The following is a 72,089-nucleotide window of genomic DNA, read 5'->3' as shown; positions in this document are numbered from 1 at the left end:
ATTGCACAAGATTAGAAGGCCTAACTCTCTAAAAATAGTCCCCAGCGGAGTCGCCAACTATCGCAAACTACCCTTCGGCGGGAGGGCGATGCGTGATTCGCGTGATGCGTCTTCCAAGAAAGGAATACGCACGGAGTCGCCACCAACGTTTATTTGAGGAAAACGTCGAAAAAACCAGAAAAGACGTGGTCTATGAACTTTAAGTGAAAGGTTCGGGAGTTATATTTACGCACGGGGAAGGTATTAGCACCCCACGCGTCCGTCACAAAGGACGACAACCTTTAATCAAGTGTGCGAATATGACTTCAATTTGTTTTATGTTCCCTTTTACGTCTTTATGTCTTTTTGTACCTTTTATATTTTTTATCTTTTTGTGGTCGATGAGGGTGTTTCCCTTGCTCCTATGTATTCCTCAATTTGTGATAAGGAAATCAGACCTACGTAGTTCTTTGAGAACCAAACGTTGGTTAAACTATTTTTATCCCTTTTTTGCAAAATATGTTTTTATTGAATGAAAGGTCATTTAAGGCATTGGACCATTAAACAATCTTTCGATTCTTTTGAAAGGAGAGAAAACATTAAGGCATTGGACCATTAATGAGCTCTTGTTATTTTTTGCAAGAGGTAATAAAACTACGTGTTGATTTTAGGCTTCTTAGAAATCTACGTTTAACTAATAAAGGCGGAAAAGACCATTTTAAGGTGTTTGGACCTTAAAATGGCTTTTTTAGGTGATGACAAAAGTTTGATTTATGAATTGATTTTAGCCTTAGTTTCACTTTGGTTACTAGTCAATTCGATTAAGAAAGAAAAATCCCAAAGAAAAAACGTCCGGTTGATTTTTTTGATTATTTTACTAAAAGATATTTTTTTATTATTATATTATTATTTTGCCTCTTTTTGGTTTTAAACGTGGTTACGGCATGACCAAACGATCGGATTTCATTTTAACAGAAATTAAAGGATGTTACAATACGAATGATCGGTGGAAATTTATTTTATTTTTGATTAGGCGAGAAAATGACTTAAATAAATGACTAGAGCACGTCAAAAGGGGGTATGAAAAGTAAATGAAATGAAAATAAAAGCATGCGAAACAAGTGGGGACCACTAAGGGTACATAGAATGAATTGAAAGGTTCGATTTCGGGAACTTACCGATTGAAGACCGAAGAACGACGAAGAATGAACGAAGAACGGTGGAAGATCTTCGAGAAAATCACCCACGGAAACATCTCGGAAGCGTTACAGAAGCGCCTCGGCTTGGATTTTCTTCACGGAAAATTTTTTTTCACTAATTTTAAGTGATTCTCAGATATCAGGAGGGTTGAACATTTTTGTTCTTCCCTCCTCCCCCTATTTATAGGAAAATGAGGTAGGAGCTTGCCACCCAGCTCGCCCAGGCGAGCTAGGTTGCTTCCTCCAGAAGGCACCGTCTTCTGGAGAACTTCCTGGAAGGCCCAAGTGGGCCTGGTTGCTATTTGCACCCCCTGTTTACTAAATACATCCCTACCTTTTTTTGCTGATTCTTTTTCTGTAACGTTACGGAACTTTACGAATTATGTAACGATACTTGTTTTCTTTTCGTAATGTCACGAAACCTTACGGATTACGCAATCATCCCTTCTTTGGCTTCCTGGATGTTGGCGAACTTCACGGATTGCACAACAATGCTTCTTTTTGACTTCCGGCATGTTACGGAACTTCACGGATTGTGCAACAATGCTTCCTTTTGAGTTCCGGCATGTCACGAAACTTCACAGATTGCCTAACGATGGGTGCCAAGTACCTCGAAGTTGTCAAACGAGGGTCGCATCCCAGCAAACAGATGGTCCCCGGACGAAATTAGGGCATGACAAGTATCTACGACGATCGTAAAAAAACCATCTTCATTTGTTTAATGATGCCAGTTTGTAAATATTATGAACATTTGAAAGACAGGTTTCACGAAACCTTCTTTGAATACTTTAAAACAAAGACGATTTTCGCAAAACCGTCTTTGAATGTTTACTATTTTTAGTTTCTTGCTTTCTCTCTCTTTTATCGGGCAACGTACTGCCCCCCCCCCTCTCTCTCTCTCTCTCATTCTCATGTTCCTTCTTCGTCACCTCAACTTCTTCATCGCGACGCTGAGGGAGCTAGTGCCTCGACTTCTTCGTCGCGTCACTCTCTCTCTCTCTCTCTCTCTCTCTTTTTCTCTTCACACAGTTCCAAAATCCCTAGAAACAAACCATACTTACTCTCTCTCTTTCTCTCTGTCTCTCTCACATTCCTACGTTTTTTGCGCTCCAGCGTCGAACAATCATAAGATTTGCACCATTGCTGGAATCAACCTCAACAACGGATGTGTGCCGTTGGGAATCAGCAACTTTGTGGTAAATAAAAATCGCATGTGTGCTTGGTGCTGTTTGAAAGAGGAAAAAACATAATATCCGAGCCCAACACTGATGCAATCCTACCCCCCAAGGGAATTGGATAGAAGACTCCAAGAAGATTGGGCCAGAGATGCAAGAGAAGGCCCTAGGGTTCTCATGAGCCTTAGGGTAGATTTCGGGCCCGTGGGCTAAGTATGAGCCCACTTATCTTCGTATATATTAGATTAAGGTTTCATTATTTTTGGGCCTTGTATTTAGAGCTCCATAATGTGAGTAGGGTATCCTAGAAATGTAGGATTTTTCAGCCCTTGTATTTTAGGGCACCTAGACTAGTTTTTGTATTAGGGGTAGTTTTGTAATTTAACATGCATTAAGTGAATATTTGATGTGTGTGTTGGAAAATAAATTTAATTAAATTGGGAGAAGTCAAATCCAATTAAATTTTAGAAGGGGAGGTGAGCATTTGCTTGCTACACCCCATTACCACATCATATATAGTCACACTTTGTGCATGTCCATCATGCTTTACATGCCTCATGCCACCTAAGCATACTTAGTGGGAATCTTGGACTTAATCTTGGATTAGTGGGCTGAACCATAGCTAAATTTCACTAATCATAATTAGTGAAATTTTGGCTCCAAAATTTGGCTCCATAAATTCAATTTCAAATTCAAGTGAAATTTGAATAAAAATTCAAATTTCCCTCCAATTTTGTGTGACACTTAGGCTATAAATAAAGGCCATGTGTGTGCACTTTTTCAACTTTGATCATTTGAGAATTATACTTCAAAGTTCAGACCTCTTTTGAGGCAAAAAATTTCGTACTCCTTCTCTCCTTCTCCCTCCACTCATATTCTCCTACCTTCAAGCTCTTATCCATGGCTTCCTATGGTGGTGAGATTCTTCTTGACTCATCTTCTCCTTGAAGTGGCGTCTCCTCTCAACTCTTCTTCTTCTCCATTCCGCTGCCATTAAAATTCAAAAAGCAAAGGACTCCATTGATGAAGAAGATCCAAGGCCTAGAAGCTCCAATGGAGCTACATCAAACACTCACATTACAGCAGGAAAGGAAGCTTCTGTCACCATTGAGAACTCTCGCTCTGATGAGAAGCTTTTGTCAGTCTTCCATGAAGGTGTGAAGTATGGTGTTGGAATTGGCCCTGGTATCTATGACATCCACTCCCCAAGAATACCACTAACTGAAGAAATTGCTTACAAAATCAACAAGATGCTGGCAATGCTCAAGAACAACATCTTGTGGGTGAACCCTGACTGTGGGCTCATGACTTGTAAGCACACTGAGGTGAAACTAGCCCTCACAAACATGGTTGTCGTAGCAAAACTCATCCGCAATGAACTTGCCAAGTGAATGGTATAAGAAAGTAGAATTTTCCAAGTCATTTGGTTTTGCTTTATAATACACCAAAGAAAAAATTTCTCAGTATTGGGTTGTTTCAATAACTGTGTGGAATATTTAGGTGTTTTAGCATGCTCTGTGAGCAATTGATTCTTCCTCAACCCCTGCCCCCTTATTTTACCAAACTCTTATTTTCCCTAATGAATGTCGTTGTATCTTTGCGGCTTCGCCGCCAATCCTTATTGATATGGAAGTTTACCAGTTTTGTGCACATAACTATGAGCATCTATATCAAATATTTCAACATACATGCTTAAGAAAAAAAGGTTTCAGAGTATTTCTTTTTTCTTCAAAAAAAAATAAATACAAAAATCCTTTAAAAAATCATATTAGGAGTTTATTTGGCAAGTCATTCTTATAAATTAATTACTTGACTAATTAATAAGCTATAGCTATTTGGATAGCATTCTCATAATCATTCTTATATAACCTAAATTTATAGATGTAACAACACTTATAATGGGAAAACAAACATTTGGCTAAGCTTGTGAATAGCATTTTTTTTCCACATACTAAAGACTAGGTTTTTTTTTATAATTAGAACCATGATGTGCTACACTGCTAGATATCTCACTAAGATGTGATAACAATGTCATCAAGGAGTAATTCTAATCATTGTACACTTGAGATTTTGTGACTGGGGGTATTTTACCCTGAGCAATGTCACTAAATGAAAGGGAAAAAGCAGTAATTATGGCACGAAGAAGCTGATATTCACAAAGCAAAGATGAAGGGGAACAAGAAGTGTCAAATTTTATGTCTTTGTTCAGAATCACATTTGAGTAATATTGTATTTCTATTGTGCAGGTAGAAGATTATCCGTGAAAGATGCTGATGTTGGCTGATGTTGGCTGACCATGGAAGATGTTGTTTGATTGCAAACATTTGTTGGAAATAGTTTTCCTTTTTACTGTTTTTGTACTAGTACTCTTATAAATGTTTCATATGCATATATAATTTTTTTGAGGGGTCATAGATTAATGTACTCTTATAAATATTTGCTGGTATGAATTTCCTAGCTATAAGGTAAATTTCTTATACTTCTTCACAAAGTCTAGAAGTAATTGAAGCACATTACTTGTTTGGAGCTGACTGCATTTTGATATCCATATATTTGGATACAATTGGATGAGGAACCATAGAACCTACAAGTTCTAGCCCTTGGCTAAATTTGCAAATGGGTGGGGTAAAATTTTGTATAATAAAGAAAAGGGTATATAAGAAAGGAGAAAAAGATCATTAACCATTGTTTAATCATTTTCTAATACATCTTGAAAGTGTATTCAGTTTTCTGCCCTATTATGTCTAAGACCTAATTTGGCTTTTATATATTTCTCTTTGTTTGGTCTTCAATATTTATACATTATTGACCTTGAATGTAGGTACTGTTGGAGTTGAACATGTTGATTCAAAATTAAGAGTTAGTACCGAAGTCCTACTTTAAAGGAAAACTTAATGTCTATATTTTGTAGGTCTATATCCTGCATTTTTGGTAGCATAATATTATTTTATTTAAGGATTTTGAGCTTATATTTGCTGATATTTTTTTGTAGTATGGCAAAAAATGTGTTCTTCACTAATTTTTTTGTAGTTCCTAGTAGAGCAAGATCTTGCTTGTAAAATGATAGTATTAATCCATTTGTGCCCTTTCATTATATCACAGCTGTTGTTTCAAATGTGAACAAATCAAATACAAGAAACTCTAAATTCTAAGAAGCAAGGCGATTCTGCTTTTCATGCTAGAGACTTCTCCATGGCCATTGACTGCTATACACAAGTAAGTCAGCTAGAAATTCTAGGAATAAATTTTCAAACATCTGAACTTCAATTCTTCGTAATGTCAGTGTCAATCCTTCAACTTTGCAAAATATATAAGAAGTTTTCCATTGTCAATTTAATGAAGTATTTTCTGGCAAGTCCACCAACATTTGCCTTAACTAGTTGAATATTTTTGTTAGAATAGTGATGATGGATTGGTAGAATAAAGGGCTTGTCACTTTAGAATCATCTAAAAGCTTTTGGAAATTATGGTTGGGGATAGTTTAAAATGTTATTATATATCTTGCCAGTTGCAGAAATAGGGAAATGTTATTATGTTAAAATTTGACAATACTTGTTTTGTGTGTAGTTCATTGATGGTGGAACCATGGTATCACTAATCGTTGCTTGTGCTACCTGATGAATGACATGGCACAAGAAGCACTTGGAGATGCCATGCAAGCTCAATCAACATCTCCCACTTGGCCCACTGCATACTATCTTCAAGCAGTTGCTCTCTTCACCCTTGGCATGGACAATGATTCATAGGAAACCCTTAAAGATGGCACAAACTGGAAACCAGGAAGTATAGAAATTGAAATTTGAAATTGTATAGTCTTTTTCCTTTCTTCTACTTTCCCTCCTTGATCAAGCAAAAAATTTATATATCACTTTTAGTTGTATGTAGTAATTTTATATGTGCTTTAGACTCCTAATTGTGGTGGCTATGGCTTCCCCCTGCATTCTCTCTTGTATTTTTGGTCCAATGCTGAACAATGTGAACAAGGAAAACTCATCAATGATTGGCTTATTGGATGGGTCTTAGCTTAGGTGCCTACTATATGTGAATTTATTAAAATGCACAAGTATGTCATGTAGTCGTGTTATGATAGCAGTAAATTACATCTTTGTTTTTTTGCTTCAGAGTACATTAGTTAAAGTAATTTCATAATAATTTAGTTGGTTTTGTCTAGAAATGATTTTGACTATGCATAATACACTATTATTACACACATGATTTATTTCTGACAGCGCTCAGGTTGCCTTGGTAGCACAGTAGCCATTACGAAGAAAGAAGTCAAATTTCTTCCTGTGAGTTTCTATAAACCTCTCTTCTTTTGATCTTCTATAAATTACAAATTATATCAAGGCTTTTTCTCTTACATTTAACTGCTCCGTGCAAAAATTTCTCAATCCATTAACAATAAAGTTGAAATGGGACTTCCCTTGAAAATAAATAAGTGACTATGATTTGGGAATAAAGCAAAAAATCTTGTAAGTTCTTGCATAAAGATAAGATCAACAGTTCTATTTAGTAATCCAATCCAAAGTACTTTTCATTTTTGTTGTAGTGGGTTACAAAAGTAGTGTGGAAAGCAAGTTAATGCTTGGAGCTAACCAGAAGATGATTGAGGCACAAGCTGCAAGGAAGAAGGAAGAGTATCTTAACAATTCGGAGCCTGCTCAGATTTTTAAATTATACAGATCAGAAAATGTCATACAAATATTAGTTAATAACATTTCTCTATTTTTGTTTCATTATGAACTTTACCATGTTATGTGACCATTAGAAAACATCAAATATGACTTGCATATTAACTACTAAATATTTAAAAGAGATAATTACACTAAAAGATGTTTTTGAGAACATTTGTTTCCAAATTTCAACTTTTATGTATTCCTATCCCTTTTCTTTCATTTCTCTGCGACAGTAAGCTTAATCCTTATTATTTATATGTGTGTGTGTGTGTATATATATATATATATATATATATATATATATATATATATATATATATATATATATATATATATATATATATATATACACATATATATGGTGAATATACTATTTCTACACCAAAATATCAATGCAACTTAATAATGTAAAGATACGAAAAATAAGTGTCAAATATATTGGTGATATTTGATATTTTCTATGACAGTGGTTGGAGGGGGTTATAATATCAAAATCATACTCGACATACAGCAATTTGATAAAAAAAAAAAAAAAAACTAGTAGCTCCTGCGAAGTACTGAGTTAGTAGTGATCCAAGGGATATTTGTTATCAAGTATCCTAATAAAAAACTAGTAGCTCCTGTGAAGTACTGAGTTATCAAGTATCCTAAGTATCCTGCAATTGTAAAAAGATGGAGCAATGAGGTTTAGGAATTTGTTGAATCAAGAGCATCCCTTGTACAATTTCATGCACTGGGTTTGCTACATCAAGTATGCTTCCAAAATTATTTGGTTTTGTACAGGGTTTTTGGTGTATTAAAGCACCTAAAAGCTTTGTCATCATTCCAAGGTCATTTAGTGTATCAAAGTTTGTGTGTTGGCTTGTATCTTTGTACTGCTAGTGCATTTTCTTGAATGGTCACTACACTTAATGGCTTATCACAGCCAAGCAACATAAATGAACACATCTTCATTCTTTCATATTACAACTTCCACTAATTAAGTACTCTCCTTTCAATGCCTCTCAAGTCTCACACCTCTGCCATTGGGATGAGCATTTTTATTTTTTCCTTATAAGATTTGGAGTTGATAGAAAATCAAGACTGGTGCTATGATACTTTTTGCTTATTGTCCTCTTATAATATCATAGACCATGAACATGTAGCTCAAATGATTAGAGGTTCAATGAGAGCAATGTGGTTAATTTTTTTCCCTTGGACATTAAGTGGAATTAAGTACCAAAAGAGAGTCTGTTAAACCTTGTTGTTGCTAAGTATATTGGGTGTGATATTAAGTAGTAAGTAGATGATAATTCAATTATTGAGGCGAGAAAAGCATAATTTGTTCCTTGCAGGTTTATATAGATATAGTTGGAGATGCAAGGAAATATGAAATGAAGCTGTCTAATAGTTTTCCATCTATCAAATTTGTGGTTGCAAAGAAGGTCAATAGCCTTTACTCCATTGTCAGTGGTGCAAACATAGTTGCAAAGGTACCTATCTCTCCTTTATGAAATTACTAGTGGTATAAAGTCTTGTAGTCTACCTGCAACCTTAATCCAAACTTTCATGTCACAATGGACCGTGGTTTAAGAGAATGACTGCTTCATGAGACTGCTAAAAACATGCAAAGGAATTTTGGATCTAGATATGATATTTAGGTCCTTGAAGTTCAGTCTGTCAAAAAAGGATTTTAAAAAATACTAGTAGTCTACAATTGTGGGAAATATGTTTTATGTTTTGAAGTTATTAAGTGTGGAAAAGGTTTGATTATTCATTTGTTTAATTATGTAGAATTTTAGTTTTTTGTATGCCAAATATTTCTAATTTTCCCCCTTCCTCTGCCCCCCTAAAATTATTATTCTCTACTCAAGTTGCATTTTTTATTAAAGGGAATTTTTCAAAGAAAAGGTAGGGGTATTAAGAAAAATAAAGTATTGCTGATTTTTTTTACACTAATGAAAATTTATTATATCTGATGGTAACTTCTTAGATCTTATGTTTTTCGTTGTCAGATGAAGATTTATTGTAGATTACTTTGTTTTAAACAAAATCATTGCATACCAATGTTCTATATCTAAAGTTCACTAGTAAATTTGAAGATACTGATATTATATATGGATCCTTATATGATTATTTTCAGATGAAGTTTGAGACTAAAAGATTGATTAGTTTCATTTTGTTAAATTCTGCAGAACCGATGTGTTAATATCATAGCAAATCTATTCATGTTCCTATATGTGATGATGAGACTGCAATAGGTGTGGGAACTGTGGGGTCATCAGAGGCAATAATGTTGGTAGGTCTAGCTTATTAAAGGAAATGCCAGACAAAGAGAAAAACAAAAGGCAAACGATATGATAAGCCCAACATAGTTACTGGGGCTAATGTGCAGGTAGGTCTCAAATTATTTTTGATGCCATGTAGTTTCAAACAACTTTTAATTTGTGTTAGGTGCATGATCATATCATGGGAAATTGCTACATTTAATCCTAAAAATTACTTTGAAATATAGTAGAACCAAAATGCTTTAGTTTATAGTAGAACCAAGGAGCATGATCATATCATGGGAAATAGGTACATTTAAGAATTCTCTCAATAATCCTTTGTATCGCTTACCGGAATTCACCTTATCACATGCTGCATACAGGTTCTCTTTGAAGAAAGTCCTATAATAATAATGTAAAAGTGACGAATTGCATGCCTATAGGTACCACGTACTAGTACATGTACCAAGTTTGAGATTGAAAGATTGATCAGCCCACTTTCACATTGAATTTCTCCAAAGGTAACAAATGTATGAGTTGATACATGTATTTGATTTTTTTATGCAATTAATATCTTTGTATCTATATGCAATTTAGGCATTATTTGTATATGTCTCAAATGCAATTAATAGTTGTTTTGAAGAATCTATCTTTTGTTTCCTTGTTTGAATGACATAATCCATTGAAACCCTTTTTAAGTGAGCAACAACTATCTTATTTCAGCTTAGAGTGTTATGTTATGTCTAAATGAATAATGCCTTACTGTCTAAAAAATGATGTTTTATTGATAATTTTATATTCAGTTTGCCTTTGATAATTTTGAATCTGCTTAAGTCCTACCCCAAAATGTAGATTTTATGAGACCTCTACATGTTATTGCTAGATTTCAAATAGATTTGTTTGTGTGTTGTTGTTTGCAAGCTATTTTGTGAGGAAAACTAACTTGTGTTCTTGCAAACAAAATTGAGTTCAACCCCATTGAATTTGTTTGGATCATACATGTGATAAAGGATTGTGTGTATAGATCTAATTGTTAAATATGTTGATTAGATACTTGTCATAATAAGCATGGGGAAAACAATTAGTGTTATTTGGTTTCTATAGCAATCATATGAATGTTTTAGCATAATATTATTTTTTCTTTTGTCCTTCCCAATTCCTTGTATTTATGTTGACAGGATCTTGTCAAATTATTGCTCAATATTATCAATTGATTCGGCTTGGCTTTGAGGTAATCGTTTCACATTTTTCTTTGCCATATACTCATACGAAATTCACTTAATAATAGTTTTCTATTTACTTGTTTGTTTTGTTTAAGACACATGCCTTTTTATTGTTGATGGTGAATATCATGAATTTTGAGTAATTTTTTTTTTTGAGAATTTTTACATGTATAGTATTAGATTATATAAATTATGTATAAAATTTCACAATTGTAGAAAATTATATAAATGTTTGAAATTTTTTTTCAGTGTATGCATGTGGTTCAATTGTGGTTTTTAAATTTTTTTAAAAAAAGCACATTCTAAGACAATTATCTAAAAAATATTTTGACAAAATCAGCTTAGAATCCTCAATATATTTTAATTTTTTTAAAAGAAATACATTCTAAGACGGCTCTATGAAAAATCGTATTAGAAAGTTGACCCTTCTAAGACGATTTTTAGCTAAAAACCGTCTTAGAAGGGTACCTTTTTCTAATACGATTTTTCACGGAATCTTCACTTTCTACGACATTGCCTACGACGATGGTTAAGAACCATCATCGAATGTGTCTTTTAACCGACGTAAAAAGTGTTTTTGTTGGACAAGTGACCTCAATAACTTAAGAGGGGGGTGAATTAAGTTGTACAATTTTCCCACTAACAAACTTTAACCCCCTTTTAAATGATAAGCTTAGAATGCAGAAGAAGAAGAAGCAATCAATTTAACAATGTTCTTTTAAATGTGTAAGATAAAATTGATTGCAATAAATAAATGAGATAAGAGAAGAGAGAAATGCAAACTTGATTTATACTGGTTCGGCCACTTCTCGTGCCTACATCCAGTCCTCAAGTCACCCACTTGAGATTATCACTAACTTTGTAAAAAACATTTTTACAACTTCTGAACACCTAAGGAATCTCTTTCCCTTGTGTTCAGGAAACTCACAATTCAAGAGACAACTAGTCTCTTGATTATAACTTACTTTATGAGATGAACAGAAAGATTTCTCTCTTTTAGACTGGATAATACAATTTGATATTCCTGGATGAACTCTCAATAGATTTGCAAGTGTTTGCCCAAGAGTTGTTGAGAAAACATTTGACAATGAAGTTCTCTTAGAATATCTCTCTCTTGCTTTTTGAAGTCAGACACACACATATATATAGGCCTTTCGTGCCTTTTCAAAATGGTTTGAAGATATGTGTCTTTTCAAAAAGCTTTTTCTGAAATTCTTCACTGGTAATTAATTACAGGTTTCTGGTAATTGATTACACATTTATATTTTGAAGGGTTATGACTTTTTAAATTGAATTTCAAGAGTTTCGTTGCTGCTAATTGATTACACATCAATGGTAATCGATTACAACTTTCAAAATTCAAATTTCAAACCCTTTTAAGAAGTTGATTTGCAAAATTGTCTTCTAGTAATCGATTACACTGCCTGGTAATCGATTACCAGTGCCTTGATATGTTGAAAACAATGTGTTTTGAGGAAAAAGCTGATTTGAATGAATCTTGAAGCAATGCTTGTTTGTTGAAGCAACCTTGTATTAATCTTGAAGCAATACTTTGTGACATCCTGGAAATTTCTACCCGGAAATTTTTGTAAACGGTGCATTTCGAATGGCTATATATCTATATGTATTATTCAGTGTATGTATATAGGTATATACTCCTGGTTAAAGTAAGTATGTTGGGGGAAAGATACGCGGGTTAGGCTAATTAAGGAAGAGAAATCCATAACTGGATGGTTATAAGTTAATTCTCAATTAATTAGTCTAAAAATCATCGTTTTGCGTGCAACTTAAAATTTAACAAAACCAACCTCTGAACCACGCTCGGGGTTTCATTCTGAGCATTTTGATATATATATTGCCTACTTTCGAAAACTGGCCCCGACGGGTGCAGAGAAACGCGAGGAACTAGAACCAGAGAAACGACACGCAAACCGAGGCAGGATTTTAGCGTTGCAAAGGTCAGATTTTTCTCTTCATGTGGCTGAGTATGAGTCACATCAAGAGAAAAAGTGGGCCCTTTTGTTCCACTCAAATGGAGACATGTGGCATAGCTTAAAATAAAATAATAGGAAAGAGAAAAGCCTTTTTTTAAACCAAAAAGCAACTCTCTCTCTTCCCTCACTCAGCAGAAAAAATTCAGAAGCCTTTTCTCTCCCTCTCTAACGTAGCTTTCTTCCTCTTTCCTCAACCACCATTGAAGCTCCAACAAAGCTCCAACCTTTGATCATCATTTCTGCTCCAAATCGCGAAAAGAAGGCATTTTCGGAGTCGTGAAGCACATCTCTACGTGTGGGATTTCGAAATTTCAAGTTTGGGTAGACTTCTTTCTCACTTGATTTTCGTGGGTATTGGGTTTTAGGAGATATGATGGGTAGTTTTGCTAGGTTTCTGCTTCATGATAGTTATTTGTGAAGAAATTTGTTGAAAGCATGTTGAACTTGCCATGTTTGGATGAGTTAAGCTTACCCATTTAGTTTTAGGGTTTTTATGATGATGCTTGTGATGTTTATGTGCTGAAATTGCTTATGGAAAACTGTTAGAGATGAAGGGTAGAGTTAACCTAGGGTTAGAAAGTGAGAATATGGTGTTATGAGTGGAAAAAGAGTGAGGTTTTGAGAGTTGGAAGGCCAAATCTGGATTTAGTGGTATTTGGAGGTTAAAGTGAGTTAATCCTAGCTTGAAATGTCATTTAGGACTTATGAGAAAGCTTGGGCTGTGCAAGAGAGAAAAACAAATGACCAAAGTGAACAAAGAGCCATTTCTAGGGTAAAATTGGGTGTTGAGGAGTCAAATTTTGATTCGGTAGAATTTTAGGTGTAAATCCAGTTTGAGCAAGTTTAAATTGATGTTATAGACTTGTGTGAGGTGAGAGTTTGCTCCAAATTTACCCCATTCTCAATTTCACTTCTCAAACCTTGAAAATCCATTAAATTGAGGGGTTTTGGATACCTAGATTTTGTGTTGCTTTGGTCTGAAGCTTGTCCTTGGTTTAGACATGATTGATACATGATTTGGGACTTGTAGGATTCGATTTGGGCAAAATTGGATGAAGGCAAGAGTAGTTTTCGAAATCTGTACTTTATGCAGAATTTTGCTGTTGAAATGTGCAGCAGAATTTTGTATAAGTGCAGAAAAATGCTTGTGTATGGCTGGTTGTGAAAAGGGTAATACATATGGAGTTCTGGATATTTACTAGCAGATCCCAACGGTCAAAATGTAGACTTATGTACTAGAGACTTCCAGTAAAATTTTCGAGTCGATCCAACGGTTAACGAATTGGAACGAAGGAAATGTTACTGGGGTATTTGTATGTGAAAAGCTGTGATTTTGAGTTGTGTTTTGGGCAGAGTTTTCTGCCTTTGCCCTGTTTTGCTTGGTTTTGTTAGTCCATGATGATTGGATGTGGAATTACCTGGATGTTGTGGAAGCTTGGGAGAATTGATGGGGACCCGGCGTTGAGAGGAACGAGGATAAGGGCTACGTGGGAGTACGTGAGCTCAGTTGGAGGTGGGCAACAGGGGATGGTGGGTTATACGTGATTTGTGGATGTGGAGAATCATTTTGCACCATCGCCCGACCGCCACCTAGTACCACATGTGATGGGTACCCCATAATCCGACAAGCTTGAAATGAGGAAGTGTAGAAGGGTGAGACTTCCTGCTTTTATTCGTTGACCACAGAGTGGTACCTGGAGATATGTCGCGGGGGTCAGGAGACCTTGGGGACGTCAGGTGGGGTGCTATTGCCCAAAACCAAGCTTGACCAATCCCGACCCAACCCGGGCATAGTCAATCAGTGAGAACCTGTGATGTACCTAAACAGGCGAGCTCCTGGCAGTCAACCGATAAAAGGAACAAAGACCACAAAGCAAGGAGGCTTGTGTGGTGGTTGGCCAGCTGTGAAACTTTGATTGATATATGGGATATGGCCTCTGGTAATCGATTACCAAGGGGTGTAATCGATTACAAGGCTTAAAAATAAAGACAGGAGACTAAGATGGTCTCTGGTAATCGATTACCAGGCTTGAAAACGAGATCAGGAAGCTAGGAGGGCTTCTGGTAATCGATTACCAAGGCGTGTAATCGATTACCAGGCTTAGAAATGGGACTGGAATGTTGAAGGAGCCTCTGGTAATCGATTACCAAGCTGTGTAATCGATTACACAGAGGAATAAGCCACTGGTAATCGATTACCAGTCATGTGTAATCGATTACACAATGCATTTTACAGGTTTTCATGTCCTGAAGCTATGTAATTCGAGTTTGACCTCTGGTAATCGATTACCAATGAGGTGTAATCGATTACCAGAGATGAAAAGCCTAGAGATACCCCTTTTACTTGCATGTAGTGTTATGGGACGCATCGTGTTGCTACGTAGTTAGATATCGCGTGAAAGAGTCTACCCCTTTCTTTTCTTTCTTGTAGATCATGATGGTGGCGCAGCTAATCCATGATCGAGTGGAGATGGAGTGCCTAGAGGGAGCTTGGGAGACCCTCGAAGGCAACACGAGGTGCCGATTTCGGGGCACGATTCGATTTACAGCTACTTCATTGGTGCATCCAGATGAACCCGCGCGCACGCTTCAGCGTACTATGGAGTGGATACTACCCACGCCTACACCATACCGTCTAGTGGAGCCAGTCCAAGTGATTGAGGTAACGTCATCCGAGGAAGACCCAGAGGAGGATCCCGAGGAGCTACCTCCTGAGCCTGCTGTGGATGCTCTTGATTTTCTAGAGGGTGATGAGGACCCACTCCCTGAGGTGGATTCTCCCGAGGACGTCATGTCGACATCCGAGGCAGACTCTACGGAGGATAGTGGCCCTGGAGAGATGACGATCAGTGGAGGCTCTTCATCATAGTAGACAGTTTTATGGACTAGTTTTATATACTTTTTTAGGGTGGGTGTATCTAGGACTGACTATTAGGTTTACTCTTTTGTTTTTGTACGGGTAGACCTATTGTATAGGAATTTGATGATTGTATACATGTGGCTGAAGCCACCACTGTGGACACCTTTGCTCTGGATGACACTATTTATTTTGTAAAACTCCCATATTTGGACAGCTTTAAATGATAAATGTATTTATGTTTAATCTTGTTATTTGAAAAGAAAGCATTAGCAAACTTCATTTGCAAAAGAGTTCACCGACCGTATTTTGTTTTATTATTTTCACGTGATGACCTAAAGTAATGGCTGGTATACTCTGCCTTTTGAAACAGCAAAATAGTTTAGAGATTACAAGTGGTAAGAAAGAAATGACTCCGAATAGAGTTGTGAACTGGCCATTCAAGACTCTATAGTGAGGATTTTCCTTCTGAATCTAATTATTGTGAAAAGAGAAAGAAATGAAAAAGAAAAAGAAGAAAAAAAAATTATTTACCATGGTTTTTGTTATTTAAATCATTACTATTAAACCGGTCATTATTTTGGGGACGCCACAATTGGTGGTATCAGAGCAAAAGTTGGATTCTAGTGAACCTGTTTATGGTCTTGCTGTGTGAATGTTGTGTATCTCTGAAACTTGGAAGTAGGTTTCGGGGAGTGACGTTAAGTCACACATTGTGTGTATTTCTACCTTCTTGTCTTAAGCATGAATGTGTGATTGATTCAGTAGGATTGTTGTGTGTATATGTATGTATAGAGAGAAGGATATTGTTATAACTGTCATAGTCTGTGTGGTACACTCTCTCAATAGGATTTTGTGGATACTAATAGTTTCCCTACAGGATAGGTATGGCAGGACGTGGTAGGGATCCAAACCGTGACGTCCTCGACCGCATCACAGTTGTGCTGGAAACTCTGGTGCAGGAACGTGATGTGGAGCCGGCGGAGTATCGGGGACTCATGGCTTTCCGTAAGAACCACCCGCCAAAGTTCAGTGGAGACTATGATCCGGAAGGTGCTAGGTTGTGGTTAGCTGAGACGGAGAAGATTTTCGAGGCGATGGGTTGCCTCGAGGAGCATAAGGTTCCTTATGCAACATTTATGCTCCAAGGAGAGGCCGAGAATTGGTGGAAGTTTGTAAAGCCTTCATTTGTTGCACCTGGAGGCGTGATTCCTTGGAATGCCTTCAAGGACAAATTTCTGGAAAATTACTTTCCACGAGATCTCAGGAAGCGGAAGGCGAGGGAATTTTTGGATTTGAAGCAGGGAAACATGTCTGTTGGGGAGTACACGGCTAAGTTTAATGAGCTTCTGCAGTATTGGCCTCAATACCAAGATGCTCGGAATGAGGAAGATTTATGTGCTCAGTTTGAGAATGGGCTTCGGTTGGAGATCCAATAAGCGGTTAGTTATATGCAGATCACGGATTTTAATCAGCTGGTGACAAAGTGCAGGATCTTTGAGGACAAGATGAAGGAGAGGCAAGCTAGAGGCGTTGGAGGACCACAGAGAAACCATCCTTTTAGAGGAGATAGTAATAAGAGGATGAAGCCGTATGCTAGCAACAAGGGGAAGCAACCCATGGCTGCATCCAACATGAGTCAGTCAAGGGGGACTCGGGTGCAGTGTTTTCAGTGTGGGGGACCGCATCTTAGGAAGAATTGCCCACAGCTCCAGCAGACACAGGAGAATCGCTGTTATGTTTGTGGCAAGGTGGGCCACTATGCTCGAGAATGAAGGGTGACCGAGAGACCGACGGTGACCGCCAATTCCAACACCGTCAATCGTGGACCCACTAATTCCACAAGGAGCGGTAATGTTAGCAACAACAACACTAGTGGTGGAAGACCAAAAGTACCCTCCCGGGTATTTGCTATGAGTGGTTCAGAAGCGGCTGCCTCCGACGATTTGATACGGGGTAAGTGTTTGATTGCTGATAAACTACTAGATGTACTTTATGATTCGGGTGCCACGCATTCTTTCATATCTCATGCATGTGTGGAGAGGTTGGGGTTATGTGCGACGGAGTTACCATATGACATGGTGGTGTCTACTCCAACTAGCGAGCCTGTAACCACCTCTCAGGTGTGTTTGAAGTGTCCTATAATTGTTGAGGGTCGATCTTTTATGGTGGATTTGATTTGCCTACCTTTAGTTCATCTAGATGTGATCTTGGGGATGGATTGGTTATCTACTAACCATATCTTTCTAGACTGCAAGGAGAAGATGCTAGTATTTGGTGGAGATGTAGTTCCAAATGAACTATTGAAAGAGGATGCGACCAACGATGGAACGGGGGACGTTCGAACTTACATGGTGTTATTCTCTATGAATGTGGAAGGGGACACTGAAGTTAGTAGTATACCGGTGGCGTCGGAATTTCCTGAAGTTTTTCCTGACGATATTTGTGAATTACCACCAGAGAGAGAAGTGGAATTCATTATTGACTTGGTGCCTGGGGCGAATCCAGTGTCAATCGCGCCTTATAGAATGTCCCCGGTAGAACTAGCAGAGGTGAAGGCACAAGTGCAGGATCTTTTGAGCAAACAATTTGTTCGTCCAAGCGCATCACCGTGGGGAGCGCCGGTCTTATTGGTTAAAAAGAAGGATGGAAGTATGAGGATGTGCGTAGACTACCGGCAGCTAAACAAGGACACTATCAAGAACAAATATCCTCTACCAAGGATAGATGATTTGATTGACCAATTGAGGGGAGCGACGGTATTTTCGAAGATTGATTTACGATCTGGGTATCATCAAATCCGAGTTAAGAAGGAAGATATCCCAAAGACTGCGTTTCGGACTCGGTATAGGCATTATGAGTATTTGGTCATGCCATTTGGAGTGACTAATGCTCCGGCTATTTTCATGGACTATATGAATCGCATATTCCATTATTACTTGGATCAGTTCGTGGTTGTGTTCATTGATGATATCCTTGTGTATTCAAGGAATAAGGAGGAGCATGAGAAGCACTTGAGGATTGTGCTGCATATCCTGAGGGATAGGAAATTGTTCGCCAAATTGTCGAAATGTGAATTTTGGTTGGAGAAAGTGCAGTTCTTGGGACACGTGATTTCTAAAGACGGAGTTGCGGTGGATCCGAACAAGGTGGAGTCAGTTATGGAGTGGCAACAACCAACAACTCCAACGGAGGTTCGAAGCTTCTTGGGGTTAGCTGGTTATTATAGAAAATTCATTGAGGGATTTTCTAAATTGGCATTGCCCCTAACTAAGTTGACTCGTAAGAATGAGAAGTTTGTTTGGAACGAGAAGTGTGATCAAAGTTTCCAAGAGTTGAAGAGGCGGTTGACAACAGCTCCAGTGTTAATTTTGCCCGACCCTAAGAGACCATTTGAAGTGTATTGCGATGCAAGCGGGCAAGGTTTAGGGTGTGTGTTGATGCAAGAGGGAAGAGTAGTGGCTTATGCTTCACGTCAATTACGTCCTCATGAAGTTAACTATCCGACCCATGACTTGGAACTAGCAGCGGTGGTCTTTGCTTTAAAGATTTGGAGGCATTATTTATACGGTACTCGTTTTGAAGTTTTCAGTGACCACAAGAGTCTCAAATACTTGTTCGATCAGAAGGAACTCAATATGAGGCAACGAAGATGGATGGAGTTCCTCAAGGATTATGATTTTGGTCTTTCTTACCATCCAGGAAAGGCTAATGTAGTAGCCGACGCACTAAGCCGGAAGTCCTTACATGTTGCGACTATGATGAGTTTGGAGCAGAGATTGATAGAGGAATTCCGATATCTGAATCTAGCAATCGAGATGCGACCCAAGAGCTTATTTGTGGGAGCGTTGCAGATCACAAATGAATTCGTAGATCATATACGCGAGGCTCAAGAGGATGACCCGTTTTTGCAAGGCAAGGTGTTAGATGTAATGGGAGATAAGGAGGTGGAGTTTAAGAAAGACACAACTGGATTAATTAGATTCAAGGGGAGCATATGCATACCACCTTTGGATGAATTGAAAGTTAAGATATTGGAAGAAGCGCATAAAAGTCGTCTTAGTTTCCATCCAGGAATGACTAAGATGTACCAAGATTTGAGGAGAATTAAAATCACTAGAAATTCTGGAATGGAAATGGGAGAGCATATCTATGGATTTTGTATCTAGTTTACCCAAGACTAGTCGTGGACATGATGCTGTGTGGGTCATAGTAGATCGACTTACCAAATCTGCTCATTTTATTCCAGTGAATATGAAGTATAGGATGGAGAAGCTAGTGGAGTTGTATATCAAAGAAGTAGTAAGGTTGCATGGAATTCCTTCCAGTATTGTATCCGACAGGGATCCGAGGTTCACTTCGCGATTTTGGACAAGTCTACATGAAGCATTGGGGACAAAGCTGAAGCTTAGTTCAGCTTATCATCCTCAAACAGATGGTCAGACTGAACAAACCATTCACACTCTAGAAGATCTACTTCAGGCGTGTATTATAGAGCAGCAAGGAAGCTGGATGGATTGTTTGCCATTGATTGAATTTACTTACAACAACAGCTACCAAGCCAGTATAGGTATGGCTCCTTTTGAAGCTCTATATGGACGAAAGTGCAAAACTCCTATTTGTTGGTACGATGATGGAGAAGCAGTACTTCTTGGACCTGAAATGCTACAACAGATTACCGAACAAGTGAAATTGATTCGAGAGAAGATAAAAGCATCTCAGGATAGGCAGAAGAGCTATTATGATAGAAGGAGGAAGCCACTAGATTTTCAGGAAGCAGAACATGTGTTTTTGAAGGTTTCTCCTGTAACCGGGGTCAGAAGAGCTCTCAAATCTAGGAAGTTGACACCCAAGTATCTAGGCCCGTATCAGATTTTGAAGAAGGTTGCACCTGTAGCTTATCAAATCGCTTTACCTCCGAGTTTATCGAATTTGCATCCTGTGTTTCATGTCTCTCAACTGAGACGGTACAACCCGGATCCATCACATATACTTGCAGTGGACGAGGTACAGGTGAAGGATAACCTCACCTATAAAGCACAACCTCAGAAGATCATTGACCGAAGAATGAAGTCGTTGAGAGGAAAGGAGATCGCATTGGTGAAGGTACAGTGGGGAACCGATGAGGGTGATTCAACATGGGAGTTAGAGGATAGGGTGAGAGAATTGTACACAAGTTTGTTCATAGAGTAGTTAATTTCGGGGACGAAATTCCTAAAAGGGTGGGAGTATTGTGACATCCTGGAAATTTCTACCCGGAAATTTTTGTAAACGGTGTATTTGGAATGGCTATATATATATGTATTATTCAGTGTATGTATATAGGTATATACTCCTGGTTAAAGTAAGTATGTTGGGGGAAAGATACGCGGGTTAGGCTAATTAAGGAAGAGAAATCCATAATTGGATGGTTATAAGTTAATTCTCAATTAATTAGTCTAAAAATCATCGTTTTGCGTGCAACTTAAAATTTAACAAAACCAACCTCTGAACCACGCTCGGGGTTTCATTCTGAGCGTTTTGATATATATATTGCCTACTTTCGAAAACTGGCCCCGACGGGCGCAGAGAAACGCGAGGAACTGGAACCAGAGAAACGGCACGCAAACCAAGGCAGGATTTTAGCGTTGCAAAGGTCAGATTTTTCTCTTCATGTGGCTGAGTATGAGTCACATCAAGAGAAAAAGTGGGCCCTTTTGTTCCACTCAAATGGAGACATGTGGCATAGCTTAAAATAAAATAATAGGAAAGAGAAAAGCCTTTTTTTAAACCAAAAAGCAACTCTCTCTCTCTTCCCTCACTCAGCAGAAAAAATTCAGAAGCCTTTTCTCTCCCTCTCTCACGTAGCTTTCTTCTTCTTTCCTCAACCACCATTGAAGCTCCAACAAAGCTCCAACCTTTGATCATCATTTCTACTCCAAATCGCGAAAGGAAGGCATTTTCAGAGTCGTGAAGCACATCTCTACGTGGGGGATTTCAAAATTTCAGGTTTGGGTAGACTTCTTTCTCACTTGATTTTCGTGGGTATTTGGTTTTGGGAGATATGATGGGTAGTTTTGCTAGGTTTCTGCTTCATGATAGTTATTTGTGAAGAAATTTGTTGAAAGCATGTTGAACTTGCCATGTTTGGATGAGTTAAGCTTACCCATTTAGTTTTAGGGTTTTTATGATGATGCTTGTGATGTTTATGTGCTGAAATTGCTTATGGAAAACTGTTAGAGATGAAGGGTAGAGTTAACCTAGGGTTAGAAAGTGAGAATATGGTGTTATGAGTGGAAAAAGAGTGAGGTTTTGAGAGTTGGAAGGCCAAATCTGGATTTAGTGGTATTTGGAGGTTAAAGTGAGTTAATCCTAGCTTGAAATGTCATTTAGGACTTATGAGAAAGCTTGGGCTGTGCAAGAGAGAAAAACAAATGACCAAAGTGAACAAAAAGCCATTTCTAGGGTAAAATTGGGTGTTGAGGAGTCAAATTTTGATTCGGTGGAATTTTAGGTGTAAATCCAGTTTGAGCAAGTTTAAATTGATGTTATAGACTTGTGTGAGGTGAGAGTTTGCTCCAAATTTACCCCATTCTCAATTTCACTTCTCAAACCTTGAAAATCCATTAAATTGAGGGGTTTTGGATACCTAGATTTTGTGTTGCTTTGGTCTGAAGCTTGTCCTTGGTTTAGACATGATTGATACATGATTTGGGACTTGTAGGATTCGATTTGGGCAAAATTGGATGAAGGCAAGAGTGGTTTTCGAAATCTGCACTTTATGCAGAATTTTGCTGTTGAAATGTGCAGCAAAATTTTGTATAAGTGCAGAAAAATGCTTGTGTATGGCTGGTTGTGAAAAGGGTAATACATATGGAGTTCTGGATATTTACTAGCAGATCCCAACGGTCAAAATGTAGACTTATGTACTAGAGACTTCCAGTAAAATTTTCGAGTCGATCCAACGGTTAACGAATTGGAACGAAGGAAATGTTACTGGGGTATTTGTATGTGAAAAGCTGTGATTTTGAGTTGTGTTTTGGGTAGAGTTTTCTGCCTTTGCCCTGTTTTGCTTGGTTTTGTTAGTCCATGATGATTGGATGTGGAATTACCTGGATGTTGTGGAAGCTTGGGAGGATTGATGGGGACCCGGCGTTGAGAGGAACGAGGATAAGGGCTACGTGGGAGTACGTGAGCTCAGTTGGAGGTGGGCAATAGGGGATGGTGGGTTATACGTGATTTGTGGATGTGGAGAATCATTTTGCACCATCGCCCGACCGCCACCTAGTACCACATGTGATGGGTACCCCATAATCCGACAAGCTTGAAATGAGGAAGTGTAGAAGGGTGAGACTTCCTGCTTTTATTCGTTGACCACAGAGTGGTACCTGGAGATATGTCGCGGGGGTCAGGAGACCTTGGGGACGTCAGGTGGGGTGCTATTGCCCAAAACCAAGCTTGACCAATCCCGACCCAACCCGGGCATAGTCAATCAGTGAGAACCTGTGATGTACCTAAACAGGCGAGCTCCTGGCAGTCAACCGATAAAAGGAACAAAGACCACAAAGCAAGGAGGCTTGTGTGGTGGCTGGCCAGCTGTGAAACTTTGATTGATATATGGGATATGGCCTCTGGTAATCGATTACCAAGGGGTGTAATCGATTACAAGGCTTAAAAATAAAGACAGGAGACTAAGATGGTCTCTGGTAATCGATTACCAGGCTTGAAAACGAGATCAGGAAGCTAGGAGGGCTTCTGGTAATCGATTACCAAGGCGTGTAATCGATTACCAGGCTTAGAAATGGGACTGGAATGTTGAAGGAGCCTCTGGTAATCGATTACCAAGCTGTGTAATCGATTACACAGAGGAATAAGCCACTGGTAATCGATTACCAGTCATGTGTAATCGATTACACAATGCATTTTACAGGTTTTCATGTCCTGAAGCTATGTAATTCGAGTTTGACCTCTGGTAATCGATTACCAATGAGGTGTAATCGATTACCAGAGATGAAAAGCCTAGAGATACCCCTTTTACTTGCATGTAGTGTTATGGGACGCATTGTGTTGCTACGTAGTTAGATATCGCGTGAAAGAGTCTACCCCTTTCTTTTCTTTCTTGTAGATCGTGATGGCGGTGCAGCTAATCCTTGATGGAGTGGAGATGGAGTGCCTAGAGGGAGCTTGGGAGACCCTCGAAGGCAACACGAGGTGCCGATTTCGGGGCACGATTCGATTTACAGCTACTTCATTGGTGCATCCAGATGAACCCGCGCGCACGCTTCAGCGTACTGTGGAGTGGATACTACCCACGCCTACACCATACCGTCTAGTGGAGCCAGTCCAAGTGATTGAGGTAACGTCATCCGAGGAAGACCCAGAGGAGGATCCCGAGGAGCTACCTCCTGAGCCTGCTGTGGATGCTCTTGATTTTCTAGAGGGTGATGAGGACCCACTCCCTGAGGTGGATTCTCCCGAGGACGTCATGTCGACATCCGAGGCAGACTCTACGGAGGATAGTGGCCCTGGAGAGATGACGATCAGTGGAGGCTCTTCATCATAGTAGACAGTTTTATGGACTAGTTTTATATACTTTTTTAGGGTGGGTGTATCTAGGACTGACTGTTAGGTTTACTCTTTTGTTTTTGTACGGGTAGACCTATTGTATAGGAATTTGATGATTGTATACATGTGGCTGAAGCCACCATTGCGGACACCTTTGCTCTGGATGACACTATTTATTTTGTAAAACTCCCATATTTGGACAGCTTTAAGTGATGAATGTATTTATGTTTAATCTTGTTATTTGAAAAGAAAGCATTAGCAAACTTCATTTGCAAAAGAGTTCACCGACCGTATTTTGTTTTATTATTTTCACGTGACGACCTAAAGTAATGGCTAGTATACTCTGCCTTTTGAAACAGCAAAATAGTTTAGAGATTGCGAGCGATAAGAAAGAAATGACTCCGAATAGAGTTGTGAACTGGCCATTCAAGACTCTATAGTGAGGATTTTCCTTCTGAATCTAATTATTGTGAAAAGAGAAAGAAATGAAAAAGAAAAAGATGAAAAAAAAATTATTTACCATGGTTTTTGTTATTTAAATCATTACTATTAAACCAGTCATTATTTTGGGGACGCCACATGTTTAACCTTTGAATGTTTGTTGAAGTAATATTGAAAGCAACCTTGTTTGATTATTCTTTGACATCATCAAAATCATGTCTTCATACATTCACAATCTCTCCCTTTTTTATGATGACAATCATTAGCAAGTGAATTCTTCTCAGCATCATCAAAACCTGCATTATTCACATTCTCCCCTTTTTTGATGATGACAATCATTATCAAGTGAATTCCTTTTAGCATCATCAAAACCTGCATGATTCACATTCTTCTCCTTTTTGATGATGACAATCATCTGTAGGTTAAGAGCAACAAAAACAATATTTATCTGTATAGTTTACTTCTCTTTGATTTTGCATATATTTTGTCTATCTCTCCCCCTTTGTCAACATCAAAAACAAATCATGAACAGAGAGGAGAAAAACATTCAACAATTTATAATGAATTAAAAGAGTAGAGCATGCCATACCGTTCAAAGTATCATTTCTTGGCCCAAAAGAAAATGTTACCGCTTGTTAAAATATATGAGAATCAAATGATATCAAAAGGCCTTAAAACTAACTATTTTTCCAACTCCAACAATTTTACCTTTGTTTGTTGTCTCCATATATCACATATTCACTATCTTTGGGAGAAATATGAATAAACTTTGATGCATCTCCCGCCATGTGTTTGGAGCAACCTCTATTAGTGTATCAACTTTGCTCTTCTTCGCTTTCATAGTCTTTGGCCATGAGACCCAGATTTATGATTTCATTTTCTGAATCACTTGAAGAATCCATGTCATTATCTTCCCAAGTGATGTATGCTTTCTTTTCTTTGAAATTTCTCTTGTAAGATTTTTCCACTCTTCTCTAGGTTTTTCTATAGTTGCATTTCCCACTACCATTGTAGGAATAAAGACACCAATTTCAAAGGCTTCTCATATATTTAAATCTATGACTTCTATAAAGATCTGCATTCGGGTTTTCTAACAGTGATAACCCTCGCCATTGAAAACAAGAGGCCTATTAATAGAATTTCCCTCAGGAAATGGAAAGTTAGATGAGACCATAATTATTCTTGAAGTTTTTAAACTGTAAAGAAGAATCCTGCTCCGATACCACTTGTTCAACAGTTTTGTCTAGTAGTGTAATGCTTTTTGAAACGCTACTTTAAGTTACATTTTTTAAAACACTAGTTTTTGACTTTTTATATTTTCTTCCACTTTTATTCTCAATATATTTATTTATTTTCCTTGTAACCTTTATAAAATAAATCATGATTTTATTATTTTTCTGTCATTTTATACTCTTTAGCTATTTCAACGGCTAGTTTTACCGAGTACTTTTAATTTAATAAGTTAGCATTTTAGTTTTCAGCTAACTTTTAAGCTTTCAGTTAATTTTGTCGAACATAACTTATATATTTTATCCAAGATTAGAACAAGTATATCTAATAAAATTTCAAAATATATATATTTTTAATCTTTATCTTGATTTTATTTATAATAAACAAGTTAGAGAGAAAAATATTTACAATTTTCCCTATAAAATGCATAATATTTACACCTCTAACTTATTTACTATAAATAAAATCAAGATAAAGATAAAAAAAATATATTTCAAAATTTTATTAGATATATTTGTTCTCATCTTGAATAAAAGATATATTTATTCTAATGTTGGATAAAAGATAATTACAAGATCAATTTATTAGATATAATTAGAGTATTTTATTTTTTTTAAGTAAAGAAAAGATATATTAATAACACTCAACTTCAACTTTTGCACAGGGAATGAGAACAGGAACACGAGAGCTCTTCTGCAATTGTGGCCCGATAGAAGGCACGAACGACACATGAAGCGGCGCAAGAGTAGCTTGTGAAAAGTGCTCTACTATTGATGACAATGAGAAAAATTATCCGCGTGAAAGTGGAGGCTAAGTTTAGAATTAGGAAGAACATGATTTAATCAGGGATAAAATTCCTTTTAATAAAAAATTAAATTAAAAATAAATAAAAATCAAATTTTCAAAATGATTCTTGAGCTTTGATTACAAAATACAAAAAAAATATGTTAAATAATCTAACGTGACGATATAAGTCACATTAGATTATATAATTAAATAATATATAAATCGCATCAGTGTAACTTATTTTTAAATTACACCGAAGTAAGAACCTTGTTTTTTTTATTTTGTTAAAATAATAATATGTATAAAGAAATGTTATATTTTTTTTATTATCCATTGATTTACATATTAATTTTAGTATAACGAAAATTGCTAAATTCTTATAATTTTATTTATTATTTTTTTATTTAATGGAATAAAAACAAAACATTGGTAAAAAATTAAGACTTATTTATTTTAAAATAAAAAAGTTATTCTTAATAAAATATAACATTAAAATATTATCCCGCCAAGTTATTATAATGGGATAGCAAAGGTAATATAGACATGTCAGAATAAAAATATTTAACTAAAACACAATATATAAAATTTAATTTGGCGCAATAGAAATAAGTTAACGTAATAGATATATAGTAGTCCAAAATACGGACACACAAAATTTGTGTTCCCATTATTAATAATAATAAATGTACTTCTATGTAAATACAATTGAATTGTAATTTTGGTTTTTCTAGTTTTTTAAATTTATGATTTTTGTTTTTTTTTTAATTATAATATTTGATTCTTAATTTTATAAATTTGTGATTTTAGTTTCTTTATAGATTATCAATTAATAATTATGATTACAAGAGACATTAAATTAATTATAAATTAAATAAAAATTATTAATAATTTAAAAACTTTAATAAAATACTATTAATGTAGTGGTATTGCTGATGGAGTTGCATGCCACAATGGAAGCCGAAGAAGTATTTGGAGAAAAAGAACAACACAATAATATAAAAAATTAGGATTAATGATTTTTTATTCAATTATTAATAATTAATGATTTTGATTAATTTATAATAATCTTAATAACTAAAATCATAATTATTTGTTAATGATTTATCAGAGAACTAAAATCATCAATTTATAATTAAATATTACAATTAAATATTTAAAAAATTAAAATTAAATTTAAAATACTAAAATAGAAAAACCAAAATCTGAAATTTAATTGTGGTGCTAGTAATGTCCGGAACTGTAAAACGAAACAAAGATTCCACAAGTGTTAAATGACTTAAACACCACTCATTCTTCCGCTGTTATGAAATACCGTGGAGGGGTAAAACTATCATAGAAAAAAAGATTGACTTAACTTCAGCCACTATATATACTAGATTTTCATCAGAGAAATTAGGGTTGCTGTAGTTACACGCTACTTTTTTATTTAGTCTGCTTTCTGAAGCGGCGTGCTTTGACCTATCCATAAAACCTTGTACCAAAATATTTCACCCTTTTCTTTGTCCAGCGACGTTGTTTCGATCCATGTCCCGAAAGTGGTTTCTAATCCTTTTAAGATGATGTTTGCTAGAGGTGTTTGGGATGAGAGAATAGAATTTTTTCAAATGCTTGAAAGTGATCTCTTCCCTCATTCCAAACATCATCTAACACACATGATGTTAACCAACCATGCTGGAGATTATTATTGTTGTTATATTGAGATCTTACTTTGGGGAAACGTGTTGCTGCTGAAATGATTATTTATTTTTTTACACTACATATTCATTTTTTTTTTTGTTATTGAAAGGGGCGTATATAAGCCAGAAAAGAGGAACTACAACAAAATTAAACGGGGAGTGGTTAACCCAGGGTGCTTGGTTTTTATGCCAACAAAGAATAGATAAGTAACTTGTTTTTATACGTTAGTTATTTTAAGTTCCAAATTTACGGATTTAAGAGAGATTTTACACCTTGTTTGTCCAAAATCAATATCCCTCCGGCGCTGGCTTTAATTATGCAAAAGATGCTTTGGATTTTGATAAACATAAACAAGATCTTAACCCAACAATAAAAAGCTGTAAAGAAAAACCCAACCATGAAAATTGTTTAGATTTCCAAATTTATATGCACTCATTCTTTAATTTTGTCTAAATTTCTAATTTTATTCTATTTAAATTTTACAATCATTTATGGTGGCGTAATTTGACCGATGATGTTTTCTGTTTTTTTTTTCATATCAAAATCAGGAGATGTACTAAGATTTTGAAGAGTGTAATTTCACTTAGGTTGACACTACAATTGATAAAAGCCAAAACAACACACTTTATTATATTATATTTCAAAAAGAAAATAAGGAACCATTAGGGGACCAAAACCAAAACTCATTGAATAATCATTTGATCCCATAACAGGACAAATCATATTTATTCCTAACAAACTCTTTATGATGGAAAATTTTAATGACATGTACCATAAATTAAAATTATATTCAAGGAATATGTTAAAATAAATTAAACCTTTGAAAAAAATTACTTATAAAATATTGAATGTAATTTTGAAAAAAAAAAACAAAGTTAGAATGCAAATAAATAATCTTGAAAGACTTGAACAGAGAAGTTAACTACTTTTCTATTTGTCCTTTCTTTTCTTTATATAAGTAAAAGATAAGTTTGTTAGTCGATAAGAGGAGCCTATTTCAGGCTTCCTTTACAAACTAATTTTGGAAATGGGACTGTTTTAAAACAAATTTCAACATGGGGTTGTTTTACTACGTAAAATCCATGTAAAACGTCAGCAACAATGGCAAAACTGCCTCTTGCAAACACGTGGCAGTGGACTCGCCACTGTAGCTGGCGAGAAAGGCAAACCGCCACTGCTGATGGCGAGATAGCCATGCAGCAGTGGTACCGCCAATCCTAGTGGCGATTTAGGGTGCCTACAGTGACGTACGATGAAATGTTTTTTTGTACCAAAAATTGAAACGAGTATAACTTTTGATAGGAATATCCGTTTGAGGCCCATAATATGTCAAAATGCTCGAAATTGAATGAGGAATCCCCATGGGCCGTGTTTCCTTTGATTTTTCTTTTGTTTTGTTGGCTTTGTGGATGTACCGCCTTTGTAACTTTGGCAATGCTTTTTCTTCTTTAATGCACTTCCTTTTTTGTCGTAACTTGCCTTGTCATGGACTTGCATGTTATTGTCTTGTACTTATACAATGTTTAGCTTTTGATACTTGTCGTAGAATAATGAGAGTGGTCCTTTGCGTTAGGCACAATTTTTCCTTAGTTGACGGATTTGTATGAAATAGAGAACGAGATGACATCTGGTCATCTCGGGTTTTATTTCAACCTGGTTAAATGTCTTGCCTAGTCATCTTGGGTTAGGTTTTGTTGGATCAAGTGGCATCGGAATAATTAAGAAGGGGGGGGGGGTTGAATTAATTATTAATGTATTTTGACTAATTACAAAATTATCCTTCTTAATATTACTAGAATCAATTAGACTTTTACTACTAAGTTAAGAAAGTAAAGAACATAAACAATAACTTAACCAAAAGTAAAAGCGACAATTAAAACTACACAGCGGAAATTAAAGAGTGTAGGGAAGAAGAAGACAAACACAAGATTTATACTGGTTCGAAAACAACCCGTGTCTACATCCAGTCCCCAAGCAACCAACGGTTCTTGAGATTTCTTTCAACCTTGTAAAATCCTTTACAAGCCAAAGATTCACAAGGGATGTACCCTCCCTTGTTCTCTTTGAACAACCAAGTGGATGTACCCTCCACTTGAACTGATCCACAAGAGATGTACCCTCTCTTGTTCTCAGTATAACAACCCAAGTAGATGTACCCTCTACTTATGCCACAAAGGATGTACCCTCCAATGTGTTAAAACAAAGAATTCTCAGGCGTTTAGTCCTTTGAATCTTTGTAAGGGGAAACAAAAGATATCTCAGGCGGTTAGTCCTTTGAAATCTTTTGTTTAAGGGGAAGGGAAGAATATAAAGAATTCTCTGGCAGTTAGTCGTTTGAATTCTCTTAGAAAGAGAGAAGGGAGACACAAAAGAATTCAGGCGGTTAGTCATTCTATTCTTTTGGCAAAGGGAGAAGTGAATGAAGAAGAAGAATAACACAAGTTTTTGGTCAATGATCTTTTCTTGAAAGAGAAAGTATTGAAAAAAAACTCTTAGAAAAATGAAGTGAAATGAATCAGAAAGTTCTGTAAAAACCTTATTGAAATTCATGCCATGATCACATATTTATAATCATTTGATGACTCAAATTAAAGTTTGTAACTCTTGGCAATTTCTTTAAAGCTAATCACTTTAAAAGATTGTGACTCTTTTGAAAACTAGTCACTTAAAGGTTGTGACTTTTGAAAAATTCTTCGGAAACAAGTCACTTTAAGAATTGTGACTTTTGGAAATTTATTTTTTGAAATCAGTCACTGGTAATCGATTACCATTAAGGTGTAATCGATTACACATCAACAGATGTGTCTTTTTGTATTTAAATTTGAAAATCAAAATGTTTAGAAACACTGGTAATCGATTACAAGTATTGTGTAATCGATTACACAAGTTTGAAATGATTTGAAAAGGTTTTATCACTAGTTGTGACTCTTGAAATTTGAAATCTAACGTTTTAAAACATTGGTAATCGATTACATGATTATGGTAATCGATTACAGCTTTGTAAATCAGTTTTGAAAATAATGCTGGCTACTAGTAATCGATTACTACCTTTTGGTAATCGATTACCAGAGAGTAAAACTCTTTGGTAAAAGATTTTGTGAAAAATTCTTGTGCTACTCAATGTTTTGAAAAACTTTTTTTGTACTTATCTTGACTGAGTCTTCTCTTGATTCTTGAATCTTGAGTCTTGAATCTTGATCTTGATTGTTCTTGAATCTTGATCTTGATTGTTCTTGAATCTTGATTCTTGAAACTTGATTCTTGAATCTTGAATCTTGATTCTTGAAACTTGATTCTTGAATCTTTGGAATTTGCTTAACTCTTGATTCTTTGGCATCATCAAAATAATCTTGGAAGTTTTTGCTTCCGCAATCTCCCCCTTTTCGATGATGACAATCCTGAAATCAAGAGGATACATACAAATTTTGTTCTACCGTTCACTCATCTCTTTCTCCCCCTTTCTTTTTGAATTTATGTTTAATTTTAAGGCTTTGAAAATATAATATCTTGATTTCTAAAATACCCATTTTTCTCTCCCCCTTTGGCAACATAAAAAAGGCCAAAGTTCGTAAAACATGAATAATTTAAAACATACACAAAGCATAATTTGTTAAACAAACATAAATGATTCTAAAACATACATAAAGCAAAACATGAATAAAACCAAATTGAAATCCAAACCACTTAGTCATATATCACAAACCATAAATATCATGTTCAGTCATTGATCGAGGTTGTACCCGAATCAAATAAACATTAAAATCCAGTATCTAGGAAGTGATCCTAGGTTGTCTCCCAGCGAGCAATGATCAAACAAACGTTCATAACATGTAATAATAAAACAATAATGAAATGGGGGGGGGTTGTTTTTGTAATTCAACAACAAGCAAACTCGAATTAAAGAAATAACAGAACTAAAACGTGTTGTTTCCCCTTGATTCAAAAGCAAGTCTCTTATCCTAGGTTATGAGAATTTATCCCTAATCAGTTCAACCACTTAATCCAACCCGAAATTAATTTACTAAGCGAAAATTAACACAATGTTGTCATTACGTGATTAAGCAACACATACACCAATTAATTCCTCTCACATGTCCATTAAGCATGAACGTTAATTAAGCATAGAGACAATTAATCAGGCATTAAGCATGCATGGATTAATATCAGCAACAACACAGAATAATCGGTAAAAGGGGGAAACTGATTAGAAATTAATGTTAATAACAGAACCTCAAAGAGAGCTATGCTTAATCCTCAAGAGAAAACAACACTAGAGATTCAGCCTTCCATTAACAGCAGAAACGAAGAGGAAACCAAGGATAGAAAATGAACATGAAATTAGAAGACAGAGAAAAAAACGAAACTAGAATTAAAAGCAGAAAACGAAAATGAAATTTCAAGCAGAAACAAAAATGAAGCAGAAACGAAAATGAAACCCTACGTGAACAGTAGCACGAAAACTCAAAATGAAACCCTCTATCTGTCTACGTGAACAGTAACCAGCCTAGCAACTGGGCTCACTCAAAGTCACTAGGTATCAAAGCTTACAATCTGATTTTTAGGCCTAATAAGGTCTGGAGGCCCAATTACAAAAATACCCCCAAAACGAAATAAAATAAAGCTGGACGACAAATAAAATTGTCTGCTCTCTTCAAGTCTAAGCCGTTTCAGCTCAATTTCGGATCCAAACCCAATTGCTTATAATTCTCCTGAAATTAAATTAAAACACAAAATTAGTCAAGTAGGCCCAAATGATAAAACTGCATAATTAATTTGACAATTAAGGCTAATCAGTAATTAAAATGGTGATAAAAAGGGTAAGAAATAGGAGAAAATAATGACACATCAAATTCCCCCACACTTAGCCTTTTGCACTCCTACGCAAAATAAAAAAGCAGAGCAAGGAACGAATCTAGAGACATTAAGGAGAGACAAACAAACACAAAAACATTTACATATTTCTCAATGAATCTCAAGGAATGAAAGGAATGGGCAACATCCAACACGTAAAGAGTTAAAGAATCAGGACAGTCATGAAAATCATCCAAGCACCTCAAACAAGGCAAGGTAGTCAATCAGCTCGAGAATTGAATGAAAAGTAATAAAGCCTCACAAGATATGCACTCTATCTCTCAAGTGTATAGGCTACTGTTTACTCTCAGAGCACCCATGAAAAACAAACACCACATCGACTTGGCAAGACTCTAAAATTGACAACCAAACACCACAAACACATGCACATGAGGATCAAAAGGTCTTTTAAGGTTGTAATGGGGCCAAGGACAAGGTAGAGGAAAGTATGAGATAAGTAGCTAAAACTCAAAGGAATAGAGGAGCAATGGGGAATAAGTGGGAACTAAGTAAAAGTAGTAAACCCCAAAACCAAAATTAAAAATTAAGCATAAAAAGTAAACCCAAAACAAAATAAACCAAGCCCTTAAACCAGTCTAAGTCCTCAAAACAAAATCTCATTTATTCAACTTCATTCTTTTTCTGTTTTTCTCTTTTTTTTATTTTCATTTTTTTTGGAAATCAGCATTTGAAAGCAGTTTGAATATTTGAAAAATAAAGCAACAATTAGGCAATATATGTATATTCATCAAGCATGGCAAAAAATACATCATCAAGCATAGCCAATGTAACGACCCGCCTCGTCGCTACGATATTCACACTCTAATATACGATAATTTCAATTTTTTTATAAAAAAACTCCTTTAGTTTTGCTCATGAAAACTGAAGTAATTTGGTCACAACATGCATTCATCCAACAACACGCCATTACTTAAGTGAATATACATAATTATATAGAAATAGTAACTCAGTACACGTCATACACATAAACGAAAATTAAATATGTTCATAAATATAATTAAAATCCAAGTTTTACATCTTTGATACAACAAAATAAAACTTCAAAACCAACTACGGAGGAGTTGATCACGAAACACAACTCCCTCCCAAAATAATGCCAACGTCATCATGTCGGCTCGGCGGCTCCTCACCAGAATCTTACTCCCTGCACCCTGCCACTGTCATTCTACTCCCACGAACAAGGTTCGTGATCATCACAGGTATCAACCACACGATACAAAATTGCAAGGGTGAGTTCATTATAAAAATAACCAATACCAATTCCAAATAACCGCAATTAGCAGGGAACATAGGCAAACATGATGAACATACACAACATTCATTATCAACACTCATATCCAACAAATATTCATCATCCACATCTAACAATTACTCATCATCCATTCATGGACCCAATCAAGACTGCACAGAATGATGCATGCACCTGACTCAACACTCAGATGAAATGTGGTACGTACCAACAACAACCAAATTTCAGGAAATAGCGTAAGCGTGTCCACATGACACTCTCACTTAGGGAACTGTGCTGAGTTTGTCGAGACCACCCGAGTGTGCACGTAACATCCCCCCTCCCATAGGTGATCAGCCTGGGAGCCCAAAGGTGTTCTCTACCAGGTGACAAGCCCCCTAGTACAAAGTACACTTGGCCACAATTACTCTATTTCCTGTGTCGTATGAGCTATGATCAAGGCCAAAAGTAAGTGCCAAAGACCATGGACCAGTTAAAGCGCCTAAGAATCCCCTCAGAAATGCTTAGATTCTTTAACCACGCTAGTTACCCACGTCTGGGCCATCCGACAAGGTTAGTGCACTCTACCCCCCATGACATACTCTCCATACGACGTATGATCGTGGCCAAAAGCTAGTGCCAAAGACCCTGGAAGGTCAGTGCATAGTGCCCCCCACGATTATACACAATATCCAACGTATGAACTGTTGGATCAAGTGGCCTCGGAATAATTAAGAAGGGGGGGTTGAATTAATTATTAACGAACCTTTACTAATTAAAAATCTATCCTTCTTAATATTACAAAAAGTAAAAGCAATAATTAAAGTGCACAGCGAAAATTAAAAGAGTAGGGAAGAAGAAGACAAACACAGGAGATTTATACTGGTTCGGCAAAAACCCGTGCCTACATCCAGTCCCCAAGCGACCTGCGGTCCTTGAGATTTCTTGTCAACCTTGTAAAAATCCTTTTACAAGCAAAGATCCACAAGGGATGTACCCTCCCTTGTTCTCTTTGAACAACCTAGTGGATGTACCCTCTACTAGAACTGATCCACAAGAGATGTACCCTCTCTTGTTCTCAGTCACAACAACCCAAGTAGATTTACCCTCTACTTGTACCACAAAGGATGTACCCTCCAATGTGTTAAGACAAAGTTCTCAGGCGGTTAGTCCTTCGAAACTTTGTGAAGGGGGAAACAAAAGAATTCTCAAGCGGTTAGTCCTTTGAAATCTTTTGTTTATGGGAAATGGAAGATTCAAAAGAATTCTTAGACTGTGTCGTTTTGAATTCTTTGACAAGGGAGAAGGGAGACACAAAAGAATTCAGGCGGTTAGTTCTTCGTTCTTTTAGAAAAGGGAGAAGAGAGACACAAAAAGAATTCAGGCGGTTAGCCCTTGGCGAATGCTTTTTGGCAAAGGGAGAAGGGAATGAAAAAGATGAATAACACAAGTTTTTGAACAAAGAACTTTTCTTGGAAGAGAAAGTTTTGAACAAAAACTTTTAGAAAGATTAAGAGAAGATGAAACCAGAAAGTTCTAAAAGAAATGAAATAAGATGTTGAAAGATAGATTGAAAGATAGAATGATTGAAAGAGATGATAGATCTGAATGAGATTGTTAAAATGTTTCATGCCGAGGTCACATATTTATAGTTTCTTGATGACTCAAGTCAAAACTTGTAACTCTTGGCAATTCCTTTAAAAACTAATCACTTAAAAAGATATGACTTTTGAAAGAATCTTCAGAAACAAGTCACTTGAAGAAATGTGACTTTTGGAAATGAATTTTTCGAAAACAGTCACTGGTAATCGATTACCATAAAGGTGTAATCGATTACACATCAACAGATGTGACTCTTCATTTTGAATTTTGAAAATCTTAACATTTTAAAACCACTGGTAATCGATTACTATAATCTGGTAATCGATTACCAGAGAGTAAAACTCTTTGGTAATGATTTTGTGAAAACTTCTTGTGCTACTCAATGTTTTGAAAAACTTTTTAATACTTATCTTGATTAAGTCTTCTCTTGATTCTTGAATCTTTGAGTCTTGAATCTTGATCTTGATTATTCTTGAATCTTGAATCTTGATTCTTGAAATCAAATTTCCTCTTGATCTTTGAAGTGTTCTTGACTCAATCTTGAATGTCATCATCTTTGTTATCATCAAAACTCCTTGAATCAATCTTGATTCATCATGACTTATATATATATATATATATATATATATCGCATCCCATTCGTCAAAACATAATTTCTCCTAAAAAACCAGCATGCATATTGTCATACCCTAATTTCGTCCGGGGACCTTTGCTTGATGACATGCGACCTTTCTTTGGTCCTTGTGAGGTGCTTGGCACCCATCATTAGGCAATTTGTGAAATTCCAGGACATGCCGGAAAACCAAAAAATATTGATGCACAATCCGTAAGTTTCCGTGACACACCGGAAATCAAATGGAAGCATCGTTGCATAATTAAGTGAGATTTCGTAACATTCCGTAAGTCAAAAAGGGGATGATTATGTAATCCGCAAGGTTCCCTAACATTACGGAAAGAAAACAAGTATCGTTACGAGATTCGTAAGTTTCCGTAACTTTACGAAAAAAGAATCACCAAAAAAGGTAAGGGGGTGAACTTATCAAGATAGGGGTGTAAATAGCAATTCAAATCTAGGCCCTTCCAGAACATTTTGGAAGTTGGGTTGCTTAAGGAGGAAGCAACTGGGCGGCAAGCTCCTCCACGTTTTTGAAAAATGGTTTTCGGGGCTTCCGCGGCTTCCGTAATACTTCCGTAAAATTTTCGAAAACCTTGGGTAAGCATATTCCACTTAACATTGGTGAAAGGGAAGAGAAAAAAGATGAAAATCAAATTCGAAAACAGTTCCGTAAGGCTTCCGTAACTTTTCCGTAAAATACGAAAAGGGGGGTGAACTTAGTAATTCGGGTGCGCTTAGAAATCTTCTTCATTAAGTCTTTGGGCGGCAAGCACCTCCCTTTTTTCTATAAATAGGGGAGGGGGGAGCTGTTTCAAAATGTTCAGCCCCTTTGGCACTTCTCTCTCTTTCGAATTTGCTTGGAAAAATTGTTTCCGTGAAGAAAATCTAAACCGAGGCGCTTCCGAAACGTTTCTGTAACGTTTTCCGTGAAGAATTTCGCAAAGGTTTCGACCGTTCTTCGACGTTCTTCATTCGTTCTTCATCGTTCTTCGATCTTCAACGGGTAAGTACCTCGAACCAAGCTTTTCGATTCATTCTATGTACCCGTAGTGGTCCACATTGTGTTTCGTGCATTTTTATTCTCGTTTTGTTTACTTTTTATACTCCCTCTTGACGTGCTTAAGCCATTTTACTTAAGTCATTTCTCGCTTAACTTAAAAATAAAATAAATTTCCACCGAACGTTTGAATTGTATTATCCGTTAACTTCGGTTAAAATGAATTCCGACCGTTCGGTCGTGCCGTAACCACGTTGGAAATCAAAAAAGAGGTAAAAAAAAAATATAATAATAAAAAAAAAACATCTTTTAGTAAAATAAAGCGGAAAATCAATCGGACGTTTTCTCTTTGGGATTTCTCATTCTTAATCGAATTGATTAATAACTAAAGTGAAACTAAGGCTAAAATCAACTCGCCTAGTCAAGCTCGTCCATAAAAATAGGCTTTTGAAGTTTGTCATTTCATTTTCTCACTAAGTAAAAATGGATCATTTTTAAGGTCCAACGCCTTAAAATGATCACCTCTTAAAGTAAAAAGAATCACTTGACAAAGAAAGAACTACGTAGGTCTGATTTTCTCATCCCAATTGAGGAATACGTAGGAGCAAAGGGAAACACCCTTGTCGACCACAAAAAGAGAAAAAATATAAAAAGGGTATAAAGGATATAAGGACATAAAAGGGAACGTAAAAATCAAAGTCATGTTTGCACATTCGATTAAAGGCTGCCGTCCCTTGTGACGGACGTGTGGGGTGCTAATACCTTCCCGCGCGTAAATACAACTCCCGAACCTTTCACTTAAAAGTTCGTAGATCGCGTCTTTTCCGGTTTTTCCGACATTTTCCTCAAATAAACGTTGGTGGCGACTCCGCGCGTATTCCTTTCGTGGAACACGCATCCCGCGAGTCACGCGTCGCCCTCCCGCCGAAGTGTAGGTTGCGACACATATCAATAACAATTTTATCGCATCCCATTAGTTAAAAAAACATAATTTTCTTGAAAGAAAAATCAGCATGCAACAGGGACAGACAGATATCCTCATAGCTAGGTTCCCTGACCCTAACTATGGTGTTAAAGCAGTAAATTTTATAATAAACTCCCCTCACCTATCGTGAGCTACCCCGCGGGTTCCTCGTCGCATCGCTTGAAGATTCCTTTTCGTCCTTGCTCGTCGGTTCCACGCAATCCTCTACCATACCAAAACGAAGGAGACTTAATATGGATTTCAAAAAACAAAGCTAGTAAAGGTGCTCTAGGTCAAACACCCACATCACTACATGAAAGAGCTAAGAGCATTTCGGGTTTTACAAAGGAACATCATTTGGAAATTCCGACCATGCCAATGTGATCGGGGTTCAGTGTAGGTTACAAAAATAACATGCATTTCATGAAAGGATAACATTTACAAAGTCTCTTTCTCTAGGGTTTTTCAAAGGAAACGTAAAACATGCAACGACGGTTTCAAAGTCAGAAAAGATACAAAGACAAGCTGAAACTAACAAGAAACAAGCGTAGAACCATGGTTACCTCGAAGGAAAATGAAAAGTCAGATTAGGGTTTCGTTCTCTACCAAAACCACGAGCCAAGTAGGAAGATTCCGCTTCGGTTGAAGGGTTCTTCTCGGTGTGGGGTTTCAACGGAGAACTATGGTGGTTTGTGGTGGCTAATGGTGGTTGTGGGTGATGGAGAAAGTGCTTGGGACGTTAGAAATGGCTTTGGAAGAAATAAAGAAGAAGAAATGGTGTTTTTCCTAAGCTACACGAAAGCAAAGGCTAAAAACGCTCAAGTGAGAAATGCTCTCGGAAACGGAAGCTTCGCGCACACTCCAGACATCTTCTCAAAGATCCCAACGGTAAGATTGTGAAAAATTGTCTTGTGAAGCTGAAGACCAAATTTCTCAAAGATCCAACGGTTAACGAAGGCTGGGTAGTGTTTTTACCGAGACAGCTCATGTAGCTTCCTCAAGAAGCTTCATTAAGATGCTTCCTCAAGAAGCTTCTTGGTGGCTTCTTTGAGAAGCTAATGCTTTAACTACTAACACCCTTCTAATAACTAAACTCACCTCCTCGAAAATACTTACAGATAAAATAACACAACAAAATATCAAACATCAAACATAATTACTAATATTATGTAGATATATATCAGGGTGTTACAGCCAACAAAAAACATATCATCCAATGAAACATACCCCCTACACTTATTCCCAAAACAATTCCAAAGCTCCAAAATTCCTTAAGGGTAGGATGAGATCATGGTTTTTCACTTAAGGCTTGTAATGAGCTACAAAACAAAGAAAGGGGCCAAGTACTTTGAAGCGGTCAATCAAAGGTTGCATGCCATCAAACAATAGTCCCCGGACGAAATTAGGGTATGACACATAGCACAACCAATATTTTTGTCCACAGAAGGACCACCTCCGACGACCGAAGAAAGAAGGAAACTCGATCTCCTCGAGGAGAGATTGAGGGCTGTTGAAGGCTTTGGTGACTATCTGTTCGTGGACATGACAAATCTTTGCTTGGTACCAGATGTCGTCATCCCCCCAAAATTCAAAGTGCCTGAATTCGACAAGTATAAAGGGACGACTTGTCCTAAGAACCATCTCAAGATGGGGGCACACTCTAGGAATGAGAAGTTGTTAATACACTTTTTCCAAGATAGCTTGGTTGGAGCCGCGGTTGTTTGGTACACTAATCAGGAAGCTTCCCGCATCCGTACTTGGAAGGACCTGATTACTGCTTTCCTAAGGCAATATCAATATAATTTCGATATGGCTCCCGATCGCACTCAGCTACAGAATATGTTTAAGAAGGAAGGTGAGACCTTTAAAGAGTACGCACAGCGGTGGAGAGACTGGCAGCACAAGTGGCCCCTCCCATGGTCGAAAAGGAGATGATTACCATGATGGTAGACACCTTACTAGTGTTTTACTATGAGAAGTTGGTAGGCTACATGCCTTTCAGCTTCGCGGACTTGGTATTCGCTGGGGAAAGAATTGAAGTAGGGTTGAAAAGAGGGAAGTTCGATTACGTTTCCTCCACAAGTGCCAATGCTAAGAGAATAGGAACAACTGGGGCAAAAAGGAAGGAAGGAGATACCCATGCCATCACTTCGGCGCCCGCATGGGTCAAGCCCCCGCAGACCTCTCATGGTACACATCAGTACGCGCAACATCATCCGAGCTTCTCAACTCGCGTCGGGAACTCCTCCAATCCAGCACCTGCACAACCTAGAGCGCCCGCCCCCATCCAGAGGGAGGCCCCCCAAGCTCCGGCTCCAACCACGACTCGCCCGGCCGGCAATGCCCACTTTGGTGCCGGTTCCAACGCGATGAGGAACTTTCCCTCGAGGCCAATTCCAGAATTAACCCCGATCCCAATGACGTACGAAGACCTCTTACCGTCCCTCATCACCAACCAAATGGTCGTAATAACTCCTGGGACGATCTACCAACATCCTTTCCCAAAATGGTATGATCATGACGCGACTTGCACGTACCATGGGAAAACCCCAGGCCACTCCACCGAAAAATGCCTGGCCCTTAAATACAAGGTCCAAAATTTGATAGACGCCGGATGGCTGACATTTCAAGAGGATCGGCCCAACGTAAAAACAAGCCCGCTCGCCAATCATGGAGGGGGAGCGGTTAATGCCATTGAGTCAGAAAGGCCATGCAGGTCTAAGCCTTTAAAGGATGTGGCGACCCCTAGGAGGTTTATCTATGAGGCCCTACAAAAGGGAGGTGTAATTCCCCACGGTGGGCATGAAGAGGATTCTTGTTTGTTGCATCCTGGCGAGCCACATAACATGGAAACATGTTTAGCAGTGGAGGAATTGTTGCAACGAATGATAGATTAAGGCCGACTAGATGTGAGTGATGAGGGGATGGAAGAGCAGCATATATGTATGCAGTCCGCAGATGAGAGAAGTTTTGGAAGGCCTAAACCTTTGGTGATATATTTCACCAAGGACGCAGCTTCACAAAAGCCCTGATACCCCTCGGTAGCTAAACCTGTTCCTTTCCCATACCAAAACAGCCACGCAGTCCCGTGGAGGTATACACCTCCGAGTGAAAGGAAAGAAGAAGCCACCGACATCAGCTCGTTGTCGGCCAAGGTAACCAATATCACGGGGCTGAGTGGTGTGACCCGCAGCGGTCGCGTGTTTGTACCCCCCGACCTGCCGACAAAACCCGCAAATGTTAAAGGGAAGGCAAAGATGGTGGAAGAACAAAATGACAAGACGACCCTCACTCCGAATGAGGATATTCCTGTGAAAGGTCTTCCAGAGAAAAGGGATGGCTGCGGCAAGAAGGAAGTGTCGCTACAGGAAGCAAGCGAGTTTCTCCGCATTATTAAGCAGAGTGAGTTCAAGGTCATTGAACAACTCAACAAAACCCCAACCAGGGTCTCTCTTTTGGAATTACTCATGAGCACTGAGCCTCATCGAGCTTTGCTAGTAAAGGTCTTGAACGAAGCTTATGTGGCCCAAGATATTTCTGTAGAGGGCTTTGGAGGACTCGTCAATAATATCACCACCAACAACTATCTCGCCTTCGCCGAAGAAGAAATCCCTGCCAAGGGAAGAGGGTATAACAGGGCTTTGCATGTATCAGTCAAGTGCATGGACCACGTCGTAGCCAAGGTGCTCATCGATAACGGTTCCAATTTAAACGTAATGCCCAAAAGCACTTTGGAGAAATTACCGTTTAATGCTTCCCATCTAAAGCCAAGTTCCATGGTAGTCCGTGCCTTCGACGACACCCGTCGAGAGGTTAGGGAGAGGTTAGGGGAGAGATCGACCTCCCTGTACAGATAGGCCCCCATACCTGTCAGGTTACCTTTCAAATAATGGACATTAACCCCGCTTACAACTGCCTTTTGGGGCGCCCGTGGATCCACTTGGTGGGAGTTGTTCCCTCTACACTCCACCAAAAATTGAAATTCGTAGTAGAGGGGCATTTGGCTATCGTATCGGGCGAGGAAGACATCTTAGTGAATTGTCCGTCCTCTATGCCATATGTGGAAGCCGTAGAGGAGTCATTAGAAACAGCCTTCCAGTCTTTTGAGGTGGTAAGCATTGCCTTTGTAGATTCCTTCTCTGGGCAACCTTTCCTATCCGATACGGCAGTAATGGTGGCCCGAGTGATGTTGGGGAATGGTTACGAGCCCGGAATGGGTTTAGGCAAAGACAACGGCGACAGAACCAGTCTGATAAGCGCCAGAGGAAACCGTGGGAAGTTTGGGTTAGGCTATAAACCCACACAAGCGGACATAAGAAAAAGCATTGCAGGAAGGAACAGCGGAGGTCAAGGCTCGCGATTGGGACAAGAAGTCGAAGGAGGCCCGCCCTGCCACATCAGTAGGAGCTTTATAAGTGCGGGTCCACGACACGAAGGCCAACTCATTGCGATATGCGAAGATGATTCGCCGAGTGGGTTGGATTTGGTACGACCATGCCCTCCTAGTTTCCGACTAGGAAATTGGCGAGTGGAGGAGCGCCCGGACATTTACGCAACAAGCATAATGTAACCTTTTGTGGCTTTTAAACTCTATAGTTGGGCCTAGTCTTTAGAGTTTCCTTTTGTTAAGGCTTTATGTCTTTTGTTCATAAATTTATAATACAAAGATCTTTCTTCATCTGTTCCTACGTCTCTACCCATTCTCATCCATTTGCATATTTATTTCTTTACGTTTAAAACGCCAGATCTGACGACGAGTCCCTCGAAGGTACTAATACCTGGGACCCGACCATCGATTTCGAGCAAGAAACAAATCAGACGGAGGATGAAGAGGACGAGGATGTGGGACTTCCCCCAGAGTTGGAGAAGATAGTCGCCCATGAGGACCAAGAGATGGGGCCTCATCAAGAAGAGACGGAACTAGTGGACTTAGGAACCGACAATGGGAAAAAAGAAGTAAAGATAAGCACAGGTATGACCACACCCATCCGTGAAGAATTGACAGCCCTACTAAAAGACTACAGAGACATCTTTGCTTGGTCGTACCAAGATATGCCTGGTTTGAGTTCTGACATTGTACAGCACCGATTACCTCTAAATCCCGAGTGTTCCCCGGTAAAACAAAAACCGAGGAGGATGAAGCCCGAGACATCCTTGAAAATAAAGGAAGAGGTAAAGAAACAATTTGACACTGGTTTTTTGGCTGTCGCTCGGTACCCAAAATGGGTTGCCAACATTGTTCCAGTCCCTAAGAAGGATCGAAAGGTGCATATGTGTGTGGATTATCGAGACTTGAATCGAGCCAGTCCCAAAGACAATTTTCCTTTTCCGCACATCGATATCCTCGTGGATAATACGACCAATTTCGCTTTGTTTTCCTTCATGGATGGGTTCTCCAGTTACAATCAGATAAAAATGGCGCCGGAGGATATGGAAAAGACTACCTTCATCACCCTGTGGGGAACATTCCGTTACAAGGTGATGTCCTTTGGACTCAAGAATGCCGAGGCAACTTATCAACGGGCTATGGTAGCTTTGTTCCACGATATGATGCACCAAGAAATCGAGGTCTATGTGGACGACATAATTGTCAAATCTAAGACCGAGGAGGAACACCTTGTCAACCTGCGGAAGTTGTTCGAAAGGCTTAGGAAGTATCAATTGAGTTTAAACCCCGCTAAGTGCACCTTCGGGGTCAAATCAGGGAAGTTGCTAGGTTTCATCGTAAGCCAGAAAGGGATAGAGGTGGACCCCGAAAAGGTGAAGGCCATCCTTGAGATTCCAGAACCCCGTACCGAGAGGCAAGTCCGAGGTTTCTTGGGACGTTTGAATTATATTTCCAGATTCATATCACAGCTCACTGCTATTTGTGAGCCGTTTTTCAAACTCTTATGCAAAAACCAAACCGTCCGCTGGAACGAGGATTGTCAAGAGGCGTTTGGAAGGATCAAATAGTGTCTCATGAACCCTCCTGTGCTTATGCCGCCGGTACCCGGAAGGCCTCTCATCTTGTATATGACGATTTTGGACGAGTCGATGGGGTGTATGCTGGGGCAACATGACGAGTCTGGGAAGAGACAGCGTGCTGTCTACTACTTGAGTAAGAAGTTCACGGCCTGTGAAATGAATTACTCCCTGCTCGAAAGAACGTGTTGTACTTTAGTCTTGGCGTCCCACCGTCTAAGACAATACATGCTGAGCCATACCACCTGGTTGATATCCAAGATGGACCCGGTTAAGTACATCTTTGAAAAGCCTGCTCTCACAGGACGGATCGCCCGGTGGCAAGTCTTGCTATCCGAGTTTGATATAGTTTACGTCACCCAAAAGGCGATAAAAGAAAGCGCCTTAGCAGTATTGGTCTCTCCAGACAATCAATGTATACCTTTCACAGCCAGGCTGGGGTTTGACTGCACCAATAATATGGCTGAGTATGAAGCGTGTGTCCTGGCCATCCAGGTAGCAATCGACTCTGATGTCAAACTGCTCAAAGTATACGGGGACTCAGCACTAGTGATTCACCAGCTAAGAGGGGAATGGGAAACTAGAGACCCCAAGCTGATACCCTACAAAGCCTATATCAAGGAGTTGGCTGATTCCTTTGATGAGATCTCCTTTCATCACGTTCCCTGGGAGGAAAATCAAATGGCGGATGCGCTTGCTACTTTGGCGTCCATGTTCCAGCTAACACTGCATGGGGACCTACCATACATTGAGTTCTGGTGTCGTGGTAGACCTGCGCATTGTTGTCAGGTAGAAGAGGAACAAGACAATAAGCCTTGGTATTTCGATATCAAGCGATTCATTGAAAGCAAAGAATACCCACCGAGGGCTTCCGACAATGATAAAAGGACATTGAGGAGATTGGCGGCCGGTTTCTTCATGAGCGGGAGCATACTATATAAAAGAAACCATGACATGACTCTCTTGCGATGCATGGATGCCAAAGAGGCGAACCACATGATCGAGGAAGTCCACGAGGGTTCGTTTGGAACGCACGCCAATGGGCATGCTATGGCCAAGAAGATCCTGAGAGCAGGTTATTACTGGCTCACCATGGAAAGTGATTGCTGCATCCATGTAAGGAAATGCCATAAAATGTCAAGCGTTCGCGGACAATGTCAATGCTCTGCCACATCCTCTAAATGTCATGTCCTTCCCTTGGCCTTTTTCCATGTGGGGAATAGATGTCATAGGGGCCATCGAACCCAAGGCTTCGAACAATCATCGCTTCATTCTCGTGGCAATAGATTATTTCACCAAATGGGTCGAAGCGGCTTCCTACACCAATGTCACGAGGAGTGTAGTGGTCAAATTCATAAATAGGGAGCTGATTTGTCGGTATGGACTCCCTAGGAAGATCATTACTGACAATGGCACTAATCTGAATAACAAGATGATGCAGGAAATGTGCGCGGATTTGAAAATCCAGCATCATAATTCTACGCCCTACCGACCAAAGATGAATGGAGCCGTGGAAGCAGCCAACAAGAATATTAAGAAAATTATTCAGAAGATGACAGTGTCATACAAAGATTGGCAGGAGATGTTGCCTTTTGCCTTGCATGGATACCGAACTTCTGTACGAACTTCTACTAGGGCAACACCGTATTCCTTGGTTTATGGAACAAAAGCGGTACTCCCATTTGAAGTAGAGATCCCTTCCCAGAGGATACTAGCTGAATCAGGCTTAGAAGAATCGGAGTGGGCTCAAACACGCTATGACCAACTCAATCTTATTGAAGGTAAGCGCTTGACGGCCATGAGCCATGGGCGCCTGTATCAACAAAGAATGAAGAATGCGTTTGACAAGAAGGTGCGCTTGCGCAAGTTCCATGAGGGGGACCTTGTGCTGAAAAAGATGTCCCACGCTGTTAAGGATAATCGAGGGAAGTGGGCCCCGAATTATGAAGGGCCTTTCATTGTGAAAAGGGCTTTTTCCGGAGGGGCCCTGGTGCTTACCAACATGGATGGCGAGGAGCTACCTTTACTTGCGAACTCTGATGTTGTCATGCGATACCACGCTTGGAATCTGGGGCAATTGAAGATGTCGTTGCATGTTCTTTTATATTTATGTGTTCTTCATGGTTTCCCCCAGGGATTCCTGTTTGCTGTATATTTCTCGTCATAGTCTTTTAAAAGAAGAGAATATGAGTTTGAGACTTCAGTCCTCACTTTGTGTGCTTTAAACCATGTGCGGTTGTGATAACCTGAGCCTTTTCGCTCAGTCCATGGGATGCCCCAAGCGCTTAATTAAAACTGAACCTGACCAGCTTTCACTAAAAAGATTGTTGCATTTGAAAACACTCATGCATACGCATACGCATGCATATTTTGTGATAACAGGGGAAGAAGCGAAAGGCAGAAACCAATCAAGGTAAAATGGTGACGCGGCCATAGTTTGCTGCGCAATGTCATTTCCTACTTTCAGGTACTTAGGGACGAATGCAAGTAGAGGCTAGGGTCATGATCGATAGATCGTTGTCCCTTGCCCAGCTCAGGACAAACTGAAAGCGCCGCTGGGAGCCAGCCTAGTATCCTTTAAATTCCCAGTAATTATTACTGTTGTGTCTTTAAAGTAAATATTGGATGCCTAATCTACCCTAAGGGGGTTCGAGTAAGCAAACGCCGACCCGTAAAGAGCCATACTTATGTCTTCCCTAAAAAAAAAAGTACAGGTTAGCTCGCCTGGGTGAGCAACCCCTGCACGAGATGGATTAAAAGACGGGGAGGGGAACATTTTCTTCACCCAAAACTCCCCCCCCCCCCCACTTTCAAAAAACGCAAAGCCACGGGACATGCTGTTTTTGCTCCCCCAAGCCACCTTTGGTTGCATTTTGCTTTCATTTTTGATACTTCTACTCACTCCAACAAGTAAGTATCTCATTCTTGAGCTTTCTAGCTTTCCATTGATGTATCTTGGTCTTCTTTTGGTGCTCTAAATTGTGTGAATGTGCCCAAATCTGTGGGGCCATTTTGGCTTTGTTTCATGCTTGATTGGTTTGAGTTAGGGGGTTGTAAGGGATGGCCCTAGACCTATGGTGCATTCTGAAGCAATGGGGCATGCCACATTGCCCCCATTCCCTTGCTATTCATGCCTAAACATGTGCCACCGAGTGCTCGGTGAAATGCCTCAATGACATTTGGGCATGGTTTTGTGAACTTTGGATTGTAGGGCTGTTTTGTGTGTATAGTGACAGCATGTAGAGTTTAAAATAAGTTCCCAAATTAAGGACTTAGACCTAGGAATCCAAGCCTTTGGTTTTGAGTGCAAGAAAACATAAAAACGAAGGCATTAAAATAGGGATTTCCCTTTAGGCCACGGCTGATTTGTTGGGGCTGCACCATGATGTTTGCCTAGTTTGTGTAAAGATGTTATTCACCATGTACATGTATATATAGAATAGGTAGCAAGAGACAAATACCCTTCAAATAAAACGTGTACATGTTGAATAAGTGGTCAAGCGCTTTATGAATGTACACATGTTGGATGTGGCATGAGAATGCTTCCCAAAATGAATATATGATGTGGAATTGCCTTTTGAGTGTAGATAGACGACATGAAAATTCCTTTTCAAATAAATGCAAGTGTGTGCATGACATGAGATTGGCTCTCCAATGTGCATATATGTGAATAAAACAACAAAAAATTTTGTATGTTAATAAAATACTTCAAATGTGTGTATGTAATTTTTGGTAGCAAAATACTTTGAATATGGACATGTGTATTTTTGGCACAATACCTTGAGCATGCATATATGAATTCTTTTCAAAAGAATATGTGTGGTAGCTAGAATGTTCTTGTATATTGATATAAATAGCAAGATATTTTGCGCGTATGCACGTTCATAAATGTTCTTCTTTAAAGGAATGTGTGCACAAGTTTGTTCTAAATCGAAAAGATTAGCATGCCGTTTTTGCTTTAAAATTGCATTTCCTTGTAAATTAACTTTCCAAATGTTTGTCCTCGCAGGAAATGGCTCCGAAAAAGCTTTCCACGAAGAGATCTAGGAGGGACGCCAAAGGTGAAGGGACCAGTGCCGCTCCCGAGTTTGATAGCCACCATTTCAAGAGCGCCGAGCATTAGTAGCGTTTCGAGGCCATCAAAGGATGGTCATTCCACAGAGAGAGACGCGTCCAGCTCAGGGACAATGAGTACACAGATTTTCAGGAGGAGATAGCTCACCGACATTGGACGTCGCTGGTCACTCCCATGGCTAAGTTTGACCCAGATATAGTCATGGAGTTTTATGCTAATGCTTGGCCCACAGAAGAGGGAGTGTGGGACATGCGGTCATGGGTGAGGGGTCAGTGGATTCCCTTTGATGCAGATGCCCTCAGCCAGTTCCTGGGTGACCCGCTAGTGTTAGAGGAAGGCCAGGAGTGCGAGTTTAGTCAGAGGAGGAACAGGGCTGATGGGTTCGACGAAGAGGCCATTGCCCACCTATTATGCACACCGGGTCAGGATTTCTCCCAGACCGCTGCAGGGAGGCGGGTGCAGATCATGCGCACCAGTATGACCACCTTCACCCAGATGTGGATGACATTGCTGCTCGGCAATGTCCTGCATAGTGATCATAACTCCGACCTTCCTCTGCCGAAGTGTCAGCTGGTGTATGCCATCCTGACACGGATGAGCATTCACGTGGCTCAGTTGATTGCTGACACCATCTATTTATTTGCAGGTATGCCACCCACCAGGCACCCTCTAGACCCGGATAAGTCTAACAGGGCCCTGGGGTTTCCAACATTGATCACGGGCCTCTGCTAGTCATTCGGGGTTCCCGTCACTCCTAGTAAGGCGATCCGACCGCCGATCACCCGTGCCTTCATTGAAAAGTATTGCTCGCCTAGGCAGGCACAGGGTGATGCATCGCAGGCCACAGATGCACCGCCACCACCTCATCAGGCTAATCCTGCTGGATCATTAGGCATGGGGCAGTATCTACAACACTTGGTTCGCCAACAGGAGGCCAACCACTGGGGGCAGGTGCAGATACATGAGTGTCTCTACCAGCTCAGCCTCAGTTAGCAGGCTAGGGTTTTGCTCCTTTTGCATGCCCTACTCCAAATCAGTTTAGGGCTGAGGTCGCATGGCCCGGAGATTGGCTCGAGGCCCAGGCAGGGGAGGCTCCTGCAGGAGCTCCCGGCGATGTAGAGGAGGCCCGCATGGACGAGGAGATGATGAACTTGCTCGATTTCTTGGGAGGAAGCGGAGCTACGTGACCGAGGTCACCCCACTTTTTTGGCATTACTGTTTTTTTTATTAGTTTGCTATTGACATTTTTTTGTTATTGTCTATATTGCTGTTGACACCATTATTTTCTATTTTGTTCATATGGTTACTAACATTATTATTATTATCGTTCGTTTATGTTAGAAATTTTTGGCATTATGGCTCTCAGTTATTTCGTCGCCGTTTTTGCGACTTGCCATTTCATACGTTTTTCGTTTACCTTGTGGTTAGACGTAAGTAGGTAGTGTGCGCCCTCGTCCGCACGACCATTTCAGAGAGAAAAAGAAAAAAAAGAAAAAAAGAGAGAGGAAAAGGAAAAGAGAGCAAGTAAGAAAGGATAACTTCCAACTTTTCTTTGAAAGAATTCACTGATCATAACCAGTTTTTGAAAAAAAATGTGTATACATTTGAAGTGTAAATGCTGTGAAAAGTTTTCCCGAACACTCAAAATAGACTCGGATGAATGCACAAATTGATAAAAGAACATATTTTGGAAACACTGGGTTGACTAAAGTGGAGAGAATGAATTATGAGCTCTAGCATCACATGACCAAAATTTTTCGACACTTAAGTGTCCACATAGGTGCATGCATGACTAGTTTTGCATAAATTTCCAAATCATCATTGTTGCATTTGTGTCATGGAAATAATGTGGGACATCCCCTTTTATCCTTGAACCAAACCAAACCCTGACATATATCATGTCCAGCCATTCTACAAGCCTTGAGCCAAAATCCCAACTTACCATAAACCTTGACCCAGGGTGAGAATGTCAATCCTTGCCCTCGGAAGAAAACAAAAAAGAAAAGTTTCCAATCAAAAAGAGTGGGAGAAAACAAAAAAGAGAAAATTCCCAATCAAAGATTGAGAAAAAGCAAAAAAAAGAAAGGAAAGAAAATTCCCGATCAAGGATCGAAAGAAAACTGAAGAAATATGCAGAAAGGTCTTTGGACCAAACAACATCTGAACAAATACAGAGTTACCACCAAGTAAACAAAAAAGGAAAGGAAACCATGACCTAAAGTGGTCCTCTCCCTTCGATTGCCAACCAAAATCCTGTGCATTGGTGGCTTGTTCACCTCACACTAAACAAAAATAGAAAAGGAAAAGGCCAAGAACACTTAAAGCCAAAGTTCCCACCAAAAAAACACCATTCCCAAGAAAAAGTCCTATTGATCCATGATCACGCATGCAATCTTTGATTGGATAGGAAATGATTTGCAAAATCAAGTCATGGTATATCTATGGTTCGGAATTAGGATGAAACACTTACCTGTGTGAGATTGATACACTTCGAGTGATTTTTCTTCTATTTTTGTTGAACCCAGTGTTTCCTCTAAATGGTCATTTAGAAACGAAATGCTAACATCCAAAATCTCATTTATGGTTATGAGAAGATTTTATCAGCATACTCCCCTTCCCCGGTAGACACATTGTTTTTCATCCGAAAAGCATATGTTGCTCTGATTAGTTGGAAGTTTTGTCTCTTTACTAAGGCATGTTCGCATTATAGTGAAGAAAACATCGAGACTATTTTTAGTCTCACAAGTTATCCAGAACTACGTAGGTCTGAGTTCCTCACTGAGGATACATAGGAGCAAGAGCCTCGCTTTTGTCGGCCGCCCCACAATCTCTGTCATACTGACCCTGGGGTTATGTGACATGCGGAGATACCTGATGGTTATCCGTATAAACTTTCTTTTGCTATCTCTAAGACTCAAAGCATGATAGCACGCAGAGAGTAACGTCGTCTTCTGCACCCTTTGTCAATCACGGCCCACAAGCCCGTTGACACGCGGAGATTAACGTCATCTTCCGCGCAGACAACCTCTGTCAGTACTAACCCGTGAAGTTAGGGGACAGGCGGAAATGCCCAAGTGATTATCCGTATAAACTTTCTTTTGGTATCTCTACGACTCAAAGCATGATAGCATGCAGAGACTAACATCATCTTCTGCGCCTTTTGTCATCTAGAGGCGGCGGGCCCGATGACATGCAGAGACAAATTATGGTCATTCCGCACACTTTTTCGCCAATCAGACACAGTCGTGTCCGATGGCACGCAGAGACTAACGTCATCTTCTACGCCCTTTTGTCATCCAGAGGTGGCGGGCCCGATGACATGCGAGAACCATTTGGTCCCAAACTTTTTACTTTTGTCATCCAGAGGCGGCGGGCCTGATGACATGCGGGAACCATTTGGTCCCACACTTTTCACTTTTGTCATCCAGAGGCGGCGGGCCCGATGACATGCAGAGACAAATTATGGTCATCCGCACACTTTTGCTATCTGTAAGACTCGATGAGTGATAAACGCGCGAAGATAAGTTATGGTCATTCTACGCTCTTTGTCATTCAAAAGCAGCAAGCTGAGTGATAAACATGCAGAGACAAGTTATGGTCATTTTGCGCCCTTTGTCATTCAGGGGCAGTAAGTCGAGAGGTGGGCGGAGACAAATTATGGTCATTCCCCACACCTTTTCGCCATCCAGAGGCGATCATGTCTGGTGGCACGCAGAGACAAATTATGGTCATTCTGCGCCTTGCCACCCAAGCTCGATCGTCTCCAAAGACATGCAGAGACACATTATGGTCATTCTGCGCCTTGTGTCAACCAAGAGGAACGAATTCGACAGTATCAAGATGATGTGTCGGTATTGATCACTTTCAAAATTTTTGCAGGTTCCGCTGGTAGGAAGATTCACCGACCGACCGGTGTTTCGCCCGAACGAAATTAGTGTCTTATCTTTACTTCCCTTTTATCTCCAATAAAAGACAAGTAAAGAGGGGCAACTGTCATACCCTAATTTCGTCTGGGGACCATCCGTTGTTGGGATGCGACCCTCGTTTGACCACTTCGAGGTACTTGGCACCCATCGTTAGGCAATTCGTGAAGTTCCGAGACATGCCGGAAGTCAAAAGAAAGCATTGTAGCACAATCCGTGAAGTTCCGTGACATGCCGGAAGTTAAAGGGAAGTGTTAGTAAAGTTCTGTAACATTCCGAAAGGCAAAAAAGGGATGGTTACGTTATCCGTAAGGTTCCGTAACATTACAGAAAGAAAACAAGTATCGTTACGTAATTCGTAAGTTTCCATAACGTTATGGAAAAAGAATTAGCAGAAAAAGGCAAGGGGGTGTATTTAGTAAACAAGGGGTGCAAATAGCAACCAGGCCCACTTGGGCCTTCCAGGAAGTTCTCCAGAAGGCGGTGCCTTCTGGAAGAAGCAACCTAGCTCGCCTGGGCGAGCTGGGTGGCAAGCTTCTCCTTTCTTTTCCTATAAATAGGGGAAGGAGGGAAGAACAAAAATTTTCAACCCTCCTGGTATCTGAGATTCACTTAAAATTAGTGAGAAAAGTTGTTTCTATGAAGAAAATCCAAGTTGAGGCGCTTCCGTGACGTTTCCGTGGGTGATTTCGCAAAGATTTTCAATCGTTCTTCGTTGTTCTTTGGTCTGCAACCGGTAAGTTCCCGAAATCGAACTTTTCAATTCATTCTATGTACCCTTAGTGGTCCTCATTTGTTCCGCGTGCTTTTATTTCCATTTCATTTACTTTTCGTACCCCTTTTGACGTGCTTTAGTCATTTATTTAAGTCATTTTCTCGCCTAATAAAAAATAAAATAAATTTCCACCGATCATTTGTATTATAACATCCTTTAATTTCTGTTAAAATGAATTCCGACCGTTCGGTCATGCCGTAACCACGTTTAAAACCAAAAAGAGGCAAAATAATAATATAATAATCAAAAATATATTTTAGTAAAATAATAAAAAAAAATCAATCGGACGTTTTCTTTGGGATTTCCCTTTTCTAGTCGAATCGACTAATAACCAAAGTGAAACTAAGGCTAAAATCAATTCATAAATCAAACTTTTGTCATCACCTAAAAAGCCATTTTTAAGGTCCAACGCCTTATAATGGTCTTTTCCACCTTTATTGTTTAAACATAGATTTCTAAAAAAAAGGCCTAAAATCAACACGTAGTTTTATTACCTCTTGTAAAAAATAATAACAAGAGATCATTAATGGTCCAAATGCCTTAATGTTTTCTCTTTTTTCAAAAAGAATCGAAAGATCATTTAATGGTCTAACGCCTTAAATGACCTTTCATTCAATAAAAACATATTTTGCAAAAAAGGATAAAAACAACTTAACCAAACACTTTGTTCTCAAAGAACTACGTAGGTCTGATTTCCTTATCACAATTAAGGAATACGTAGGAGCAAAGGCAAACACCCTTGTCGACCACAGAAAGATAAAAATATAAAAAGGCATAAAAAGACATAAGAACGTAAAAAGGGAAAATAACAAAAATTGAAGTCATATTTGCACATTTGATTAAAGGCTGTCGTCTTTTGTGACGGACGTGTGGGGTGCTAATACCTTCCCCGTGCGTAAATACAACTCCCGAACCTTTCACTTAAAGTTCGTAGACCACGTCTTTTCTGGTTTTTCCGACGTTTTCCTCAAATAAACGTTGGTGGCGACTCCGCACGTATTCCTTTCTTGGAAGACGCACCCACAAGTCACGCGTCGCCCTCCCGCCGAAGGGTAGGTTGCGACAACATCACCTGGAAAACAGAAGAATGTGTAGGTTGACCAATAGACAGTTTAGTTGGCAACTTACCAAGTGTTTCTGTTAAAATCTCAAGTTGCCTAGAAAGCAACTTATTTTGTGCCAATAAAGCATCATGTGATGATAGTTCTAACAAGCTTTTCTTTGTGGGTTGATGAACTCTGTTGCGCAAAATGGCATGATTGCTGGCTGACATATTCTTAATTAGCTCAATTTCCTCTTCAGGGGTCTTCAACTTTATTTCCCCCCCTGCTGAAGCATCTAACAATTGCTTGGTTTGTGGTCTCAGCCCATCTATAAACATATTCAATTGAATTGGCTCAGAGAACCCATGGGTGGGAGTCTTTCTCAATAAACCTCTAAACCTCTCTAACGCTTCACTCAAGGACTCGTCAGGGAACTGATGAAATGAAGAGATTGCAGCTTTGCCTTCCACAGTCTTTGACTCTAGGAAATATTTTTTTAGAAACTTTTCAACAACTTCTTCCCAGGTTTTTAGACTGTTACCCTTAAATGAGTGGAGCCACCTCTTGGATTCTCTTGCCAAGGAAAATGAAAATAGACTGAGTCTAATGGCTTCATCTGGCACGCCTGCAATGTTTACAGTGTTATAGATTTCAATGAATGTCTCCAAATGTGCATAGGGGTCCTCATTTGGTAATCCTTGGAATAAGTTCCCCTCTATTAAATGAATCAAAGAACGAGGGTAGTTTATGTTGTGAGCTTGCACTTCAGGACGTGCAATGCTGGTAAAGAATTGTGGCATTGAACTGCTTGAATAGTCCTCAAGGGTAACTCTTTGCTGGTGATCATCAGCCATGGAAATGGCTTCTAGTAAATAAGCCGCAGATTCCCTTGATGATGGTGAGTTGGATGATGAAGAATTAGAAAAATGAGTTTCTTCCTCAAGAATTGACGCTACTCTCCTGTCTTGCAGTAATTTTCTTCTCCTCTCGACTCTGTTCCTTCTCAACGTAGCTTTAATCTCCAAGTCCAGAGGAACTAAATTGCCTGTGGGAGATCTATGCATATAAAACACTAATAGCAACAATGGTTATCCAGTTCAAGAGGAAAACAAATATGAATAGAAAGTAAATATTCATAGTTTATCAAAGAATAAAGAATAGACACCTAGGACTGAACTAACTTTTCAAACAGAAAGAAGTTCCCTGGCAACGTTGCCAAAAACAGTAAGAACCGGGTATCGAACTCTTGGGAAACTTGTGTTAATTGGTAAAGCTATATTCAGTGAATAGGTGTCTAGTATGAAAAGAGATGTGTCAACTATGCACAAGTATGTAAACTAACTATTAAAAGGAAAATCACGTGAGTAATGATGTGTAAAGACAAGTAGACAACACATTGGTCTTCCTATTAGGTGCCTAATGTTAAAAGGATATTCTCTACTTAACAATGCTCATATGTTCTATGGTGTCTCCTAAAATGCTAAACCCCGATTTCTCATGATAGTCTAGCCTAATCCTGATCAAGCATCATCCTCGGATTTCTCTTGCTGGACTAAACTCAACCAGAACCAAATTAAGACAAACATGCAAACAACTAGGTTATTGTACCCCGATCCCTTGTGATAATATGATAAACTAGCCCTGTCCTATCAAGTTCTAAGAATCAGACCAATTTTCACTGTTGAATGATCCTAACAAAGCATGCATCTACACGATCAAGGAAAAAGCACACTGAAATGACATATTGATAGCACAGAGAACACATAAAACATCATTAAATAGATATAGAAGTATTTACATCAAGTACCTACAAGGAAGAACCAACAGAGGATTTAGCTCTCCATATCTGGGAAGCTTCCTTTAGAACAAAGAGAAGAGAAAAATGAAGGATTAAAGAGATACAAGTAGTGGGGATGTCTCCTCCACCTCTAGAACCTCACAAAAAGGGATTACAACACTACAAAATAACCATAAATTGGAGGAGTTTGATACAATTTACATAGGCGAGCAAGGTGGCTTCCTCCAGAAGCAACCACCTTCTGGAGGAATCTTCTGGAGGGCCCAAGTGGGCCTGGTTGTTATTTGCACCCCCACTTTTACTAAATACACCCCCTGCCTTTTTTTGGTGATTCTTTTTCCGTAAAGTTACGGAAACTTACGAATTTCGTAACGATACTTGTTTTCTTTCCGTAATGTTACGAAACCTTGCGGATTACATAATCATCCCCTTTTCGACTTACGGAATGTTACGGAACCTCACGATTTGTGCAACGATGCTTCCTTTTGAGTTCTGGCATGTCACGGAACTTCACGAATTGCCTAACGATGGGTGTCAAGTACCTCAAAATGGTCAAATGAAAGTTGCATGCCACCAAGCAAAGGTCCCCGGACGAAATTAGGGTATGACAGTTGCCCCTCTTTACTTGTCTTTTATTGGAGATAAAAGGGAAGTAAAGATAAGACACTAATTTCGTTCGAGCGAAACACCTTTCGGCCAGTGAACCTTCCTGCCAGCGGAACCTGCAAAAATTTGAAAATGATCAGTACCGACACATCATCCCGATACTGTCGAACTTGCTCCTCTCGGTTGATACAAGACGCAGAATGACCATAATTTGTCTCTGCGTTTTGTTGGACATGATCGAGCCTGGGTGGCGAAAAGGTGTGCGGAATGACAAAGGGCACAGAATTTGTCTCTGCGTGTTTATCACCCAACTTGCGAAATCTGAATGATAAAGGGCGCAGAATCTATTTCTACGCGTTTACCCACTCAACTTGTTGTTCCTGAATGATAAAGGGCGCATAATATGTATATGCGCGTTTACCCACTCAGCTTGTTTGTTTCTGAATGATAAAGGGCGCAAAATATGTATCTGTGCGTTTAGCCACTCAGCTTGTTTGTTTCTGAATGATAAAGGGCGCAGAATTCGTATCTGCGCGTTTATCCGAGTCCATTTTGGGTCTTCGGAAAATTTTCACAGCATTCACCCTTCAGGTGTATACACATTTTTTCCAAAAACTAGTCATGATCAGTAAATTTTTCAAAGAAAAGTTGGAAGTCATCTCTTTTCAAAAGCATGTTGGTTTTTCAGCTAGACAACTTATTTTTTCTTATTTCCCCCCCTTTTTATTATTTGTTTATTTCTTTTCCTTGCTTTATTCTTAGGATGACGTTCCTAAATGAAACTCTACGCGGTTCCGGAACTTCAAATAAACATTATCGAAAATAACGACATAAGCACTAACGCAACAATCCAAACAAAATGTATGCGCAAAATAAAAGACAATCGAAACAACAAAAACAAACATTAGTCTCATAAAATAACATAACATGAAAATGACAAATAATGAACATAAAACTGAAAAGAACACGAATCTGGGGAATCTCCCAGTCATGTGGCTCCACTCCCTCCCAAGAAGCCGAGCAAATCTGACATCTCCTCATCCATGCCGACCTCCTCTCCATCGTCGGGAGCCTCTGCGGGTGCCTCCCCTGCTTGGGCCTCGGGCCAATCCCCGGGCCATGCGACCTTTGCCCTGAACTGGTCTGGAGCAGGGCACGGAAAAGGAGCGAAGCCTTGGCTCTGCATGCCGAGGCTTAGCTGGTAGAGACACTCATGGACCTGCCCCAGTCCCCTGTGGTTGGCCGCGTGCTGGCGCATCGAGTGCCGCAAATACCACTCTGTGTCAAATGACCCAGCTGGGTTAGCCTGATGAGGTGGTGGTGGCGCGCCTACGGCCTTTGGTGCATCACCCTAGGTCTGTCTCTGTGTGTAATACTTCTCAATAAAAGCTCGGGTGATGGGTGGCCGAATCACCTTACTAGGTGCGACGGAGACTCCGAACGACTGGCAGAGTCCTATGATCAAAGCTGGAAATCCCAGGGCCCTATTGGACTTATCCGGGTCTAGAGGGTGCCTGGTAGGCGCCATACCTGCAAACAAATAAATGGCATCATCAATCAACTGAGCCACATGAACGCTCATCCGTGTCAGGATGGCGTACACCAGCTGACACTTCGGCAGAGGGAGGTTGGAACTATGATCGCTGGGTAGGATGTTGCTAAGCAGCAATGTCATCCATGTCTGAGTCAGGGTAGTCATGTTGGTGCGCATGATTCGCACCCGTCTCCCAGCAGCGGTTCGGGCAAAATCCTGTCCCGGTATGCACAGCAACTGGGCGATGGCCTCCTCATCAAACCCATCGGCCCGGTTCCTTCTCTGGCCATACTCGCACTCCTGGCCCTCCTCCAACACTAAATGGTATTCCAGGAACTGGCTGAGGGCATCCACATCGAAAGGAATCCACTGACCCCTCACCCAAGATCGCATATCCTGCACGCCCTCCTGTGTAGGCCAAGCATTGGCATAAAATTCCAGGACTATGTCTGGGTCGAACTTGGCCATGGGGGTAACCAGCGATGTCCACTGTCGGCGAGCTATCTCTTCCTGAAAGTCGGTGTACTCATCGTCTCGGAGCTGGACGCGTCTCTCTCGGTGGAATGACCATCCTTTGATGGCCTCGAAACGCTGCTGGTGCTCAGCACTCCGGAAGCGATGGTTGTCATACTCAGGAGCGGCACTGGTCCCTTCAGCCTCTTTGTCCTTCCTGGATCTCTTTGTAGGAAGCTTTCTTGGAGCCATTTCCTGCGAGGACAAACATTTTGGGAAGTTAGTTTTACCAAGAAATGCTACTACTTTTTTTTAAAAGCCTAAAATGGCATGTAAAATTTTTTCCAATTTAAAACAAACTTGTACACATATTTCTTCATGAACATATATATGTGCGCAAGATATTCTGCTAACTAAAAATTGCTCTTATGCACATTCAGGGCACTTTTATTACCTAGATCACATATATGCACTTCCAAGGCGTATTCGCTACCTAACTCACATGCAATTCCTTTGCTAAATTTACATATACGCATGCTCAAGGTATTTTGGCTACAAAAACAAAATTGCATACATGCATATTCAGGTATTTCTGAGATCTATACATACACAAATTTTGTGAGGAACCTTGGTTACCTATACAATAAGGTATTACATTTCATGCCTATTCAAGTGTTTTTGCTACCTAAAACTGCATGCAAATTCATGTAATTTTTTTTTGTGAGGTATTTTTTTACATAACATGCAACATATATACATTTTGTGAGACATTTCGGCTATCCAAAAATTTACATGTACACACATCCAAGTATCTTGCTTCCATATCCAAAGGCGTAAATCACTAAAGGCATTTTGTTACCTATTCTACACCTACATGTTCAGGATGAACAGAATTTCTAAACACCTAGGTGTAAGGAAATTATCATGGCGTAGCCCATAGCTGATTGTTGGCCTAAAAGGGTAGCTTCACCTAATATGCACCCACTCTTGTGTTCTTTTGCATTCAAAAACAAGCTTTGGTTCCTAGGCCTAGCGTATATGTGGGGCAATTATCCTAGCCCTTATGAAACTGAATACATGCTCAAAAATAGCAAACACGTGCAAACCAAATTATCCCATAGGTTGTTTCCTCCCAAAATCATGCGCAAATGCCATTGAGGCATTTCACCGAACACTTGGTGGGCGCATGTTTAGGCATGAATAGCAAGAGAATGGGGGCAATGTGGCATGACCCATTGCTTCAAAATGCAACGTAGGCCTAGGGCCATCCCCTACAACCCCTCAATTCACAATAATCAAGCATGAATTCACATGTGAATTGCTTCACAAATTCTGCAAAAAATGAGCAACTAAAACACCAAAACACATCAATGGAGAGCCAAATAAACAAGGGAAAGTGCACTTACTTGCGGGGAGTGAATTAAAGCGTGAAAAGGGAAGCAAAAACTCAACAATGGGGGCTTGGGGGCTGCTGCTCTCGTAGTTCCCGTGAGCTTGGGTCTTTTGAATGAGGGGGGGGGGGGGGAGTTTTTGAGTGCAACAACGTTCCCCTCCCTCTTTTTTTATATTTTAGTGCAGGGGTTGCTCACCCAGGCAAGCTCAGCTCGCCCAGGCGAGCTAACCAGCCATTTTTTTTAGGGGAAACATAACCATGCCCCCCTTTTTTTACAGGTTAGCGTTTGCCTACTCGAACCTACTTAAGCTAGAATCAGGCATCGATTACTTATTTAAAACAAACAATAGTAATAATTACTGTGAATTCAAAGGATACTGGGCTACCTTGCAGTGCCGGGAAGGGATGACGATCGGTCGGTCGTGACCCTATCCTCCATTTGCGTCCATTTCTAAGTACCTGCAAGTAGGAAACAAACAATGTGCGGCCAATCGTGACCAGGTCATCGTCTTACCTTGGTTGATTTCTGCCGTCAACTTTGTCTTGACTTCTGATCGTGGCCTAAGACGATTCCGCCCCTGTTACCACAAGATATGCATGTGTATGCGTATGCATGAATGTTTTCAAACACAACAAATTTTTAGTGAAAGCTGGTTTAGGTTCGATTTTAATTAAACGCTTGGGGCATCCCATGAACTAAGCGAAAGGGCACAGGTGGTCACAAACTAACACATGGTTCAAAACCAGCGTGAGGACTGAAGCCTCAGACCCACATTCATTTCTTTAAAAGATTGTGACGAGAGATATACAGTAGACGAGGAATCCCTGGGGGAAACCAAGATGAACACACAAAAATAAAAGAAAATGCGGCGACATCCTAAATTGCCCCAGATTCTAAGCATAGTATCGCTTGACAGCATCAGAGTTCACGGGTAAAGGTAGTTCCTCGCCATCCATGCTGGTAAGTACTAGGGCTCCTCCGGTAAAAGCCCTTTTCACAACGAAAGGCCCTTCGTAGTTCGGGGCCCACTTCCCTCGATTGTCCTTGACAGCATGGGACATCTTTTTTAGCACTAGATCTCCCTCATGGAACTTGCGCAAGCGTACCTTTTTGTCAAATGCATTCTTCATTCTTTGCTGATACAAGCGCCCATGACTCATGGTCGTTAAGCGCTTACCTTCAATAAGGTTGAGTTGGTCATAGCGCGTTTGAGCCCACTCTGATTCTTCTAATCCGGATTCCGCCAAGATTCTTAATGACGGGACTTCTACCTCAAACAGTAGCACAACCTCCATTCCATATACCAATGAGAATGGCATTGCCCCGGTTGACATGCGCACTGAAGTCCGGTAACCGTGTAACGCGAATGGGAGCATCTCATGCCAATCTTTATATGACACGGTCATCTTTTGGATAATCTTCTTGATATTCTTATTGGCTGCTTCCACGACTCCGTTCATCTTTGGTCGGTAGGGCGTGGAATTGTGATGTTGGATATTAAACTCATAACACATTTCCCCCATCATCTTATTATTCAAATTGGTGTCGTTGTCCGTGATGATCTTCCTCGGCAAACCGTATCGGCAGATGATCTCCTTCTTAATGAACCTGACCACCACACTCCTGGTGACGCTAGCGTTCCAAACGAACCCTCGTGGACTTCCTCAATCATATGGTTCGCCTCTTTAGCATCCACGCATCGCAGGAGAATCATGTCGTGGTTTCTTTTATATAGTATGCTCCCGCTCACGAAGAAACCGGCCGCCAATCTTCTCAACGTCCTTTTATCATTGTCCGAGGCCTCCGGTGGGTACTCTTTGCTTTCGACGTATCACTTGATATCGAAATACCAAGGCTTACCGTCCCGTTCCTCTTCCACCTGGCAACAATGCGCGGGTTTACCACGACACCAGAACTCGATGTATGGTAGATCCCTGTGTGGCGTTAGCTGGAACATGGATGCCAAAGTAGAAAGCACATCCGCCATTTGATTTTCCTCCCGGGGAACATGATGGAAGGAGATTTCATCAAAGGAATTAGTCAGCTCCTTGATATAGGCTTTGTAGGGTATCATCTTGGGGTCTCTAGTTTCCCATTCCCCCCTCAGCTGATGGATCACCAACGCTGAGTCCCCATACACCTTGAGTAGCTTGACATTGGAGTCAATCACTGCCTGGACGGCCAGGGCACATGCTTCATATTCAGCCATATTGTTAGTGCAGTCAAACCGCATCCTGGCTGTGAAAGGTATACATTGATTGTCCAGAGAGACCAATACTACTCCAATGCCATGGCCTAGAACATTTGACGCTCCATCAAACCACACGGTCCATTTGTCCCGGTCTTCGTCTAGTTTTTCCTCAAACAAGGCCATGATGTCCTCATCCGGGAATTCGGGATGCATGGGCTGATAGTCGTTGAGGGGCTGCTGAGCCAAATAATCTGCTAAGGCGCTTCCTTTTATCGCCTTTTGGGTGACGTAAACTATATCAAACTCGGATAGCACGACTTGCCACCGGGCGATTCGTCCCGTAAGAGCTGGCTTTTCAAAGATGTACTTAACTGGGTCCATCTTGGATATCAGCCAGGTGGTATGGCTCAACATGTATTGTCTTAGATGATGGTACGCCCAGACTAAAGCACAACACCTTCTCTCGAGCAGGGAGTAATTCATTTCACAGGCCGTGAACTTCTTACTCAAGTAGTAGACGGTGCACTCTTTCTTTCCAGACTCGTCATGTTGCCCCAGCATACATCCCATCAACTCGTCCAAAATCGTCATATACAAGATGAGAGGTCTTCCGGGTACCGGTGGCATAAGCACAGGAGGATTCATAAGACACTTTTTGATCCTCCCAAATGCTTCTTGACAATCCCCATTCCAACGGTCAGTTTGGTTTTTGCGTAAGAGTTTGAACAACGGCTCACAAATAGCAGTGAGCTGTGATATGAATCTGGCAATATAATTCAAACGTCCCAGGAAACCTCGGACTTGCCTCTCAGTACGGGGTTCCGGCATCTTGAGGATGGCCTTCACCTTTTCGGGGTCTACCTCTATCCCCTTTTGGCTTACAATGAAACCTAGCAATTTCCCCGATTTGACCCCAAAAGTTCACTTAGCGGGGTTCAACCTCAATTGATACCTCCTAAGCCTTTCAAACAACTTCCGCAGGTTGACGAGGTGTTCCTCCTCGGATTTAGATTTGGCAATTATGTCGTCCACGTAGACCTCGATCTCTCGGTGCATCATATCATGGAACAAAGCTACCATGGCCCGTTGATAAGTTGCCCCGGCATTCTTGAGTCCGAAGGACATCACCTTGTAACAGAACGTCCCCCACAGGGTGACGAAGGTAGTTTTTTCCATATCCTCGGGCGCCATTTTTATCTGATTGTAACTGGAGAACCCATCCATGAAGGAAAATAAAGCGAAACTGGTCGTATTATCTACAAGAATATCGATGTGTGGCAAAGGAAAATTGTCTTTGGGACTAGCCTGATTCAGGTCCCGATAATCCACACACATCCGCACCTTCCCATCCTTGTTAGGGACTGGTACAATGTTGGCAACCCATTCCGGGTACCGAGCGATAGCCAAAAACCCAACGTCAAATTGTTTCTTTACCTCTTCTTTTATCTTCAAGGATGTCTCGGGCTTCATCCTTCTTAGTTTCTGTTTTACCGGGGGACACTCGGGATTTAGGGGTAATCGGTGTTGTACAATGTCAGAACTCAAACCGGGCATATCTTGGTAGGACCAAGCAAAGATGTCTTGGTAATCTCTTAGCAGGGTTGTTAATTCTTCACGGATGGGCGTGGTCATACCCGTGCCTATCTTTACTTCCCTTTTGCCACTGCCAGTTCCCAAGTCTACTAGTTCTGTCTCTTCTTGATGAGGCCCCATTTCTTGGTCCTCTTGGGCGACTATCCTTTCTAACTCTGGGGAAAGTCCTACATCCTCGTCCTCTTCATCTTCTGTTTTATTCGCTTCTTGCTCGAAGTCGATGGGCGGGTCCCAGGTATTAGTACCTTCAAGGGACTCGTCGTCGGATATGGCGTTTTAAACATAAAGAAATAAACATGCAAATGGATGAGAATGGGTAGAGACGCAGGAACAGATGAAAGAGAAGATCTTTATATTATAGATTCAAGAGCAAAAGACTCAAAGCCTTAACAAAAGGAAACTCTAAAGCCTAGGCCCAACTGTAGAGTTTCTTAAAGCCGTAAAAGGTTTACATTATGCTTGTCGCGTAAATGCCTGGGCGCTCCTCCACTCACCAATTTCCTAGTTGGAAATCAGGAGGGCATGGTTGTACTAAATCCGAACCACTCGGAGCATCATCTTCGCATATTGCAATGACTTGGCCTTCGTCCCCTAGACCCGCGCTTATAAAGCTCCTACTTATGTGGCAGGGTGGGCTTCCTTCGTCTTCTTGTCTTAATCGTGAGCCTTGACTTCCGCTTTTCCTTACCGCGATGCTTTTCCTTATATCTTCCTGCGTGGGTTTGTAGCCTAACCCAAACTTCCCACGATTTCCTTTGGCACTTATCAGGCTAGTTATGCCGCCATTGTCCTTGTCTAAACCCATTTCGGGCTCGTAGCCATTCCCCAACATTACCCGGGCTACCATTACTGCCGTATCTGATAGGCAAGGTTGCCCAGAAAAGGAGTCCACGGAGGAAATGCTTACCACCTCGAAAGACTGGAAAGCGGTTTCTAACGACTCCTCTGCGGCGTCCACATATGGCATAGAGGATGGACAACTCACCAAGATGTCCTCCTCGCCCGATATGATGACCAAATGCCCTTCCACTACGAACTTCAATTTCTGATGGAGTGTAGAGGGAATGACTCCCACTGAATGGATCCATGGGCGTCCCAATAGGCAGCTGTAAGGGGGGTTAATGTCCATGATTTGAAAGGTAACCTGGCCGGTGTGAGGGCCTATCTGTACCGGAAGGTCAATCTCTCCCCTAACCTCTCAGCGGGTGTCGTCAAAGGCACGAACTACCATGGAACTCGACTTTAGATGGGAAGCATTAAACGGTAATTTCTCCAAGGTGCTTTAGGGCATCACGTTTAAGCTGGAACCATTATCGATGAGCACCTTGGCTACCACGTGGTCCATACACTTGACAGAGACGTGCAAAGGCTTGTTATGCCCTCTTCCCTCGGCAGGGATTTCTTCTTCAGCGAAGGCGAGATAGTTGTTGGCAGTGATATTATTAACAAGCCCTCCAAAGCCTTCCACAGAGATATCTTGGGCCACGTGGGCCTCGTTCAAAACCCTTACTAGCAAAGCCCGATGAGGTTCTGAGCTCATGAGTAATTCCAACAGCGAGACCCTGGCCGGGGTTTTGTTGAGTTGCTCAATAACCTTGAACTCGCTCTGCTGAATTATGCGGAGAAACTCGCTGGCTTCCTCTAGTGACACCTCCTTCTTGCCATAACCATCCCTTTTCTCCGAAAGACCTTTCGCCAGAATATCCTCATTCGGAGTGAGGGGCGTTTTATCATCTTGTTCTTCCACTACCTTTGCCTTCCCCTTGATGTTCGTGGGCTGAATTGGTAGGTCGGGGGGCCCAAATACATGACCGCTGCGGGTCACACCGCTCAGCCCCGTGATATTGGTTACTTTGGCCGACAATGAACTGATGTCGGTGGTTTCTTCTTCCTCTTTGTTAGGAGGTGTGTACCTCCATGGGACTGCGTGGCTATTTTGGTATGGGAAAGGGACAGGCCTAGGTGCTGAGGGGTGTCGGGGTTTTTGCGAAGCTGCGCCCTTGGTGAAATATATCACCAAAGGTTTAGGTCTTCCAAAACTTCTCTCATCCACGGACTGCATACATATATGTTGCTCTTCTCTTCCCTCATCACCGACTTCCAGTCGGCCTTGATCTATCATTCGCTGCAACAATTCCTCTACTGCCAAACATGTTTCCATGCTATGTAGCTCGCCGAGATGGAACAAACAAGAGTCCTCTTTATGCCCACCGTGGGGAATCACACCTCCCTTTTGTAGGGCCTCAAAGATAAACCTCCTAGGGGTTGCCACGTCCTTTAAAGGTTTAGACCAGCGGGGCCTATCTGACCCAATGGCGTTAACTGCCCCCCCTCCATGATTGGCGAGCGGGTTGGTTTTCACGTTGGGCCGATCCTCTTGGAATGTCAGCCATCCAGCATCTATCAAATGTTGGACCTTGTATTTAAGGGCCAAGCATTTTTCGATGGAATGCCCCGGGGTATTCCGATGGTACTTGCAAGTTGCGTTAGGATTATACCACTTTGGGAAAGGGGGTTGGAAGACCTTCCCGGGAGTTATTACGGCCAGTTGGTTGGCGAAGAGGGACGGCAAGAGGTCTTCATACGTCATTGGGAATGGAGTGAATTCTTGAATTGGCCTCGAGGGAAAGTTCCTCATTGCGTTGGAATTGCCGGCCGGGCGAGTCGTGGTTGGAGTTGGAACTTGGAGGGCCTCCCTCTGAACGGGTGCCTTAGGCTGCATGGGTGCTGAATTAGAGGAGTTCCCAGCGTGAACTGAGAAGATCGGATGATGTTGAGCGTACTGATGCGTACCATGAGATGTCTGCGAGGGTTTAACCCACGCGGGCGCTGAAGTGACAGCGTGGGCATCTCCCTCCTTCCTTTTTGCCCTAGTTGTTCCGATTCTTTTAGCATTGGCACTTGTAAAGGAAACATAATCGAACTTCCCTCTCTTCAACCCTACTTCAATTCTTTCCCCGGCGAACACTAGGTCCGCAAAGCTGGATGGCATGTAACCTACCAACTTCTCATAGTAAAACACTGGCAAGGTGTCTACAATCATGGTGATCATCTCCCTTTCGACCATGGGAGGTGCCACTTGTGTTGCCAGGTCTCTCCACTGCTGCGCGTATTCTTTAAAGGTCTCACCTTCCTTCTTGAACATATTCTATAGCTGAGTGCGATCGGGAGCCATATCGGAATTATACTGATATTGCCTTAGGAAAGCAGTAATCAGGTCCTTCCAAGTATGGATGCGGGAAGCTTCCAGATTAGTGTACCAAACAACCGCGGCTCCGACCAACCTATCTTGGAAAAAGTGTATTAATAGCTTCTCATCCCTAGAGTGCGCGCCCATCTTACGGCAATACATCTTGAGATGGTTCTTGGGACAGGTCGTCCCTTTATACTTGTCGAAGTTCGACACTTTGAATTTTGGGGGGATAACAACATCTGGTACCAAGCAAAGATCCGTCATGTCCACGAACGGATAATCACCAAAGCCTTCAATAGCCCTCAATCTCTCCTCGAGGAGATCGAGTTTCCTTCTTTCTTCGGTCGTCGGGGGTGGTCCTTCTATGGACAAGATTATTGGCTGTGCAGTGAGGTTGGGCTGAGGCAAAGTATTGGGTCCCGGTCCCTCGACAGGAATCGGGGGGTAGAACTCGACATCCCCTTAGGCGTACTCTTGATGATCTTCGTGGACCTCGTCAGGCTGTCGAGGAGGCTCCCTTTCAAGGATGGGAGAAGAGATATGACCCGCATCATCTTGCATGACTGGCAGCGTGTAATTAGGCGGCAATCCATAAGGGTAAGCCGCTCGGTTGTATCCCAAATGGGGGTTGTTGTTGTGCCCCAGTGTGTTCGTTCCTCGTCCTAGCGTATTTGGGGGAGGATGGTGCGCGGTGGCTTGGAGAGTCGGATCTGCTTCGGCAGCCGAACTGACAGCGGCAGCGGTGGCCACGTTCTTTTCCATGAGTTGCCTCATCCCTAGCATGGCCTCCATCATAGAAGCCATTTGTTCTTTCAAAGCCGACATGTTGACTTTCATCTGTTCTTGTGTCTCCTCTTGGTCACCCATCGTCCTAGATTTGGATCTAGTGCGATAGGGATGCCTTGTGGCGCGTTTAGTTATGGTGTTTTTCCTAGAAAAACCAAACGTGAGGAGTAGGCAAAAATTATGAATGCATGTTTAGAGATAAAATGCAGGAATGATTTGATTCGCATCGACTTTTTGGAGTAGAAACATGGGATAAACTCATTTTAGACAAAAAGGTTATAACTAGTCAAGATTTGAGTGACAATACAAATTCCCTAGCGGTTCCTAATTATATGGGCCATTAAATCTATCATATGCTGACAATAGTCGAGAAGTCCGTGGATCTCCTCGGGGGCGGAGTAGGTGTCCGCCATTGCTTTGGCCTTGGCTAGCAATCGGGGAAGTTCTTGGCTCCCGTTCAAGGTAAGAGCAAATCGGTCCATCCACATGGTTGCCTCTTGGTGTAACGAGTCAATCACCCTTCCTCTAGCCTCCTTTTCTGCGTACACTTGGGCATACCCGTCCGCCACTCTATGCTCGTGGGTCGTGGCTAGACTTAGTTCCTCTTGGTACTTGGTGATGATAGCTAACATGTTGGTCTCTGTCTCACATAACCGCTGAGACAAACTTCTTTTGGACCTCGAGCAAGCCTTCAATTCATCTTTCAAGATCGAACTGTCTACTCGTGATTGGTCCCTTTCCTCTCTTCGTAGTTTAAGTTCGTTGTTACTGCCCCACAGAGCCCCTCAGAACTTGTTCCGGCCGTGTTCTTCCCTACGAGCCCTCTTGGTCTCTTGTTCCAAAGCCTTGGTGGTAGCTATATTTATATCTCTCAGTTCGGCATTCTCCTTTCGGATTTTAAGAGCTGCTGATTTGAACCTTTCTTTGACTGTTTGAGCTTGCTTGAGTTCCGTCCTAAGGGCCTGCACCTCTTCGTCTTCCTCCGGTGCCTCATCTTCCTCCCTCTTAGCGGTTCTCAGACTCGGGAGCCAATCCAAACCTTGCACGTGGGCTTTTAACCACTTACGATAGCCACCGATGGGCCCATTGTTACTGCCCCTGAGTTCCTTGTCCTTCTTTTGCAACACCTCCCATGCCTTGCGGACCTTCTGAAGTGTCTCCACGTTGGTCTTATTGAAACCTCGTGAAATGACAGGTACAATCTCCTCCTCTAGTGGTGCCCCTCTCATAGGATAGCCAAGTTGTCTTATAGCAAGAACAGGATTGTAGCTGATGCAACCCCTTGTCCCCATCAAGGAAACATTTGGAAATCCTCCGCATGAAATAAGAACTCCGGTTCTTCCTTCCTTCCATCGAGGGAACCAGTTGACAAATGCTCCTTCTTTGCTTGCTAAGAGTTGGTCCCAATTCGCCCCTCCTTTCTCTGTGCATGAACGGTAGCTTTCTAACGGGCAAGCATGCCTCACCTCTTGGCGAAAAAGGTGCGAAACTAACCATACATAAAGAGATGAAGTACAGCAAACAATCCATGTATTGCTCTTTTCACATCTTCGGTCGAAGGTGTCATATAGGTCGGCTAGCATAGCGGCAACCAGACTTTCCTTGTGGATATGATAGGCGAGAAAAGCGTCGATCGCTGCCAGGTCCACCAACCCATCCACATTCGGAAAGAGGACTCCCCCGAAAATCAACAGTGCGAGAATATCTATGAATGGGGCCCACTCGCCTTTACCTGCCAAGATTCTTGCTTTTGCCTCCAAATATTTTCTCGGTATTCCGACCACCACATTTTCGACTTTCTTCCTATGGTCTAATTCCTGCGCCGAGATTTGGACTATCTTGGAAATTCTAGCTAATGAGGGATAGAACCCTGTGAAGAGGTATGGTTTCCTCCCCCCTAGAGGGCATCCTAGGATCTCTTCAAATTCTTCCACCATGGGTGATAGCTGGAAGTCCCCAAAGGTGAAGCACCTCAACGGCTGATCATAATACTGGGCGAGGGAGGCAATGGCCTCTGTGGAGACTTCTACCATGGCTAGGTCCCAGATTTTACCGTAAGCTTTGCGAAAATCTTGCCGTTGGAGCTGACCCATCAACTGCCCTAACTCTTTTAGACTGGTGATCCCTAGGCTCTTGACCTTGACTTGATAGAACCTCTTTTTAAGCGAAGGCATTTGACTTGATCCCATGTTTTACTAAAGTGAACAAAAATCGGTGCGAATCAAAACTCCAACATCTATCATGGGTGGAATGGATGAATGGATGAAGAAATGCATATGACGCAGATGCAATTTATGAATACGGGAGCCTGGGAAATTGTCTCCTTCTTAGATAAAACGTCTTGAGGTAGCAAAGTGCCCAACGTATGTATTTAAGAAGGTGACACGGACCCTCTGTTGGTTTGTTAAAGAGAGGGGATCAAGACAGAATCCGTGCGTGACGCATATGCGAAAGGCGCAACACGGGAATATACATAGTATGACAATATTCACAAAATATAAGCAAAAGGGTACATGACACTTATGCATGGCAATGTGAAAAAATGGCACATAGCGTGTCCGCTTCGTGCCCCTATTCAAAGGACCTATATGGGAGGGAGCTAAAAGGATTTTTTAGTGATAATTCCCAAGGTGGTCATCTCTCTCTAGATGGTTTCTAGAGGTATCATCCCCTTCGAATAACATATTGCAGCAGTAGGGACTACTAGCAACAATACATTTTCAAAGAGGAAAACTCTAGACGAGGGTTCACTGTAATCAAACAAGTCGAAGACCTAGCATGATCACAGATTCACCTCCACTCCTTATGCTCCCATGAACCCGGGTATATGGCCCTTTTTCAACCCACCGTATATGCAAATAGTGTTGGTGTTTGTGTGCATCAAATGAATAAATATTTACCTCATGCATACATTTTAAAACGCACTAAAAGCAACAAAGAGTTTATATACATAAGAACATAAGACAAATAAAGGGAAACCAACAAAAGAGAAAGTCATGATAAAACATTGCACAAGATTAAATGGCCTAACTCTCGAAGAATAGTCCCCAGTGGAGTCGCCAACTGTCGCAACCTACCCTTCGGCAAGAGGGCGATGCGTGACTCGCAGGTGCGTGTTCCAAGAAAGGAATATGCGTGGAGTCGCCACCAACATTTATTTGAGGAAAACGTCGGAAAAAATGAAAAAGACGTGATCTACGAACTTTAAGTGAAAGGTTCGGGAGTTGTATTTACGCACAGGGAAGGTATTAGCACCCCACGCGTCCGTCACAAGAGACGGCAGCCTTTAATTAAATGTGCAAACATGACTTCAATTTTTAGGTTCCCTTTTACGTCTTTATTCCCTTATATATTTTTTTATCTTTTTGCGGTCGACGAGGGTATTTCCCTTGCTCCTACGTTTTCCTTAATTGTGATAAGGAAATCAGACCTACATAGTTCTTTGTGAACAAAATGTTTGGTTAAGTTGTTTTTATCTTTTTTGCGAGATATGTTTTTGTTGAATGAAAGGTTTATTTAAGGCGTTGGACCATTTAATGTTCTTTTATTTTTTGAAAGAGGTAATAAAATTACATGTTGATTTTAGGCCTTTAGAGATCTACACTTAACTAATAAAAGCGGAAAAGACCATTTCAAGGCGTTGGACCTTTGAAAATGGCTTTTTTAGGCGATGATAAAAGTTTGGTTTATGAATTCATTTTAGCCTTTAGTTGCACTTTGGTTATTAGTTGATTCGATTAAGAAAGGAAAATCCCAAAGAGAAACGTCCGATTGATCTTTTGTTTCATTTTACTAAAAAAATATTTTTGATTATTATATTATTATTTCTACCTCTTTTTGGTTTCCAACGTGGTTACGGCATGACCGAACGGTCGGATTTCATTTTAAACGAAATTAACGGATATTACAATTCAAATGATCGGTGGAAATTTATTTTATTTTTTATTTAGGCGAGAAAATGACTTAAGCAAATGACTAAAGCACGTCAAAAGGGGGTATGGAAAGTAAATGAAATGAAAATAAAAAGTACGTAAAAACAAATGAGGACCACTAAGGGTACATAGAATGAATTGAAAAGTTCGGTTTTGGGAACTTACCGGTTGAAGACCGAACAACGATGAAGAACGAACGAAGAATGTCGAAGAACGGCTGAAAATCTTCGCGAAAATCCCCACGGAAACGTTACGGAAGCGCCTCGACTCGGATTTTCTTCACGGAACCAATTTTTTTCACTAATTTCAAGTGATTCTTGAATTACCAGGAGGGCTGAACGAAATTCCTCTTCACTTCTCCCCCTATTTATAGGAAAATGGGAGAGATGCTTGCCACCCAGCTCGCCCAGGCGAGCAAGGTGGCTTCCTCCAGAAGCAACTGCCTTCTGGAGGAATCTTCCGAAGGGCCCAAGTGGGCCTGGTTGCTATTTGCACCCCCACTTTTACTAAATACACCCCCTGC

General features: G+C 40.5%; 1 protein-coding gene and 1 non-coding gene across 2 annotated transcripts; both read left to right on the top strand.

The window, feature by feature from the left end:
- Positions 1–16,446: 16,446 nt before the first annotated feature.
- Positions 16,447–49,338, top strand: LOC121172836 (uncharacterized). The gene is made up of 8 exons (XM_041005470.1): positions 16,447–16,520; positions 16,842–16,987; positions 17,600–17,775; positions 17,860–17,940; positions 18,163–19,045; positions 19,731–19,872; positions 41,500–41,719; positions 49,078–49,338. The coding sequence occupies exons 1-8, from the start codon at positions 16,447–16,449 to the stop codon at positions 49,336–49,338; spliced, it is 1,983 nt and encodes a 660-aa protein (XP_040861404.1).
- On the top strand, positions 27,915–28,004 carry MIR1507C (microRNA MIR1507c). The gene has a single exon (NR_048801.1). It is a non-coding gene; the product is annotated as a microRNA MIR1507c (primary transcript).
- Positions 49,339–72,089: the final 22,751 nt, after the last annotated feature.

Source organism: Glycine max, chromosome 9, assembly GCF_000004515.6.
Source record: "Glycine max cultivar Williams 82 chromosome 9, Glycine_max_v4.0, whole genome shotgun sequence".
Lineage (NCBI taxonomy): Eukaryota > Viridiplantae > Streptophyta > Magnoliopsida > Fabales > Fabaceae > Glycine > Glycine max.
Note: the sequence above shows the minus strand (reverse complement) of the source record. Positions and strands in the feature narration are given on the sequence as shown.

What these genes read in the sequence shown, in the direction of transcription:
- LOC121172836 (XM_041005470.1), top strand. Translation starts at nt 16,447, where the DNA reads ATGGGTTGCCTCGAGGAGCATAAGGTTCCTTATGCAACATTTATGCTC. An exon ending in GAGGCCGAGAATTGGTGGAA is followed by an intron (nt 16,521 to 16,841) that starts GTTTGTAAAGCC and finishes GACAAAGTGCAG; the next exon opens with GATCTTTGAGGACAAGATGA. An exon ending in GGAAGCTGGATGGATTGTTT is followed by an intron (nt 19,873 to 41,499) that starts GCCATTGATTGA and finishes TGTGACCCGCAG; the next exon opens with CGGTCGCGTGTTTGTACCCC.